Source organism: Lactuca saligna, chromosome 5 (genome assembly GCF_052625555.1).
Source record: "Lactuca saligna cultivar CGN05327 chromosome 5, ASM5262555v1, whole genome shotgun sequence".
Classification (NCBI taxonomy): domain Eukaryota; kingdom Viridiplantae; phylum Streptophyta; class Magnoliopsida; order Asterales; family Asteraceae; genus Lactuca; species Lactuca saligna.
The window spans coordinates 306030050-306102138 of NC_136421.1; the positions used below are offsets into that span (position 1 = coordinate 306030050).

Consider the following 72089-nt stretch of genomic DNA (forward strand, 5'->3'; position numbering starts at 1 on the left):
GTAGAATCTGCCACTGTCTCTTGCTTGGAACTCTTCCAAGAAACTGCTCCTCCATTTAGGGTAAAGACCCAGCCTCACTGAGAGCGGAAATTATCCCTATTAGTCTGGAAGCTAGCATCACTATACCCTACTACTCTCAAGTCATCACTCCCACCGAGGGTAAGGACCCAGTCCTTAGTCCTTCGTAGGTACTTGAGAATATTCTTTACCGCAATCCAGTGTGCCTTGCCAGGGTTCCCCTGAAACCTGCTAACCATGCTCAAGGCAAAGGCTACATCAGGTCGAGTACACGTCATAGCATACATGATCGAACCTACAGCCGAAGCATAAGGTACTGGACTCATTTCTGCTATCTCAGCCTCAATGCTAGGGCTTTGTGTCTTACTCAATTTGGCGTTACTCTGGATGGGCAACTCTCCTTTCTTGAAGTTCTGCATGCTGAATCTCTTCAGCACCTTGTCCAAGTAGGTACTCTGACTAAGTCCAATTAGTCTTTTACTTCGATCTCTCAAGATCCTTATCCCTAAAATATAGGCAGCTTCACCAAGGTCCTTCATAGCGAAACACTTCCCATGCCAGGACTTTACTTCCTGCAGGGTTGGAATGTCGTTTCCTATGAGTAGTATGTCATCCACATACAATACCAAAAAGCTAACTATACTCCCACTAGCCTTGACATACACACAAGATTCATCTTCACTCCTAGAAAAGCCAAATTCCTTGACCTTTTCATCAAAGCAAAGATTCCATCTGCGAGGTGCTTGCTTTAATCCATAGATGGATTTCTCAAGCTTACACACTCTATTAGGGTACTTGCTGCTGACAAAACCTTCTGGCTGACTCATGTAAACATCTTCAGCCAACTTTCCATTAAGGAAAGCGGTTTTGACATTCATCTGCCATATTTCATAGTCATGAAATGCAGCTATGGCTAACAGAACCCGAATAGACTTAATCTTGGCTACCGGAGAAAAGGTCTCATCATAATCCACTCCAGGAATTTGAGAGAAGCCCTTTGCAACCAGTCTAGCCTTATAAGTGTGTACTTTACCATCCATGTCGGTCTTCTTCTTGAAGACCCATTTGCACCCCACTGTCTTACGACCTGGTACATTTTCAACCAAGTTCCAAACTTGATTGTCATACATGAATTGTATCTCGCTATCCATAGCCTCTTTCCATTTACCAGACTCGGGGCCTGCCATGGCTTCCTCGTAGCTGTTAGGGTCATCTTGACTTACTAGTGTCCCATCACTAATAAGTGTCTCACCTTCCGCAGTAATATGGAATCCATAGTAATGCTCAGGTGCACTCCTAACTCTCGTGGAACGCCTCAGAGGTACAGATTCGTCAATTGGTTCAACAGGAGTTTCCTCCTCAAGTTGAGGGCTAGAGTTTGAAGTTCCTTCACCACTTAACTCTTGAATTTCTTCAAGATCAATTTGCCTCCCACTGTCTCCTTGGCTTATAAACTCTCTTTCTCGAAAGACTCCTCTTCTTGCTACAAAGACCACATTGTCACTAGGTCTGTAGAAGAGGTAACCAAAGGATTGTTGTGGGTAGCCGATGAAAATACACCTCTCGCTTCGAGGTTCGAGCTTATCATGAGTCTCGCGTCTCACGAAAGCCTCGCAACCCCAAATCTTGATGTGGTCTAGTTTAGGTACTTTACCAGTCCACATCTCGTGAGGAGTTTTGGCAACTTTCTTTGTAGGGACTAGATTAAGAATATGGGCGGCAGTGTAACGCCCGCAGATCCGGGCTAGTCAATTTAGAGGAAATAGGGGTCGAAAATGACTTTTCGACAAAAGATTATTTAGAATAAATAATCTTAACCAAGTTGTGGAATATGTCTCAAGGTTTCCGTACATATAAAGAACGCCGAAATCCGAGCTATAATGAAGAAGTTATGGCCCGCCGAAGTTTTATGGCAAAACCGGCACGGCACCGGAAGACGTAAATAGTGAATTTACGATAGAAGACTTTTTAGCCTTAGCAATCTAAACAAAAGTTGTAGAATATGTTAAAATAAGAGCGTTGATAAAAAGAACGCCCAAATCTGACTTCGTATGAGGAAGTTATGATTTTTCTAAGATTCGGCTTAGCAGTGTACAACCCGAAACTCGAATTTTAGTTCGAGCGGTTTTTGGCTTACGTGAAATAAATGAGAGTTGAAGATCTCATTAATAGGAACTCAACAGTAAAAAGACAGACGAAAACTGAGTCCGTATGAAGGAGTTACGAATTCTTCGCGGTCATTTAACAATCTAAACGCCTCGTACTATTAAATTTAAGATCGGTCGCGAATTAGCCGAAGAAGTCAAAATGAAAGTTGTAGATATTATTTTTACCTATGCGTGGATATAAAGAACGTCAAAAACGGAGGTCGTATGTGAAAGTTACGGATTTTAGAAGTCGGAAGTGTGTTGTGCGAAAATGGGTGATGTGGCACAATCTTGGCCATTGCTTTCTCCCCAAGTCTTGCCACTAGATGGTGACATGTGGCACCAAGTTCAGCCATTTTCACCCTATAAATACCACCTCTCCCACCCTCATTTTCTTCACACCTTTCCCATTCTTTCTTCTCTTTACTCTCTCTCTAGAACCTCTCTCTAGCCCCGAAATCCCCCGAAAAGCCTAGGGAACCTCCCTAGCACGAGGCGGAAGCCCTGGAGTGCTCGACGGCTCCGAGAAGAAGAGCTTTTCGGCTTGGAAACGCTGCTCCAAGCAAAGTCTGATTTTCTATAAAACCCGCTGTAAGTGAGCTACGCCTACGCTATTTTTAATATAGTTTTTATTTAATTATATTAACGTTATTAAGAACATATAATAAATACTTGGGCTATTATTATGGGTTATATAAGTATTTTTTTTAACGCATATATAATAGTAATAATAGCTAGACTATTAATTAGTCTTGGCGAATAATAGACTAAAATCTATTGGTGATAATACTAGGTTTCGTCAAAGGAAATTATTTTAAAGTAAACGAAGCGTTGTCCGAGTACCGAGTCACCACCTTCTCAGGTGAGTGCATGGTCCCTTTCATCTTACACATAGATATGAAGTATTTATTATATAATTTACGTGTTGTGAGTGCATGGTCTCTTTCATCTTACACATAGTTATGAAGTATTTTAATATAAATTACGTGTTATGTGTGCATATTGTCTGAATACTTGTTGTCTATGCTGGTGAAAGATTTTTATACATGTTTTAAATGATGTAAACTGTATAAAGTATTTTATATCTACAAAATATGTTGGGTAAAACATGGGTAGATGAATGATGATGGATAAAAGCTGAAATAGAGGAACATTACTAGTACAGACCTAGTGCCCTATAGGTATACATTGGCAGCAGTGGACCTAGTACCCTATAGATGAGCATCGGCAGCTGCGCCACAACCCGTAGATGATTTAGATCTATGGTAAACATCCTAGCAGCTGCGCTCTAAGGATAGTATCGGCAGCTGCGCCTAATAGGGAGCCTTATGACCATGACAATAGTGTTTAAAGGTCAATACCGGCAGAAGCGCCTCATAGAAAATGTCCTAATTCTGGCAGCTGAGCCTAAGTGACAATATTAGCAACTGCGCTTGACCAATGTGTCATTGGCAACAATGGACTTCATGTTGTTTCCTTAGGATGATCCTTAGGAATGAATGAATGAGAAATAGCTGATTCCTAGGGTAGATCCTTAAGAATAAAGAAGATAATAGGGATGGGTAATTAGGTTGATTGTTTGATTGTTTAAACATAATAATTATATTATTGTGGGTTGAAAACCCTATGTAGTCACCAGGTTTCCCTACCTGACCCACTCAGTTTATTTATATCACATGCAAGGTTGTAAAAATCGCTCGGCGGTAGCTCGGCGGTCGACTGGGGTCAAGCGATTAATCGGTTTGGCGGGGATTAATCGGAGGATTAATTGGGGACCATAAATTACTAATAAAACTATATTAAAACTTAATATATCCTAAGAAAAAATAGTATTTGAAAATTTAAAATTTTTAAATTTTGAATTTTTGAAATATTTGGTAATAATATTTGAAAATTTGAATATTTAAAAATTTAAAGTTTTAAAGTTTTGAAAATTTTGGTATAATATTTGAAAATTTGAAAATTTGAATTTTTTAAAATCTTCCCGCCAAGGACCACCGAGGACCGCCAAGGACCGCCGAGGACCGCCTAGCCCGAGTTTGACCGATATTGACCAATTTCCGCCTAGCACCCCTAATCGTAATTAGTTGCAAACCGCCTAGCGCCTAGGCGCCGCCTAGGCGGCCGCCTAGACCGATTTTTACAACACTGATCACAGGTGTTGATATGAAGTGACATTACACTGAGAGATTTAAAGAGATGTAGATCACTAGTGTAAATAATTGTAAGTTCTGTTTATGCTTATGTTTCTGTATTAACGATGACGTCCCAAACGTTTTAAAATGAAATAAATATGTTTCTTCGAAAATGTTTTAATAACGTATTTACCATGTTTTTCTGGGAACAAATTCCGCAACATTTTTATATAATAAAGTACTCTGATTTTTATAAAGCATAAACAAAATCGGTCTTTCTAGCCGTGAAAATGGGGATGTCACAGGCAGTCTCTAAGGCATACCCCCAGAATGAGATTGGTAGCGATGCTCGACTCATCATGGAACGAACCATGTCTAACAAGGTTCGATTATGCCTCTCAGCCACACCATTCAACTGCGGTGTCCTGGGAGGTGTCAATTGTGAGTCAATCCCACATTCCCTTAGATAGTCGAGGAACTCTGAACTAAGATACTCACCACCTCGATCGGATCGAAGCATCTTAATGTTCCTGCCCAATTGATTCTCGACTTCCTGTTTAAATTCCTTAAACCTCTCGAAAGTCTCTGACTTATGTTTGATTAAGTAGACATATCCATATCTACTGTAATCATCAGTAAAAGTCAAATAATAACGATTAGCATCCCTTGTGGCATGTTTGAATGGCCCACACACATCCGTGTGTATAAGGTCCAACAAACCTTCACCCCTTTCACACGAGCCTATGAAGGGTAACTTTGTCATTTTTCCAAGTAAGCATGATTCGCAACTATCATCTGACTTTAGGTCAAACAACTCCAAGACTCCATCCTTTTGGAGTTGGCCTATGCGTTTCTTGCTTATATGTCCAAGGCGACAATGCCATAATGATGCTTTATCCAAGTTATTATTAGTAGTAGAATCAATACACAAAACATTATTTCCTAAGTTATCTACAACAGACACAGCTTCATACACACCATCACAAGGTAATGCTTTAAAATAAAGAACATTATTAAAGAAAGCATCAATAGAACCAACTTCATTATTAAACGAAAAGGTAAACCCTTGTTTGTACAAAGCATGAAAGGAAATAATATTTCTTGCCATTCCTGGCGAGTAACAACATTTATTCAAATCTAAACTAAACCCACTACTTAGCGATAAAGTATAAACTCCAATCTTGGTGACAGGTGAAGCTTTCCTATTCCCCATGATCAAGTTTATTCTTCCTTGCTCCACATCCTCACTTCTTCTTAGTCCCTGCAAGTCACAACAAATATGAATACCACAACCGGTATCAAGGACCCAAGATTTAGAATGGGGTGAGTTATTAGAAATGATAGTGTAAACACCTGCATGGTTGGGTTTGACTTTCCCATCCTTCACATCCTGCTGGTATTTTGGGCAGTTCCGCTTCCAATGAGCCTTTTCATGGCAATAGAAGCATTCAGTCTCTTTTGGGTCAGAAGAAGGAGTAATGAAACCTTTCTTGGTTCCACTTGAAGAAGAGCCATCAAGGGTCCGAGCCTTGGTACCCTTCGAAGATCTCTTTCTCTTCCTCCCTCGACTTTTCCTGATTTCCAGAACCGGAGTTGAGTTTGGAGTAGGAGTGATAGCAACCGACTTCCCCTTAAGACCTGTTTCTGCGGTCTTGAGAAGTCCCTGAAGTTTGCTGAGGGTGACCTCTTCCTTGTTCATGTGATATGTCATGCGGAATTGATCATAGCACGATGGTAAGTAGTGCAAAATGATATCTATTGCAAGCTCCTCAGGGAAGTTCACATTAAGCTTCAGCAAACGATCCACATACCTTTGCATTTTCTACATGTGGCTGGTGACGGATTCCCCGTCCTTCATCATGGCTGTTATCATGGAGCAGATGATCTCATACCTCTCTTGTCGTGCACTTTGATGGTATCTTTCCATCAAATCTTGGTGCATTTCATAAGGGTAGAAATCTTCATAAGACTTTTGGAGTTCAGCTGTCATTGTGGCCAACATGATGCAAGCCACCTTGGTTGCATCTCTTTCATGAGTATGAAAGTCAGCGATCTCCTGGGGAGTTGCAGTGGACTCATCAATTTCCTTAAGCTCCTTGTCAAGGACATATTCTTTGCCCTCGTAGCGGGTTATCATCCTGATGTTTCTGATCCACTCATTGAAGTTGGATCCATCAAAGGTAACTTTCCCACACAAGCTCATAAGAGTAAAGGAGCCATTAGGATTCGAGCCAGAAGCAGCATTGTTTGAAGACATCTGAAAGAAGAGAACAAGTTTAGTATAGATCTATGAGAGTCCTTAATAAGACACCCAAATGTCATATTAAGGCTAGGATCCAATCACAATATAACATAGCTTAGAAGAGGTATGCCGTAGTCTAAGCTATACCATATTTGAAAGGTAGGTGAATGACGATTCACCAATTTCCACCACGAAAACCGAAACATTTAAGTTTTGTTCGACTCCTAGAAATTCCTAGATTCTTTGAGATTCAATGAGCTTTTTCAAAGGCATGTTTCAATCTCGGGTGTGCCCTCCAAGTTTTGTGACTGGGATATGAGGATCACAAAACGAGGTGTGAAGTAACCATGCAAATCACTTGGTACCCTTAAAGTTTATCACTCAATCGATGTGCCGGTAAACCACACACGCTCCACCGATACTATAATAAACCTTAAGTCACCCTTTACCTACCTTGTTAAGTCCAAGTTAGTGTGCCGGTTAACCACACACGCTCCACCAACGACTTAGACAAAGTGTAAAGTGTAATTTCATGGGTTAACACCTTATTCACATTTTCCTAAAGTAACTAAGATTGGGAATTTAATAAAACATTTAGTTACTTTCTTATATTCATCATACTTTGAATGAGAATTTATAAGTGCTTGTCTTACCCGTTCGGCTAACGACCCTCCACCAGTCAAGCAAGCGGTGGGTGAGAGTAGACACCCATTAAGTCACCATTTTATAGGCAAAAACCTTATACCCACCTTATAGACCGGCTTCGTGAATGAGGCGTACTAGTGGTAAGACGACTTTGTTCTTATATATATATATATATATATATATATATATATATATATATATATATATATATATATATATATATATATATATATATATATATATATGTATATAATTATTAAATCATCATAATATAAGTATAAGGGTTGAATTTTAACTTTTAAAATTCTATGGGTTGGAACTAAAGTTTTAACTTAACTTTACCTGTTCCAAAACTTGAGGGCAAGTTTTGTAACTTTCAAAACTTTTCATTTCTTGTAACTTATGAGTTTAATAGAGTAATAAAATGAAGACTCTTCATTTTTCTAACTCTTGTGTTTTTTTTAAATGGTTTTAATTCAAGTGTGACTCTTGGTTTTCCATAACTTGAGGACAAGTTATGGACTCCATTAAAACACATTATGATCAAGAATTAATCTACCACATAGGTTACAAATAATTCCTATGATCATCTAAAACATCATAAGAACAAGAACATGAATATGAACTCATTCATAAATCAAAATTTACACTTAAAACTTTGTAATTTTTATAACTAGTTGTTGTAAATGAATTATCAAAGACATTACACCATCTAAAACAAGTTTTCAAGTACCAAAAAGTTTAGGTTAATGTTTCTAATTCATTTCCAGCAACTAAAGTCGAAATTCTGCAACTTGTCGACCCTACTCGCCGAGTGCATGAACTTACTCGCCGAGTTGGTTGAAGATACACGTGAACTCTACGAGTCCCCCTTGTGGACTCGACGAGTCCATTCGTAGACAGCAAGAATTTCGACTTTTTTTTCAACTTTTAAGCACAAATAAAAAGCAAACAAGCCTAGGCTCTGATACCACTGATGGGTTTTGAGCATTCTAACACTTCCTAAGTGTACATGCAACCCTAATAACCTTGGATCTATGTTCGTCTAATTATCATGCAAAGTTGAATTCCAAGGCTATATTCCTATCTAGCATACATGGGGAACAATTTTAACTTGAATGATAAATAGAATAACTTACCTTGTTTTTGCTTGTGTTCCTTGAAACATTGTTAGCCTAGCACCCCAAGTGTGATGCCTCAAATGCTTCACACAACACCAAATGCTCTTGGAAAAACTTATGTGAGAACACACACTTCTTGAAATCAGCCAAGCCTTCTTGTTTCCTTAGTGTAGCCGATTTTGGTGGAGAATATGATTCTTATATAGTGTTGACACATCTAGGGTTACACCATGTAAACCCTAATGTGTCATGACTCTTCATTTCCATGACCCATGGGTTTGTAACTCCCATGGAGCATCCATGGAGCATCCTATGGGTAGAACCCAACTTGATAATCCATGGAGCCTCTTAGCCCACTATACAAGATATGGATGATTTACATAATCAACCTATATATTTAATTAGTTCTCTTTTGACCACTTAATTAATTCTAAATTAATTATTGACCAAACTAATCAAATAATATTATTAATATATTAGAAATTATAATATATTAATAATCTCCAAGTGTTATTTCTCTCATTTAGTCTATCCAATTGCATGGTGCCATGCAACCCAAATGGACCATGCCGGGTCGGGTCAAGTACATACCAGAAATAGTTATGGACTTAGACACCTTATCTAACATACGTATGCACGATGAGCGTACTAAGGAGCGCCCTAGTATGCTAGGCATACATCTCGTACGCTTGACATACTTTCCAGATATGGAAGCCCTAATATTTTAGGGTGTAGCTCATTTTTAAACCCCATTATAACCTCCTTTCCCCTCGTTTTGATAACCTCCATCTTCTTAGAACGTTTTGCAACCCAATTTCACATTATGAAGCCATACCTAGCTTAAATATGTGTGTGTGTGTGTGTTTTGTATCTTGAAGAAGAAGGAAGGAAGTAGAGCTTATCTTGGAGGACTAAAGCACTTTGGATCTGGGATTTCTACCTCATTTGCAACCTTTCGAAGGTATAAAGCTTGCAACTTTAACCCTCCATCATTTAGATCTAGAAAGGGGTGTTTGATCCCAAAATGTTAGATCTTGAGTTTGGCATGTTCTTGACCCATTAATTTGTCCTTTCATACCTTATTAGAGCTCTTAAGTCATAAAAATGGAGTCCCAATGTTGGTTTTGTCCTCTTCCATGTTATGGAGAGTCTTAAGACATTAAGATGGTGGGTTTTTATGGATTAAGCACTTATTGAGCATGCAAGGTCATAAAATTGGAAACTTATTATTGGATTAGGTATCTAAGCCCATAACTATAATTGGTATATACTTGACCCGAGAGTAGCATGGTCGATTTGGGTTGCCTTCACCAGAACAATTTGATAGAATGGATATTTGAGAAAGAGGCTATTTATCATTTACTAATATATTATAAGTATAATATATTAATTGAGAAATAATAATATTTAATTAGTATTGATCAAGAATTAATTTGGAATTAATTTAGTGATAAAAAAAGACTAATTAAATTAATGGGGACTAATTATGTAAATTAGTGATATATATGGTTTGGGCTTTTGATCCATGATGGACTAAGTTTATGCAAGAGTCCATGAAGAGTTAGTCCACATGAGTTATGGATCATAAGCCTATGTGTATGGATTAAGGTTTACACATGACCCTTGGAATCCTACACTATATATGTGTTATCCCTTAGCCTAAAATCGGCCCCTAATCTTCTTGGAAGAGATATACCCGATTTTGGAGTGTCTAGCCTCTCTCTAAAAGTATTCCTTTGTTCATGGTATTTGTGAACCATTTGAGGCATCACACTTGAGGTGCTAAGCTCTTGAAAGGCCAAAACTACAAGCTATAATAAAGAGGTATTCTTCTAACTTGATTTATGATTTATATGTCAAAATTGTATGCTAGTTGTAGGCTTCATGCTTTGGAAATTTGATTGCATGTATAAATAGAGAAAACTTAGATCTAAAGCTATTAGGGTTGTATGTGCACCATAGTTGTATGTGCACCATAGGACAAAACCCAACACTTATGACTCCTAATGACATTTTGATTTTGGATCTGCATTTAGATGTATTAAGTCGTTTTATTAAGCACTTTATGGGAAGAAAATGGAGTCTTGGAATTACACCCCGCATACCTAGGAGTACGCCCAACGTATGCAGTCAACAACTCGATATCGGTCAACAGAGGAGTACGCCCCACGTACGCTTGCTTGGTTGACTTGCTGGGTTGACTCGGCTGACTTATGGATCTTTGACCAGTTTGACCTTGGACTTTGACTTTTGTTAACCCCATTGACCTTTAACCAAGTTTGAATTTAGGTCAAAATTGAGGGTTGGATTGGTGATTAAGATTTTATATGGTATTCGATGTTAGTGGATCCACGGTAGCAAGCAATGTTGCATGGATCAGATTGTAATGTTCTTAGGTGTCTTCATTTCAAGTGAGTTTTGCCTCATTGAACCATGGGTCGAAGGCACCAATGTCGGCCCACTAGTTTTGGTTATCTGTAAGTAGAGGGATACCATAGGGATGGTGTGTAGCCATGTAGGATAGACTGATGGCTCTTGATCGAGGCTCTCTTACATGTTCCTTGTTTAGTTGTGGTTGTAGAGTAGGATCATCTGTCCAGGTGGCTATCTCACCTCTGGTTATATACAAGTTAGGAAGTTCTTAGATTGTTGTTACTTAGTATGTCACGGTGCTGTAGTGATCTGTTAGATGTGTATTCTGGTGTCGAGTATGCTGTTACTCTGTAGTGATCTATTAGATTTGTATTTTGGTGTTGTGTATGTTGTTATGATGTAGTGATCTGCTAGATCTGTATTCTGGTATTGAGTGTGATGTTATGCCATAGTGACCTGTTTGATCGGTATCCTGGTATGTAGGGTGTTTCTGTGTTATAGTACACTGTTGGGTCGGTATGTTATCTATACTTACTGGTTATCATCTGGTAGAGTGCCCTATGGATAGTCTGTGGTTATGTAGGATAGCCTGAGAATTCTTGGTCTAAGCTCTCTTGCATGTTCCTTGTTTGGTTGTGGTTCTAGAGTAGGATCATATGTTCGTGTAGCTATCTCACCTCTGGCTACTTATGGTTACGCAGTTCATTGAGGTTAGCTCGTAGTGGGACTTTGTGCTGTAAGAGGATTAGTAAGTGGAAGTGAGTTGTATGATTGCTATTTTCCTGTTTTATGTGCCTGATCCTTGTTAGTTTGCATGTCGACATGTGGTGGTAGGTTAAGGTGGTTCTACTTTGTGTTGTAGGCCAACATACCCTGTGCAGGTCGGCTGTAAGCCGAAGGAACGGAGGCTTGGGAGGAGCAGTTGGGTTGAGGCGGTAGGCCAACAAACCCTGTTAGGCTTGGGAGGATCGACTGGGTTGAGCTGGTAGGCCAATAAACCCTGGTCTTTCGTTCTGGTAAGACCGAAGGCCGAAAACCGGCAATTATGCTTGCTTGTATGTTTATCATATAGGGAATTTTAGGGAAAAATCACTAAGTTTTATGGTTACCCAATTGTTTTTACGGTTTCAGGTATCATCGGTGATTACGGGAAGGCGAAGGCGGGACTGTACACCCTCACTAGCAACATGGAAGATACCGCGTTTTCTACGATACTTTGATTTTAATAAATGTAGTTTGAAATAAATGGTTTTCTTAATTAATGGATTGATAAATTAGGAAGTTTTACCTTAACAAATATGTAGGTTATATATCAAAAACTAAACAACAAGTTCCATCGATCATTTGAGAGTCTGAACTTAATTAATCATGAAAATGTTACCTGAAATTTAATATCGAGGAGAATGCAGGGAGGAAATTGATGACTGTAGAGGCATATGTTGTAGATGTGATCAACATCCCCAGCAAATACAAGCTTTGATCGATCACCGTCCGGTATGAGTAAATAAATTCGTATTTAGAAGTTGAAGTTCAAATTATTATGAACTAAAACCTAGCATCCATCAGTCAACCATCATCATATGGAAATGGAAATGACAAATCGATTTAGGGCACAAATAGAAAGACGAAAAGTGAACTATATAGTTATAAGCTTAATATCATGAATTTCGTGATAAATCAAGTCAATTTAGGTTGAATTATGTTCAAATTTCTATCATTTTAGATAGCCCAATCACAAAGGAGTGTTGCAAAATCTACGTATTAGAGATGTGTAATTAAAGGCCCATTATATGGCAATTTAAACCCTCTCTGTGAATTCTTCAATCATGAGTTCAAAAATCATGGTGAAATCAAATGACAACTTCACTGCCCACCATGTGTTCGATAAATTGCCAAAGTGAAATTTTCAAATATTACAACCATATTTTTAACTCTATTCAAGTTGGTTTATTTTACGTCTCGCACAAAACCATGACTTTTATTATACAAAGTTCCTTAAGGCTATTTGTCCCCCGTTTTGGAATCAATATTGACTTTGATCCCATCACGCTTGCTTTCAAGGATATGTAACTTTTCTTCCCGGTGATTTCTTCATTTGGTGCACGCTAACTTTTGTTTGTTGTGTTTCCATCTTTGGGCTTCGGCATTTTCTTCAGGGCTTGAGCTCGAGGATTAATTTGTTTACCTTTTTCTTTTCATGGTTGCTTCTTCTACTTCTTCGATTGGCACTTGGCCATGTCCTTTTCGGGGGACCATGGATTGTATACGAATGTAAAAGAAACTTTGAAGGAATTTGGTCAATGGATATGTGTTAATTGTATGGATATTCATGCATTGAGTCGTTATTTCCACCACCCTAATGGCCTCATACGATTTATTGGCGGGGTCGACGACATGAGTGGACACATTATTGGCATTTCAAAGCCAACTTCCATAGGGCATGAAACCGTATTACTCGAAGGGATGGCTTTGGATGTTGTGTTGCTTGATCGTGTTTTCAAAGCACCTATCACGACCGTCAAAAGTATCCCTCATAGTTGTTGTATGGCTTTCTCCCAAGCGCTGCAAAAAGATCTTAACAAGGTGGTTGCTCACCCTGAATCTGTTGAATCATGGGTTAGGCTGTTGTTGCTCCCCCGATGTACTTTGCAAGTGTTTAGGCCTACGAACAGACAAGAACGTAGGTCTGGGAATAGGAAATCGTCCCAAAATCATTGTATATTGAATTCTTTAGCTACATGGGGGAAAGAGGGTGACACTGTCACATTAATTGAAAATATGTTCAACAATGCAAGTCTTGGCTCATCGGGCCAAAGCGCTGATCAGTTACGGGATCGCAAAACAAAGGGCAACACCAACGTCCGACAATGTCTTCTTAAGGTTGCTGATGGGCATTTTACAGCAGCAGTGAAAGTGTTGTGCTCCTCGGGTGTTGCTTCACATGACATGGATACTATCAAAGCATTAGAGGCTAAACATCCATACAAGCTACCCCCATCCATGCCGAGCACCATTTATTCTGAGCCTGCCCTTATAGAAGATATTGATAATGTCCTTGGTTGTATTAAATCATTTCCTAAAGGAACTTCTTGTGGGAGAGACGGTTTGAGAGCTCAACATATTTGGATGCTCTATGTGGGGAAGGATCTGCTATAACCACAGATCTCCTACATGCCATCACCGTAGTGGTTAACCTGTGGTTAGGGGGAAGATGTCCATCATGTCTGGAGGATTCTTATACATCAAATTAGAGACAATTGTAAGCAAGGTTGTATCTGGCGGATTCTTATACGAGGTCAGGATGAGGTGCCCTTCTATTTCCTTATGGGTCGAATTCTTATATGGCCATGCAACAAGGTTGTATTTGGGAGATAAGCATATTTGGTCCACTACTGGGGTCCAGCAAGGTGACCCTTTGGGACCACTTCTTTTTGCTCTTGTACTGCACCCACTTATACATCAAATTAGAGACAATTGTAAGCTTCTTCTTCAAGCTTGGTACCTTGATGACGAGACAGTCATTGGAGATTCAGAGGAGGTGGCTAGAGCTTTGGACATCATTAGGGTGGCAGGCCCAGGATTGGGGCTTGAGCTGAATATCAAGAAAACCGAGCTATTTTGGCCTTCATGCGATGGTAGGAAGCTCCGTTCAGGTTTATTCCCTGCAGACATTGGCCGACCGTCAGTGGGGGTGAAGCTTCTTGGGGGATCTGTTAGTAGAGACTTGAGTTTTATTAGCGGGTTAGCCATGAAGAGGGCTGTTAAGGCTGTGGATTTTATGCGCCTTCTACCACAGTTACATGACCCCCAAATTGAGCTTCTTTTGCTTCGATCTTGCATGGGTATCGCCAAACTTTTCTTTGGTCTGAGAACGTGCCAACCCGCTTACATGGAAGAGGTTGCTCTGTGTTTTGATAAAAGGTTACGTGAGTCGATTGAAGATATTGTGGTTTGTAGGGGTCCGTTCTTTGGGGACCTTCAATGGCAACTGGCTTCGTTACCAATTAAATTTGGTGGTTTGGGGCTGTACTCAGCAGTAGAGGCTTCCTCATATGCTTTTGTTGCCTCACGGGCTCAATCGTGGGTGTTACAAGACCACATCCTACGAAATAGCGGCGTATGTGGTATGGATTCAGATTATGTTTGTGCTTTGGTCTGTCTTCATGATACGATTCCGAGCTTTGACTTTAGCGGTTTCACTAATAAGGACACACCCCTCCAAAAGCCCAACATTTATTGGCGAGTGCCCTTTTTAGTAAAATTATCCAAGACATGGAAGTTCACTTCGACATGACGATTAGGCAGATAGCTATTTTTGAGTGTCTAAGGGCCCCACATGCTCAGGATTTTCTTATGACTATTCCTATTGACGGTCTTGGCCAGCATATGTCGCTAGTGGAGTATCGTGCCATCCTCAAGTATCGCCTTATGATCCCTTTATTTCCGGCTGACGAGACTTGCCCTGTTTGTCGTAAGGAGTGTTTGGACTCGTTTAGGGAGCATGCAGTTCATTGTAAAGAGCTCCCGGGTTTCAAGTATCGACACGATCTGGTTAGGGATGTTCTGTTTGACATATTTAGATGCGTTGAGGTTTCTGCCAAGAAAGAGGCACCTGTGAACTTTCTGACTGACCTATTGGAAGGAAGATCAACACTTAGACCAGTAGATGTCTTCGTATTTGGATGTGCTGGAGGAAAACATGCATGCGTGGATCTAACAGGGGTCTCCCCTCTTGTGGGCTTGGGGAGTGGAGTTTTCACAGTGGGGCAAGCTGCTTTAAAGTTGCATCAAGAAAAGTGGCAAACATGAGAAAGCGTGCATGGGAAATCAACACACATTTATACCCTTTGCATTTGATACTTTCGGTTTCCTTGCTCCAGAAGCTATGGATCTACTCAATAGAGTCCAACAGGTCATGCATTGTAATGTTATGACTTCAAGATCTATAGATGTTGTGTTTAAAAGAATTAGTTTTGCCATCCAAAAAGGGGTTGCGGCACAGCTTGTTGCTCGTTTACCCGCTACGTCTATGTAATTTTCAAGTAAAATGTGAATGAAATTAATAAATGTTACAAGTTGGTATTAGAGCCTTGATTTGAGTGAATTGGAGAAACACTTGTGTGAATCCAGTCTAAAACTAGAATCCAAAAATTTTTGGAAAATGTTTTTGAAAGAAATAATTTGTAATAAAAAGGGTTGGGTGTAACGCTTGTGTTTCTGGGCTTGTCATTAATGTTGGTATAATATTCTAGGTTAACCTTTGTAACCCGTTTTGAAATAATATAAGTGTATTATTTGAGTATTATGTGTTATGTGCTAAATTGTATGTCTTAATTTAATTAAGAATAAAAGTAAGCGTCAAAATGAAATGTTAGATAAAGCCTATATTTATGGATAATTTTGTAGTAGTTGAAACGAGGTTTCCGAATATATAAAGAATGCCGAAATCTGAGTTATAACGAAGAAGTTATGACCTGTCGAAGTTTCGCGACAGAACCAGCACGACCCATCGCGACCCAGCGCAATGTGAATAGTGAATTTAAGGTAGATAGATACCTATCCTTAGTGATCTAAATGAGAATTGAAGATCTCAGCGATAGTAGTGCAACGATGGAAAGACGGACGGAATCGGAGTTCAGATGAAGGAGTTATGAATTTCGAACGGAGTTTTCTTGTCCCGGCCTACTAAAAATAATATATAAGTAATATACTTATAATATATTAAACATAAAGTTAAAATTAGCCAATGGAGTCTAAACGAGAGTTGTAGAGCATAATCTCACCTGCGCGGCGATATAAAGAACGTCGAAAACGGAGTTCGTATGCGAAAGTTATAAATTTCTGAAGTTCGAGACGCGAAACCCCAAAACTGTCAGAGACCACGACGTGGCAAGCAGTGCCACGATGTGGCAAGTGTCCTGACACCTCCGGGAGGCCCCCAGATGCAACTTGGGATGATGCATGCAGTGACGACCAAGCCCACGACGTGGAAAAAGGTTGCCACGACGTGGCAAGGGCCAAATTTGCCCTATAAATAGATTTGAAGGGCCAGCCATTTAGGGTTGCTATTTTTTCTCTTCTCTCTCCTGTTTTACCTCGATTTGTGTGCCAGAAGTACCCCGAAGCCCAGGTAATATCCCTGAGTCCCGAAGCAAGTCCCGAGATCCCGAAGATCCCGAGAAGTGCGGTTTCTGAGCCGAAGCTCTGCCCGCGAGAAGTTCGACTTTTGTAGAGATCTTCCAGATCTGCTGAGGATTACTACTTCTGCAAGCCGTAGTGCTATCCGATCATCTTCTGATCAAGTGAGTGTGTAGTTACTTTCTTCTAACGCATAATTATGAAGTGTTTTATACGAAATACATGTTATGTGTATAATTTTGTTGTTATGTGCGTGAATGTATATTCACTCTCTTCAATCTCATAGATCTGATTTGTTTTGTATGAAATACGTGTTATGTGGGTATGCCTCATCTGTTATGTGAAGTATGTATTGGATGAAAATGTTATACAGGTTTTAAACTATGTAAATAAATATATATTTTTATCTACTAATATGTTGGGTAGAACATGGGTAGATAGTTGGTGTGTAATAAACAGATGAGAGGCCTCGATATTGTTGTTGTTGACCTAGTTATTCAGAGGAGTATGGATAACGAACATAGACTCCTTCTAGACAGTCTCGTGGAATGCTAGCAGGTTCATAACCTGTAGGTGTTGTGAACGATGTGTTCACCGGTGTGCTCTATCCCCCTCATTGTTGCCTTTAGGATATCTATTGTTGAGGAAACCCCTTAGCAGAAATGTCCGTCCCGATGAAAATCCTAGATTAGGTCCCTTGAGATAGATGTTGTTTTAGGGACGTAAAGTGAGGATAACGGGAATGGGTAATCGGGATAGTGATTGGTTGGTGAAATTAAGTATAATTTATTTATTGTGGGTTGAAAACCCTATATGCTCACCAGGCTCCCAAGCCTGACCAACTCAGTTTTATTTGTATTACAGGAAGTGGCGCAAGGGTGTAAGATGGATGAACCATTAAGTTGTTTTGTTTACAAGTCTTCATATGTATATATTTGTTGAATGACTTGTAATGTTATCATTTATGCTTATTGGTCTGTATCGGAACATGACACCCCGAGTTTTGATTATATAATGAAAATACATTTCTTTTATGAAATGCTTTGGTAAACATTGTTTTATCATGTTTTGTTTTTGGGAACAAGTTCCGCAACTCTTTCAAATCAAAAGGATTTACTCTGAAATTATTTTAAAAAGCATAAATGAAAATCGGTCTTTTCTGGCCGTGATTTTGGGGATGTCACAGTTGGTATCAGAGCATTAGTTTAAGCGAACTAGGAATTTGTAGGATTTCTAAACTTAAACTTAGAATGCTAAGTGGAGATTGCGAGGTGTGTGTCTGTTAAATTTTAGACACAAGCACTAGTTTATTTTAGGAAAGTTGACTAAAATGCTTTTATGTGCTAAGTGTTATATGTTGTCATATATGATATTATTTGTTCGGATCTACGGTTTGTTGCCAACCGGATCTGAAGGTTTATGTGTTTAGGATTCTAAGCGTAGGTATACGATAGTAGAACTAGCATGTAATCGTTTCGGAGTGATAAGGATGATTTGAAATCTATCATGAACGAAGATCTAAATTTCACCTTATTCGGTGTGTAGATCAAAAATGGTGAGAACAAGGAGTGGCGTTGGAAACGTGGATGAAAACAGGAATCAACCACCAGTGATTGAGCAAGCACCTGTTGTAGCAGCAGCACCAGAACAGATCACCATGGCTGGAGTGCAAGCCATGATTCGGGATATGTTAGCCGAACAAAGGGAGGAGATGCGACAAATGTTGCATAATAATAGGGACGAACCTATCATACCTATTGAGGAACCTGAATTGATTCCCGAGCAATCGGAGGAAGGGAACAATAGTCGCATTATGAGTCAAGTTGGGACTCAAGAAGAACGAAGGAACAATCCGGAAAGGAGAAACAACAACGATGGGCGAATGTACAAGAATTTCTTGGGCGCCAAGCCTCCAAGTCTTTCTAGGAGCCCAAAGTCTGTTAAAATAATGGATTGGATCTCCGAAATGGAGATGGTATTTGAAAGTTGCGACTGTAGCAACAAACAGAAGACTGTCTTTGCAGTCAGACAACTGAAGACTGGAGTATTAAGTTGGTGGAAGTTGTTGGCAGATACTATGCCACGAGGAGAAGCTTTGAAAATGTAATGGGAGGAGTTCTTGGAACAGTTAAGGGTGCAATATTGTTCAGAGATAGATCTGATTGATCTAAACAATGAGTTCCAAAACTTGAAGAAGGGGAGGATGAGCGTAGACGACTATGCTACGACATTCACTGAGAAAATGAAATTATTTCCGTACCTAGTGCCAACGGAACTCTCCAAGATTGAGAGGTTTGCTAATGGACTGCCTGCCGACTTTGGTCCGACAGTCAAGATGGAAACTACTCTGAAAACGGCTGTTCGTGTAGCTAAGAATGTGGAGGCCCAGCAGAAGGAAAAGGGTCTGGAAAGGATAGAAGTTGGTGAAAAGAGGAAGTTCAATGGAACTTCAGTGTCCAATAAGAAAAAAAAGTTCTCGAAGTCTGGTTCGAGGGGAAGTGGAGGCGAAGCGAAATGGTGCGACAAATGTAAGAAGAAGCATCATGGAAAATGTGAGGTAGTGGCCACATGCTACAAGTGTGGAAAGCCAGGTCACTATGCCAATGAATGTACCCTCACTAAGAAAGTTTGTTATGGTTGTCGTGGGGAGGGACACATGTCGAGGGACTGCCCGAAGAAGAAGGAGGCAGCTAGACCCAACGTTCCGCCAAATCCAAAGGCTAGAGCATTCCAGATGACACAAGAAGCTGCTAAAGATGAAGCTGATGTCGCTTCAGGTACCTTTCTCGTTAACTATTTGTCTGCCCAAATTTTATTTGATTCTGGAGCCAACTACTCCTTTATATCACATGAATTTGGTAGAAAACTAGCATTGCCTGTTGCTAGACTAGATAATGCTTTATTAGTCGAAGTTGCTAGTGGCAAGTTTGTACATGTTAGCCATCGTATGAAAAACATCTTAATCGACCTTAATGGGAATAAGTTTCACGAAGAATTATTACCTATCGAACTTAATGGTTTCGACATCGTGTTGGGAAAGGGTTGGCTTAGTGCCAATGATGCCGAGATATTGTGCAAGAAGAAGATAGTTAAAGTGAACCCGCCTGGGAAGGAATCGTTTATGGTGTATGGGGACAAACGCCGAGTGAATTCTGGAATCATTTCCCTAATGAAAGCCAGAAAGTGTTTGACCAAGGGACGTACATCATATTTAGCATTCGTGATTGATGCTAAGAAGGAAAAGAAGGTGATGCAGAGTATTCCTGTGGTGTGTGAGTATCCGGAAGTATTTCCCGAAGATCTTCCTGGATTACCACCTGATAGACAAGTGGAGTTCAGAATTGACTTGTTACCAGGAACAACGCCAATAGCAAAAGCACCTTATCGATTAGCACTGACGGAGATGAAGGAGTTGATGATGCAACTTCAGGAGTTATTGGACAAAGGTTTCATTAGACCTAGTTCATCACCCTGGGGAGCTCCGGTGTTATTCGTGAAGAAGAAAGATGGAAGCATGAGGATGTGAATTGATTACTGAGAGCTGAATAAGGCAACAATAAAGAATAGATATCCGTTGCCGAGGATAAATGACCTATTCGATCAACTACAAGGTTCGAGCTATTTCTCGAAGATCGACCTAAGGTCAGGATATCATCAGCTGAAAGTAAGAGAGCAGGATATAGAGAAGACTATGTTCAGAACTAGATATGGACACTACGAGTTCTTGGTTATGTCGTTTGGACTAACCAATGCTCCGGCAGCATTCATGGATTTAATGAATAGGGTTTGTAATCTGTTCCTTGATAAATCTGTGATAGTGTTCATAGATGACATTATGATTTACTCGAAAAGCCAGGAGGAGCATGGCAGACACTTGCGAGAAGTGGTAGAAGTCTTGAAGAAGGAGAAGCTGTATGCTAAGTTCTCCAAATGTGATTTTTGGATTCGTGAAGTCCAATTCTTGGGTCACGTGGTCAACCAAGAAGGGATAATGGTTGATCCAGCGAAGATCGAAGCTGTGATGAAGTGGGAACAACCGACAAGTCCCACGGATATCCGAAGCTTTTTGGGATTAGTCGGATATTACCGAAGGTTTATCCAAGGCTTTTCTTCGATCGCTACTCCGTTGACAGCTTTGACCCACAAAGGAGCTACTTATGCTTGGAGTGAGAAGAATAAAGAAGCATTCGAGAAGCTAAAGAAGAAACTTTGCGAGGCACCGATACTTTCTCTACCCGATGGAGTTGAAGACTTCGTTGTTTATAGCGATGCGTATGGTGTTGGATTGGGTTGTGTTTTGACCCAAAGAGAAAAGGTGATAGCATATACGTCTCGATAGTTGAAAGAGCATGAAAAGAACTACCCGACTCATGATTTGGAGTTGGCAGCGGTAGTTTTCGCTCTGAAGATATGGAGGCATTACCTCTATGGCACGAAGTGCAAACTTTTCACTGATCATAAGAGTCTCCAATATCTCTTCAATCAGAAAGATTTAAATATGAGGCAACGACGCTGGCTAGAATTACTCAAGGACTACGACTGTGAGATACTTTACCATCCCGGTAAAGCTAATGTTGTTGCTGATGCTCTCAGTCGTAAAGTCAATGTTGAGAGAAAAAGGCCAAGAGCGTTGAGAATTGAAGTTGTCTCGACTATTTTGGAAAGTATAAAGAAATCTCAAAGTGAAGCTTCTGAGAAGAATGACCGAAAGGAGGAACATTTGGGCAAAACGTTTGTGTTCGGTGTAAACAGTCATGGACTGAAGGTGTTCCAGGATCGGATTTGGATACCTAAGACAGGAGGAGTCAGAGATCTTCTTATGGAAGAAGCTCACAAAACCATGTACTTGATTCATCCCGGTAGCACTAAAATGTATATGTGACATCCCCAAAATCACGGCCAGAAAAGACCGATTTTGTTTATGCTTTATAAAAATCAGAGTACTTCATTTTATAAAAAGGTTACGGAATTTGTTCCCAGAAAAACATGGTAAATACGTTATTAAAACATTTTAGAAGAAACGTATTTATTTCATTTTAAAACGTTTGGGATGTCATCGTTAATACAGGAACATAAGCATAAACAGAACTTACAATTATTCACACTAGTGGTCTACATCTCTTTAAATCTCTCAGTGTAATGTCACTTCATATCAACACCTGTGATATAAATAAACTGAGTGGGTCAGGTTGGGAAACCTGGTGAGCACATAGGGATTTCAATCCCACAATGTTATACCATATATATAGTTTAAAATTCACAAAATATACAATTTCACCATACATATATATAAACAACTCTTATCCCACCCCGTCGATCCTCGCAACGAGGCTATCCATACTCTCGGACCTAAGATTAGTCGTTTTACCTACTCCATACTCTCGGATCAGAAATGAACGAATTTACCAAATCCATTCTCTCGGACTAGGGACGAATGACTAATCAATACTCTCGGATTAAAGATGAATGATTATGCCTAATCCATACTCTCGGACTAGGGACAATAGCTAATCCATACTCTCGGATTAACGACGAATGATTATGCCTAATTCATATTCTCGGACTAGGGACAATGACTATGTCTAATCCATACTCCCGGATAAGTGACATATACTAACTTCTATTCTCTGAGTTTAACTCACTTGTACTCGTAAGAATATACTACCCAATATTCCTCATATTTAATTTAGGTCTACTCTTTATCCTAAATTATCAAATATAATCAGGTATGTTCTTTAACACGAATTTCAAGAAACATCAATTAACTCGCACATAAACATATAATTAATACTTCAATCAATACTTGTATTAAAATTATGTTCATGAAAGGGACTATGCACTCACCTGAGAAGGTGGTGACTCGGTACTCGGACAGCGCTTCGTTTACTTTAAAATAATTTCCTTCGACGAAACCTAGTATTATCACCAATAGATTTTAGTCTATTATTCGCCGAGACTAATTAATAGTCTAGCTATTATTACTATTATATAAGCGTTAAAAAAAATACTTATATAACCCATAATAATAGCCCAAGTATTTATTATATGTTCTTAATAACGTTAATATAAATAAATAAAAACTATATTAAAAATAGCGTAGGCGTAGCTCACTTACAACGGGTTTTATAGAAAACCAGGCTTTGTTTGGAGCAGCGTTTCCGAGCCGAAAAGCTCTTCTTCTCGGAGCCGTCGAGCACTCCGGGGCTTCCGCCTCGTGTTAGGGAGGTTCCCTAGGCTTTTCGGGGGATTTCGGGGCTAGAGAGAGGTTCTAGAGAGAGAGTAAAGAGAAGATAGAATGGGAAAGGTGTGAAGAAAATGAGGGTGGGAGAGGTGGTATTTATAGGGTGAAAATGGCTGAACTTGGTGCCACATGTCACCATCTAGTGGCAAGACTTGGGGAGAAAGCAATGGCCAAGATTGTGCCACATCACCCATTTTCGCACAACACACTTCCGACTTCTAAAATCTGTAACTTTCACATACGACCTCCGTTTTTTACATTCTTTATATCCACGCATAGGTAAAAATAATATCTACAACTTTCATTTTGACTTCGTCGGCTAATTCTCGACCGATCTTAAATTTAACAGTACGAGGCGTTTAGACTGTTAAATGACCGCGAAGAATTCGTAACTCCTTCATACGGACTCCGTTTTCGTCTGTCTTTTTACCGTTGAGTTCCTATTAATGAGATATTCAACTCTCATTTATTTCACGTAAGCCAAAAACCGCTCGAACTAAAATTCGAGTTTCGGGCTGTACACTGCTAAGCCGAATCTTAGAAAAATCATAACTTCCTCATACGAAGTCAGATTTGGGCGTTCTTTTTATCGACGCTCTTAGTTTAACATATTCTACGACTTTTGTTTAGATTGCTAAGGCTAAAAAGTCTTCTATCGTAAATTCACTATTTACGTCTTCCGGTGCCGTGTCGGTTTTGCCGTAAAACTTGGGGGGCCATAACTTCTTCGTTATAACTCGGATTTCGGCGTTCTTTATATGTACGGAAACCTTGTGACATATTATAAAACTTGGTTAAGACTATTCATTCTAAATAATCTTTTGTCGAAAAGTCATTTTTGACCCCTATTGCGTCTAAATTGACTAGCCCGGATCTGCGGGCGTTACAATTATCTCCCCCTTAGGATGATTACGTCCCGGAATCATCAACGAAACAAGGATCGTATAATGACTCCATACGTCATCTCTTCATCCTAGGTAATAATTATAACTTCTTTATTCCTTCAAGTCTATCTCTTAGACTTATTGACTGTAAGCAGTACTTGATCGTGCACCTGCTCTCTACCTCAGGCTAGACTTCAAATTATGACCTATCATCATGTGATGCACGTTTAGACTTAGGTCTCTTAGAGTTAAATTCTAAAATAGACTATGCCTTCTTTCATGTTCTAATGTGATATAATCACACTTTAACATGTAGCGTTTTTGGCTACCAACTTCTTTAACAACGAACGCGATACTTCTATTGATCGCTTTGATTTCAATTGTTTGGTTGAAGTCGGACGCTACATTGAACTTGGTTCCCTGAACCACGCAACATACTCATCGTAGTTGGACTCAATTTGGTATGACCACTAGGATCGGAAATCAACAATCTTTTTAGTCATTATCGAAACGATGGTAATGACATACTTGAAAAAAATGAAATCAATTACTAGCTTCTTGGTAACCTTGTGACTTTCCCCGATCCAAGTGTGAGTCCTGTGCTTCCGGTAGTATAGGCCTCTACTACCATTCACACCTACTCATACTCATCCCAAGTATTGTCCCGCAGTTTTTCCAAGTCACCATACAAGAAAACCATACAACAACTTAACACATCAGATAACAAAACAAAGGTTTTATATTATTTCTTGAAACTGTTACATAGGTGTTCAAGTTCACCCTAGACTATGCCTCTAACGGGCTACATCGTGAGGTACTATCTACACGATTACTCCATAACTCGATCCTCGGATGTCAAGCCTTCACTCTTGAATCCTTGCATTGTCATCTGCTTCGTCAAGGATCATTTGAAATGCTCTCGCCTTTGGCTTTGGTGGCACATTTGGCTTTGTAGCCCCTTCTCTCTTTGGGCAGTCTTGTTTGAAGTGACCTTCTTCTCCACACTTAAAGCAGACTTCTCTCTTGGTTGTGCATTCGCTGGCGTAATGACCAGTCTTCCCGCATTTAAAGCATGTCGTATATTTAGAGCATTTCCCGATGTGCTTCTTTCTACACTTGTCACACCATTGCGTTCCTTCTTCAAACTTCGAGAATTTTCTCTTCTCGCTGGACCTTGAAGATCCTTCAAACTTTCTCTTCTCGCCAACCTCCATCTTGCTGGAGGCTCTTCCCTTGATCATATCTTAGACAGACTTGGCAGCCCAGATAGCTGCCTCTAGAGTAGGTGCTTGACGCACTGGCACCGCGTACTCCCATGGAAGTCCTTTTGCGTACTTGTCGATTTTTGTCAGCTCATCCGAAACAAGATGCAAGGCGAACTCCATCTTCTCTGTGAAGTTGTTGGTGTATTCATCGATTGACATGCTTCCCTTCTTCAGGGTTAGAAACTGGTTCTCTAGCTCAAGCAGGTTTTGAGCTGAGCAGTACTTTCGTTTGAATTGCACCAGAAATTCTACCCATGTCAGTTGCAGAGGCTCATTAGGGCTCAAAGTCTTCCCCAAGGTATTCCACCAACGTACAGCGCCTCCTCGAAACTGACGCACTGCAAATGTGGTCTGTAGCTTCCCTCTACAACCGCATGTCATGAAGGCTAACTCCATCTCCGAGATCCAATCCATGACCCCGATCGGATCCTCCTTTCCAGTGAAAGTCGATGGCTTGCAAGTCAGAAAATCCTTGTACTTGCATCCATTCCTCTCGACCTCGTCATCTTGGTTGTTTTGTCGAACTATTGGTGGGTTGACTTGACCAACAGTCCCACTGTAGTTTCCTTCCTCCGTCTGCCCTTCATTCAACTTGGGCTGTTCGATCTGAATAGTAGCTTCCTCACGATTTTGCTGGAGCAAACGTCTAGTTTCCTCCATTTGACGATCCAACATCGCTTGGATCATCGCTTGCACTCCGGCCATTGTGACTGGCTCAGCGGCGACTTCCATCACCGGTATTTGCTCAATCACTGGGGGTTGGTTTTTGTTCCCATTTGCATTCATGTTTCCGCTACGGGTTCTTGCCATCTTGATCTATACACCGAATAAGGTAAATCTAGATCTTTACTTAGGATTGACGGTTAAATCATCATTATCACTCCGAAACGTTTATATGCTAGTTCTAATATCGTAGTCGTACGTTTAGAATCCTAAACACATAAGGTTTCCAGATCCGGTCGGCAACAGACCATAGATCCGAACAACTAACAGCATATCAGGCACAAGTATTTAGCACATAAAAGCATTTTAGGCATAATTCCTAAAATAAGCTAGTGCTCACACCTCACAATCATCGCTTAGCATTCTAAGTTTAAGTCTAGAAATAAATCCATATTCCTAGTTCGCTTAAACTAATGCTCTGATACCAACTGTGACATCCCCAAAATCACGGCCATAAAAGATCGATTTTGTTTATGCTTTATAAAAATCAGAGTACTTCATTTTATAAAAAGGTTGCGGAATTTGTTCCCTGAAAAACATGGTAAATACGTTATTAAAACATTTTAGAAGAAACGTATTTATTTCATTTTAAAACGTTTGGGATGTCATCGTTAATACAGGAACATAAGCATAAACAGAACTTACAATTATTCACACTAGTGGTCTACATCTCTTTAAATCTCTCAGTGTAATGTCACTTCATATCAACAACTGTGATATAAATAAACTGAGTGGGTCAGGTTGGGAAACCTGGTGAGCACATAGGGATTTCAATCCCACAATGTTATACCATATATATAGTTTAAAATTCACAAAATATACAATTTCACCATACATATATATATAAACAACTCTTATCCCACCCCGTCGATCCTCGCAACGAGGCTATCCATACTCTCGGACCTAAGATTAGTCGTTTTACCTACTCCATACTCTCGGATCAGAAATGAACGAATTTACCAAATCCATTCTCTCGGACTAGGGACGAATGACTAATCAATACTCTCGGATTAAAGATGAATGATTATGCCTAATCCATACTCTCGGACTAGGGACAATAGCTAATCCATACTCTCGGATTAACGACGAATGATTATGCCTAATCCATATTCTCAGACTAGGGACAATGACTATGTCTAATCCATACTCCCAGATAAGTGACATATACTAACTTCTATTCTCTGAGTTTAACTCACTTGTACTCGTAAGAATATACTACCAAATATTCCTCATATTTAATTTAGGTCTACTCTTTATCCTAAATTATCAAATATAATCAGGTATGTTCTTTAACACGAATTTCAAGAAACATCAATTAACTCGCACATAAACATATAATTAATACTTCAATCAATACTTGTATTAAAATTATGTTCATGAAAGGGACTATGCACTCACCTGAGAAGGTGGTGACTCGGTACTCGGACAACGCTTTGTTTACTTTAAAATAATTTCCTTCGACGAAACCTAGTATTATCACCAATAGATTTTAGTCTATTATTCACCGAGACTAATTAATAGTCTAGCTATTATTACTATTATATAAGCGTTAAAAAAATACTTATATAACCCATAATAATAGCCCAAGTATTTATTATATGTTCTTAATAACGTTAATATAAATAAATAAAAACTATATTAAAAATAGCGTAGGCGTAGCTCACTTACAACGGGTTTTATAGAAAACCAGGCTTTGCTTGGAGCAGCGTTTCCGAGCCGAAAAGCTCTTCTTCTCGGAGCCGTTGAGCACTTCGGGGCTTCCGCCTCTTGCTAGGGAGGTTCCCTAGGCTTTTCGGGGGATTTCGGGGCTAGAGAGAGGTTCTAGAGAGAGATTAAAGAGAAGAAAGAATGGGAAAGGTGTGAAGAAAATAAGGGTGGGAGAGGTGGTATTTATAGGGTGAAAATGGCTGAACTTGGTGCCACATGTCACCATCTAGTGGCAAGACTTGGGGAGAAAGCAATGGCCAAGATTGTGCCACATCACCCATTTTCGCACAACACACTTCCGACTTCTAAAATCCGTAACTTTCAGATACGACCTCCGTTTTTGAAGTTCTTTATATCCACGCGTAGGTAAAAATAATATCTACAACTTTCATTTTGACTCCGTCGGCTAATTCTCGACCGATCTTAAATTTAACAGTACGAGGCGTTTAGACTGTTAAATGACCGCGAAGAATTCGTAACTCCTTCATACGGACTCCGTTTTCGTCTGTCTTTTTACCGTTGAGTTCCTATTAATGAGATCTTCAACTCTCATTTATTTCACGTAAGCCAAAAACCGCTCGAACTAAAATTCGAGTTTCAGGCTGTACACTGCTAAGCCGAATCTTAGAAAAATCATAACTTCCTCATACGAAGTCAGATTTGGGCGTTCTTTTTATCGACACTCTTAGTTTAACATATTCTACCACTTTTTTTTATATTGCTAAGGCTAAAAAGTCTTCTGTCCTAAATTCACTATTTACGTGTTCCGGTGCCGTGCCGGTTTTGCCGTAAAACTTCGGCGGGCCATAACTTCTTCATTATAACTCGGATTTCGGCGTTCTTTATATGTACGGAAACCTTGTGAAATATTCTAAAACTTGGTTAAGACTATTCATTCTAAATAATCTTTTGTCGAAAAGTCATTTTTGACCCCTATTGCCTCTAAATTGACTAGCCCGGATCTGCGGGCGTTACAGTATAGGGACCTGAAACCCTATTATTGGTAGCCGACGATGAAGCTTGACGTTGCAATGTATGTGGCTGAGTGTGTGACTTGTGCGAGAGTCAAGACACAACTTCAGAAACCGTACGGGAGTTTAGAACCATTTCATGTGCCTATGGGTAAGTGGGAAGACATTGCTATGGATTTTGTCACTAAACCGCCCAGAACAAAGAATGGTCACAACATGATTTGGGTGGTCGTCGATCGATTCACTAAGAGTGCGCATTTCATAGCAGCCAGGGAGAAATGGTCTATGGAAAAGCTTGCGAATTCTTATGTGAAGGAAATTGTGAGACTTCACGGTGTTCTGCTAACAATTGTGTCGGATCGTGATAGTCGTTTCACCTCAACGTTTTGGAAAAGTCTACAAGAGGAAATGGGTACCAAGTTATGTTTAAGTACAGCTTACCATCTGCAGACTGATGGTCAGAGTGAAAGAACGATACAAACACTTGAAGATATGCTGAGAGCATGTACCTTGGAATTCCTAGGTAATTGGGATGAACATTTACCATTGGTAGAATTTTCCTATAACAATAGTTTTCATTCAAGCATTAAGATGACACCTTACCAAGCTTTGTATGTACAAAACTGTCGTATGCCGTCTTGTTGGCTTGAGGCTGGGGAAAAGCAGTTTATGGGACCGGAGATGGTTCATCAAACTGCTGAAAAGTTGAAAATAATCAGGGAAAGAATGTTAGCAGCTCAGGATCGTCAAAAGAGCTATGCTGACAACAAGCGAAGACCGATGACTTTCGAAGTTGGAGATTCGGTTTTGCTTAAAGTATCGCCGTGGATGGGACTTATAAGATTTGGAAAAAAGGGAAAATTAAGTCCAAGGTTTATTGGACCGTTTAAAATTCTTCAGAGAATTGGGAACCAAGCTTACAAGCTCGAACTACCAGAAGAACTTAATGGAATTCATAACACTTTCCATGTGTGTTATTTGAGGAAGTTCACGGGACAAGTTCCCGACATGATTCCACTTTCGGAGTTGAGAATTCATGAGAACAAATGGTTGATTGAAGAACCATAGGCAATCGTTCACCGAAAGACAAAGAAGTTGCGACGCAAGACGGTCGAGTTAGTGCTTGTCCGATGGAAACACACGAATGGGCCGAATCTCACCAGGGAGACGGCGAGTGACATGATGGGTCGCTATCCACATTTGTTTGTTGATGTGTGATTCCGGGGACGAAATCATTCTAAGGTGGAAAGAATTGTAACGCCTGTGTTTCTGGGCTTGTCATTAATGTTGGTATAATAGTCTAGGTTAACCTTTGTAACCCGTTTTGAAATAATAGAAGTATATTATTTGAGTATTATGTGTTATGTGATAAATTGTGTGTCTTAATTTAATTAAGAATAAAAATAAGCGTCAAAATGAAATGTTAGATAAAGCCTATATTTATGGATAATGTTGTAGTAGTTGAAACGAGGTTTCCGAATATATAAAGAATGCCGAAATCCGAGTTATAACGAAGAAGTTATGACCTGTCGAAGTTTCGCGACAGAACCGACACGACCCAGCGCGATGTAAATAGTGAATTTAAGGTAGATAGATATCTATCCTTAGTGATCTAAATGAGAATTGAAGATCTCATCGATAGTAGTGCAACGACGGAAAGACGGACGGAATCGGAGTTCAGATGAAGGAGTTATGAATTTCGAACGGAGTTTTCCTGTCCCGGCCTACTAAAAATAATATATAAGTAATATACTTATAATATATTAAAAATAAAGTCAAAATTAGCCAATAGAGTCTAAACGAGAGTTGTAGAGCATAATCTCACCTTCGCGGCGATATAAAGAACGTCGAAAACGGAGTTCGTATGCGAAAGTTATGAATTTCTGAAGTTCGAGGCGCGAAACCCCAAAACTATCAGAGACCACGACGTGGCAAGCAGTGCCACGACGTGGAAAGTGTCCTGACACCTCCGGGAGGCCCCCAGATGCAACTTGGGATGACGCATGCAGTGACGACCAAGCCCACAACGTGGAAAAAGGTTGCCACGATGTGGCAAGGGCCAAATTTGCCCTATAAATAGATTTGAAGGGCCACCCGTTTACAGTTGCTATTTTCTCTCTTCTCTCTCCCGTTTTACCTCGATTTGCATGCCAGAAGTATCCCGAAGCCCTGGTAATATCCCCGAGTCCCGAAGCTCTGTATTGTGATGTTTGATCTTTTCTTGGTATATTTCAGTATGACAACTATTGGAGGTTCAGGATCAAGATCCAGAGCAGGTGGCCAGGATTGACTGAGGATCGTGTCAGGGAGATCATTTGTGAGGAGGTTATTTCTTTTGTCCGGGGGCAGATACCAGAGCTGGTTGGGCATGTCAAGGCTGCTATGATGGAGTACTTCGATGACCGATATGCTACCCTTTCTAAGATTGTTTTTGTTGCAGTCTCCACGATTGTTACTACCGTTGGGGTTTGAGGAAACAGAGCTTTCTAGTATCGAGAATTCAACGATATGAAGCCCTCGATGTTTGATGGATTTTAGGATCCAATCATTACCATGAGGTGGCTGTCAGATGTAGAAGGATGTTTCTTTACTTGTTCTTTCCCAGTTGACTACAAGGTTAAGTGTGCCCTGAATCTTCTTCGGTTTGGAGTGAAGGATTGATGGAGGCCGGTTACCAGATCATACACTCCAGAGCAGCGAGCTGAAGTATAATGGGAACTGTTCGTTGGGATGTTCCACTCGAGATATGTTCCATTGGTGGAGCGGGAGAGGCCGACTCAGGAGTTTTTGGATCTGAGACAGGGGTCTGAGTCGGTGACAAAGATTCTTTTCCATCTTTACAGCCTACTCCGATTCAGATTTAGGGCTCTCAATTTAGTGGAGCTTCTTTTTTAGGATATTTTTTCTTCAATGTCTAGTCTTCGTCTTCTCCGATAGGAGGCTGGATAATAGTGAGAGAACTCCATGAATAAATCCATTTTATGGGTTTGTTCTTGTAAGCGCCTCGCGACTTTTAGTTCTTATTCCTCCTTATTTTCTTGTTTTTTCTTAAACACACACTCCAAATTTTTGGATTTGTTCTTCAAGGCTCACACACATATGAACTCCATGAATAAACACAAATTTCAAATAAAACACCAAAAACTATTTTTGATTTCGAAAAAAAACCTATAAATGATTACTGATGAACACAAATTCTATATTTCTGGATTTTTTTTTCAGCACCAAGAAATGAAATCCATGAACGAATCTAGATTTCGAATAAAACCCCAGCAACAATTTATGATTTCGAAGGAAAACTCATATACAAATTTTGATTTTGTACGTGTGTTCATCCTCATGTTTTGAATCATAAGAAAAATACTGCCAAACCCTCCATGATTTCATGACTATGATATTGGTGATGAGTTCGAGAATGATATTTGGTATGATTTTCTTAATTGATTCTATTTTGACTTGAAGATTGGGCTCGAGATTTGTGAAATATGATGTGTGTATGTATGTATATGTGTGTGTGTGTAAGAGTTGGGGGGGAGAGAGAGAGAGAGAGAGAGAGAGAGAGAGAGAGAGAGAGAGAGAGAGAGAGAGAGAGAGAAGAGAAAGATATGTGGCCCAAATTAATTATTTTTTCTTTTCTTTAAATTAAATAGAAAATACATACATATATCAGAAAAGCATTTTAGTATTTTCAGTTTTTCGATAGACCAAAGTTATAAAATCAAAATGACCGTCAATCTAAAAAAACCTAAGGATTGCACCAAAATCCAAACACAGAAAAATACAGTAATTAACATTTTTACAGTTTTGTATAAAATATAATTAAAAAATAATAGATTAGATGTACAAAACATTAAAATATATTAACCACTAAAAAATATATTGGATAACATATATAAGAAAAAAAAATATGTTCGTAAATACTCAAAACAAATAGTAACTAGTAATAGTAATTAGTTATGAAAAAACTATTTGGCTTGGTTATTATTATTATTATTATTATTATTATTATTATTATTATTATTATTATTATTATTATTATTATTATTATTATTATTTAATAATTTATGAAACTTAAATTTATAAAATAATAAAAAAAATCAAATAAAAGTCAAAAAGGGGGATTTCTTGGGCAAGCCTCCAAGCGAGAAAAAAAGGGCACAAAATACCTTCTTCTCTTGAAATCCACCACCACACTTTCTCTCTTTCTGTTGTCATCCCTTTTCTTTTGTACACTTCTTTATTTTATGCTTCCCTTTTCCTTTTTTTTCTTTTCAGACACATTGCCCATATGAGTGCATATTTCAGCTTTTCTTTTATTGGACAAGTATACGTGACGTTATAAAAAAATTACTAGTTTATATATATATATATATATATATATATATATATATATATATATATATATATATATATATATATATATATATATATATATATATATATGGGAAAAATGAATATACATTAAGGGTATATAAGCTTAGGTACCCAAACGCATCATATTCTGTCGTTTTGTATCATATAATACATTCTAATTGTCCAATGCTCTTATAATTTAACTTCTAACTTGATTACTTCCAAGATTTTTATAAACTATACGATTATCTTCATCTTATGTAATTTTCATTTTCAACTATAATATATATAGCTTAGTAGGTGTTCGGAAAAAGATGTGATATAAGCAAAAGATAATAGTGAAATTTTGAAAATTTTGAAAGTAAATGAAGTTAGTAGTTGAAGTTTATAAATATTATGATGAATATATCAAACAAAACGACATATTATGGTGAGTTTGGGTACCTAAGCTTATATACCATTAAGGGTATATTCACTTTTCCATATATATATATATATATATATATATATATATATATATATATATATATATATATATATATATATATATATATATATATATATATATATATCTTTTATTCTATTGGACAAGTATACGTGACGTTATAAAAAATTTACTAGTTTTTTTATGAATATATATATATATATATATATATATATATATATATATATATATATATATATATATATATATATATATATATATATATATATATATATAACTTAATTTACATCTGGGTTTTTCATTTGCCATATTTTGAGAACTGCATTTTGAGTTGAGTATATGCGTATCTGACTCTCGTAAGAGTGGTTTGATCTAGGGCTGACAAATATGTACCACAGAGAGCAACCAACATGTTACCAACCGAACCAATTATATTGGTAGTCAAGTTTTTTGGTAGCCAATATGTTTGGCTGGTAATACCATGCTAATTAAGTAGTCTTGGTACGGTAACGGTATAAAATTTTGAATACCACGGTTGTACCGTACCAACCAATTTATATATATATATATATATATATATATATATATATATATATATATATATATATATATATATATATATATATATATATATATATATATATATATATATATATATATATATCAATTCATAAATACAAAGAAATATGAGTTTTCATAGCTTTATGTTTTAATTAGAATAAGAACTAACAAGTCTTAGAATTACTAAATCAACGCATTGACCGACAAATTTATTAATTCTTATTTTTTGATGTGCACGAGATTGGTGATACATACACTAAAACTTAAAAATGAATACTAACTTCTCATTCCTTCTACTGTTTGCATTTGTTTCCTCTAGTAATTTGCTAGGGGTGAACATCTTTTAATCCTTTTAGTGGTTTCCAAAAAAAAAAATACTACCAGAGAGTGAAGCAATGACTAAATGTCCACAAATTCAACTTATATTCATGTATAGTACATATTAGTAAAAATTTTGGTATATACCAAATACCAATGTGTACCAACCAAATTTGTTGATAACCAAATTAATTGGTACCAAGTATATTTGGTACGGTACTGATAGCTAAAATCTTATACCAATTATAGTTGGTACGGTATACGGTTTGCAGAAAAAAAACCTCAGTACCGTACCAATTCCACCTCTAGTTTGATCAAGTTATGATTTTGGGGCAAATCTACCCATCTTCCTTCTTGGAGAAAGCTGATATGATCAGAATATATGTATATCTAACGTTGTATATTCATTCTTAATTATGAGTAGACTTTAAGTGTGTTTTAACGGAAAAATAACGTGTGAATAGTTTTTTTTATAATCAATAACTATGTATATTTAGGAAAATTTGTTAAAAATTGCAAGAAATTCGAAGCTAGAAAAATAAACAAGTTATCCAATTCAAAGCTAGAAAAAAAAAGTTACGACTTCCAAATAGCTTATATATATGGTAGTAGTTTTCCAACACATATAAGACTTGCAAAACTCAAATACACGACTTTATAATTTATTACTATTCTGATTTTTTCTGGTCCAAAACACATGATATGTAATTATGTATTGAACTAAATATTTAATATATATTTTGTCTTTAATTATTATTAAAAAAAATACAAAAAAACAAAAAAACAAAAAAAAAAACACATCCTCCAACCCTCTTTTCCCGCTGAATTGTGTCTACTAACTGTATATAACATATAATGAAGCTTGAGTCGCCATATTTTCTGGGTTCTTTATAGTCTAAAGGGGAAAGCTGTTGTTCTGGATAAAGGGAAAGGGAGAACGAGACTCCCACACTGCAAACGTTTTAGTTTTCTCTATTTGGTTAAATCAAAAAGATTATTACCGAGGTTGCTTTCCATCGCCCCCATTTTAGCATTGCAATCACACATAATTATATATAATTGGGTGCACATGAGTATATATAAACGGAAAATAATATGGTTTATAATATTTTTCATATTTAAATTATTATAATTGTTAAACATTAAAAACTCAAGTTAATATTTAGTTTTAAAAAAAACAAACAAAAGCGAAAACAAAAAAAAATCAAAAAACAAAAAACAAAAATAAAGAAAAAATCATACTATCTTCAAATATGTAGTAAAGATATTAAAAAAACAAAAAAATATAAAAAAAAATAAATAACTTTTTAAAAAAACGAAAAAAAAAAAAATAATAAAAACATTAAAACCGAGTATATACCTTTTTAATTTTTTTTTTATTTTTTTAATGACAAATAAAATAAAAACCAAAAAACCGAAAAAGAAAAGAAAAACATATTTAAATAACTTTCCATGGATGTTCGTCGCACATGATAAGTCCCTCGCGGTTGTATTACATTTCATGAACATGCTTCGCATGCAAACGTGTCACGACCAAGTAAATGAATTTGATGTTGTACCTTGAAGAAATGATTGGTGAAAAATAGTTATCGCGGTTCCTACCAATTTTTGAGTTCCTACAAGATCCGGACTATATATATATATGTATATATATATATATATATATATATATATATATATATATATGTGTGTGTGTGTGTGTGTGTGTGTGTGTGTGTGTGTGTGTGGGGGGGGGGGGGGGTTCAAGATTTTTTGCGAACTCATATTTTCCGCAAACTTTTCGTGAATTTTTTTTTAAAAAGTGACTTGAGACATTAATTCGGTCGTACATAAGTGCATTCGAAAAAAGAAAGAAAGAAACCTTGAGAAAAATGTGCACACATGAAAATTGCATACATGCATGAACGTCGGAAGTACATTTCTTCAAGCACGGCTACATATTTCTTACTTGTCACTCTAGTGCTCAAGTGTACTGACAATGCAGAAGATTTATAATCATAAATGATGTAACGTCTCAAATTTCTAACAAAAAATTTCATTTAAAAATAAAAGCAATTGATAAATTACAACTTCAAATATGTCGATAAAACCATCTGATTCAAAATATTTACCTGAGTATCGTCATGAAGTTATTAAGTGCAGAAGTCTCCAATGGATGTGATGTAATCTGTTGGGTTATATTGTGTTGTGTTAATTTTGTATTGTATCATTATAGTCCATTAGTAACGGAATTGTAACGCCGAAGATTCAGACTAGTCAATTTAGAGATAATGAGCATCAAAAATAACTTTTTGATGGTAGATTATTTAGAATGATTAATCTAACCAAAATATAGTATATGTCACAAGGGTTCCGTACATATAATGAAGGCCGAAATCCGAGTTATAACGAAGAAGTTATGACCCGTTGAAGTTTTACGGCAAAACCGGCACAACATCTGGAATCGTAAAAAAGTGAATTTATGATAAAATACTTTCTAGCCTTAGCGAGCTAAACGAAATTCGTAGTATATGTTAAACCGAGAGTGTGCATAAAAAGAACGTCCAAATCTGACTTCATGTGAGGAAGTTACGATTTTTCTACGATTTAACAAAGCAATGCACAACCCGAACTCAAATTTTGATCGGTCAATTTTAACCAAAAAAGTCTAAACGAGAAATAAAGATATCACTAATAGGAGTTCAACGATAAAAAGACAGTCGAAAATGGAGCTCGTATGCGAAAGATATAGACGGAACTTAGTCCATACTCTTCGAGCGCGACGAATTCGATACAGTTTTGTAAATCTGAGATACAGTAAGAATTAGCTGACATGATCTAAATGAAATTTGTAGTACTCGTAAATACCAACGCGTGGATATAAAGAACGTAGATAATATTGCGAGTATGCGAAAGATATGGACAAAACGTAGTCCCTACTCTTCGAGCGCGATCAATTCCATACAATTTTGCAAATCGGAGATAGAATGAGAACTAGCCGACGAGGTCTAAATGAAAGTTATAGTACTCGTAAATACCAACACGTGGATATAAAGAAAATAGAAAACAGAGCTCGTACGCTGAAGATACTGATGAAACTTAGGGCCTACTCTACGAGAAAACCCCTATAAATAAGAGATGAGCTCTTCATGTTTTCTTCACACCATTAGCCTTTCTTTCTTTCTCTAACTTCTCTCTAGACTCCCTAAAGCCTAGGAAACTTCCCTAACGCTAGAAGAAAGCCCCAGAGCGCACGAACGCTCCGAGAAAAAGAGCTTCTCGGCACAGAAGCTCTGCTCCAGCGGAGCATGGTTTTTAATAAAACTCGTTGTAAGTGAAACAAGCCTACCATACTTTAAATATAGCTTATATTTAAATATAATATTGTTATTATGAACCTAGAAATAGGATTTATCAGTGATTCAAAGTCGTTATACTGATTAATCTACTTACGGGAATGATGTCAAGGTTGTGATTTAGTGATGCGTTTAAATTGGGATTTCCAAACAGTATACTCCATATACCAAACAGACCCTACCTCTGATATGATCATACCTGGTTGTTGCTTACTTGATAGATCATGAAGGTGGACTTTGAGTTAATGATGAATCTAGACTAATAATTAGTCGCAATAAAGGTAAGACTAAAACTTAGCGATAATAATGATAGGTTTCATCGAAGGAAAATAGAATCGTTAAAAGCGAAGCGCTGCCCGAGTTTGGAATCATCACTCTAACAAGTGAGTGCATATTTACTTTCATCTTACACATAGATATGAAGTATTTTATATAAATTACGTGCTATGTGTGTATATTGTCTGAATACTTGTTGTTTATGCTGGATGAAACGTTTTATACATGTTTTAAATGATTTAAACTGTATATGTATTTTATATCTACAAAATGTGTTGGATAAATCATGGGTAGATTAGAGGTGAGATAAATGATGAGCAATGAAAGATGATATAAATGATGAGCGATGAAAGATGAGATGAATGATGACCGATGATATATGAGTGATAAAATATGGTGCGAAGCGATGACCCAAGCGACGAGCCAAAGCAATGAGTCAAAATGATGAGCTAAAGCGATGAGCCTAAACGATGATCCAAACGATGAGCCAAGCGATGGCCCCGTCATCTAGCAGAGTATGGATGACAACCACAGACTATTCTAGATAGTCTAGTGGAATACTAGCAGGCTCGCAGCCTATAGGTGTTGTGAACGATGTGTTCACCCGATGTACTCTAAAACCCATTGACGGGTATTACGAGTGGACTCTCAAAAACAATACTATCAATAAACGAGATAAACCCTGGCGACTATGCAGACTTAGTGCCGATTCCTTAGGATACTCCTTAGGAATGAAAGAACGAAGAATAGCTGAATCTTAGGGTAGAACCTTAAGAGTAAAGAAGATAATGGGGATGGGTAATTGTGTTGATTGTTTGATGTTTAACATAATAATAATATTATTGTGGGTTGAAACCCTATGTACTCACCAAGTTTCCTAACCTAGCCCACTCAAGCTTATTTGTATCACAGGTGTCGATATGAAGCTACTTTACACTGGGGGATTTAAAAGAGCTGTAGATCACTAGTGTAAATGAATGTAAGTTCTGTTTATGCTTATGTTTCTGTATTGACGATGACATCACAAATGTTTTCAAATGGATAGAAATACATTTCTTCGGAAATGATTTGATAATGTATTTATCATGTTTTTCTGGGAACAAATTGCACAACATTTTTATTAAAAGAGGTACTTTGATTTTTATAATGCATAAACAAAAGTCGGTCTTTTCTGGTTTGAAGATGGAGATGTCACAGTTGGTGTCAGAGCATTAGTTTAAGCGAACTAGGAATATGGATTTATTTCTAGACTTAAACTTAGAATACTAAGTGATGATCATGAGGATTGCGTCTAATAAATTTAGGTAATATACCTGAATAGACACAAGCACTAGCTTATTTAGGAAAATGCCAAACATGTTTTTATGTGCTAAATGATTTATGATATGCATTATATGATCGGGTCTATGGTCTATTGCCGACCGGATCTGGAAACTTTATGTGTTTAGACTTATAAACGTTTAATTACGGTATTAGAACTGACATGTAGAAATGTGAATAAAATCTTTCCTATCTTAATTCTCGTTGTTTCGCACCGACGTCTGATTTGGTGTATAGAACGAAATGAAAAGAACTCGAAGTAGAAATGTGAATGGAAATAGAAATTAACCGCCTCAACCACCAGTGATTGAGCAAATACCTGTTGGAGTGGCCACTGTAACGCCCGTAGATTCGGGCTAGTCAATTTAGAGACACTAAGCATTAAAAATGAATTTTTGATGGAAGATTATTTAGAAGGAGTCATATTAACTAAGTTGTAGTATATGTTACAAGGATTTCATGCATATAAAGAACGCCGAAATCTGAGTTATCACGAAAAAGTTATGACCTGTCGAAGTTTCGCGACAAAACCATCACGACACATCACAACGTAAATAGTGAATTTACGATAGAGTGATATTTGGCCTTAGTGATCTAAAAGAAAGTCGTAGAATACGTTAAACCGTGAGCGTGCATAAAAAGAACGTCCAAATCTGACTTCGTATGAGGAAGTTATGATTTTTCTAAGTTTCGACTTAGCAGTACGCAGTCCGAATACTTGATTTGAGACCGAGCGGTTTTTAGCCAAAACAATCTAAACAAGAATCGAAGATCTCGTTCATAGTAGCGAAACAATAAAAGATAGGCAAAAACGAACGTCGGATGAAGAAGTTATGAATTTATAACGGAGTTTTCCTGTTCAGGCCTACTAAAAATAATATAATAAAAATAAATTCAAAATTAGCCGACAAAGTCTAAATGAAAGTTGTAGATCTTGTTTTTACCTACGCGTCGATATAATAAACGTCGAAAATGGAGTTCGTATGCGAAAGTTATGAATTTCTGAAGTTCGGGGCGCGAAACCCCAAAACTGTCAGATACCACGACGTGGAAAGCAGTGCCATGACGTGGAAAGTCTTCTGACACCTCCTGGAGTCCCCCAGATGCAACTTGCGATGACGCATGCAGTGATGACCAAGCCCATGACGTGGAAAAAGGTGCCACGATGCGGCAAGGGTAAAATTTACCCTGTAAATAGATTTGAAGGGCCAGCCGTTTAGGGTTGCTATTTTCTCTCCTCTCTCTCCCGTTTTGCCTTGATTTACGTGCAAGAAATATCTCGAAGCCCCGGTATCATCCTGAGTCCTGAAGCTAGAAGATCATAAGAAGAAAAGAGTTTCCGAGCCGAAGCTCTGCCCGCGAGGAGCCTGGTTTGTGTGAAGATCTTCCAGATCTACCGAAGAATACTACTTCTACAAGTCGTAGTGTTGTTCGATCATCTTCTGATCAAGTGAGTATGTGGTCACTTTCTTCTAACACATAAATATTAAGTATTTGCTATGAAATAAGTGTTATGTGTTTATATATATATATATATATATATATATATATATATATATATATATATATATATATATATATATATATATATTGTTGTTTATTTGGAGTGAGTGTATAGTTACTTTTTTCTAAAATATAAATATGAAGTATTTGCTTGAAATACATGCTATGTGTTTATGTACTGTTGTTTATTCGAGATAAGTGTGGAATGAATGTTTTATATGGTTTTTAAATGAGTTAAACTGTATATGTACTTTATATCTACTAATATGTTGGGTAGAACATGGGTACATGAGATAGTTGGTATGTGATAAAATGATGAGGTATGTAAGATGATTAAAGAATAATATTGATAGATGCACCAATTAGAGAATGTCATAATACTAGAAGATGCGCTTAAGAATAATGTTGGTAGATGCACCAAATGGAGAATATCATAATACCAGCAGATGTGCTTATGGGATAATCCTGGAAGATGCGCTTATAGGAAAATGTAGGCCGATGCGCCTAAAAGAGAATGTCATAAACCTGACAGTCGCGCCTCATAGTGTATGACGTAATCCTGGTAGAGGCACTTAAAGGATGATGTTGGTAGATGCGCCTTATGTAGCAATAGATTTTGTGCCAATTCCTTAGGTCAATCCTTAGGAATGAATGGATGACGGGTAGTCGAATTCTTAGGGTAAAATCCTAAGAAATAAAGAAGATAATGGGGATGGGTAATTGGGTTGATTGTTTGATTGTTGAATATAATAATTATATTATTATGGGTCGAAAACCCTATATGCTCACCAGGCTCCCAAGTTTGACCAATTCAGTTTTCTTTGTATCACAGGTATCAATACGAAAACATATTTCACTGAGAGATTAAAAGAGATGTAAATCATTAGTGTAAATAAATGTAAGTTCTGTTTATGCTTATGTGTCTGTATCAGAACATGACATCCCGAGATTTTGTTATATAATGAAAATACATTTTTTTAAAGGAATGCTTTGATAAATTCTTATCATATTTTGTTTTAGGAACAAATTCCGCAACTGTTTTCTTTAAAAGATTACTCTGATTTTAAAAACAAAGCATAAACAAATCGATCTTTTCTGGCCATGAAATTGGGGATGTCACAAAGATTACTCTGATTTTAAAAATGAGTGCATATTCAACAAGAAGGTATGTTTCGGATGTAACAAAGAAGGACATATTTCTAGAGACTGCCCAAAGAAAAACGAAGCAACAAGGCCAAATGCACCGCCAAAGCCAATGGCATTTCACATGATCCTCGACGAAGCAGATAAAAACACGAGGAATCAAGGATAAGGACTTCATATCTGAAGATCGACTTATGCAGTAGCGATAGTATCACATGATGTAGCCTGTTAGATGCATAGTCTAGGGTGAACTTGAACACCTATGTAATCGTTTCAAGGAATAATATAAAACCTTCGTTTTGCTATCTAATGTGTTAAGTTGTTATGTGATTTTCTTGTATGGTGACTTGGAAAACTACAAGACAATACTTGAGACGAGTATGAGTAGGTGTGAATGGTAGTAGAGGCCTATACTACCGGAAGCACATGACTAAAAAGATGATTGTTGTTCCGACTCAAGTAGTCATACAAAATCGATTCCGACTAAGATGAGTAAGTTAAATGGTTCAGAGAACCAAGTTTGATGTTGCGTCTGACTTAAGATAAAAAGTTGAAATAAAGGATAAATGAAGCGATCAGTAGAAGTACCGCAATCGTTGTTAAAGTACGAAGATTGTAGCTAGAAGTTCTATATGCTAGAATGTGATTATATCACATTAGAACATGAAGAAAGGTACAGTTTATTCTGGAATTTGACTCTAAAAGACCTGAGTCTAAGCGTCGCATCATACGATGAGAGGTCATTAGAACATGACCTATTAGTCCATGGTCGTAATCAAAGAACTTATATTAAGTTTGATAAGAAGAAGGAGTATCCAATAAGGAAACAAGATTGTGATTCGAAGGTTATGATTTGAAGACTAACGTGAGATAGAGAGTGGGTGCACGATCGAGTATTACTTGAAATCAATAAGTCTAAGAGATAGATACTGATTGAAGGAATATAGAAGTTACGATTATTACCTAGGATAAAGATATAGCATATGGATTCATTATACAAGCTATGGTTTGTTGATGATTCCGGGACGTAACCATCCTAAGGGGAAGATAATTGTAACGCACGCAGATTCGGGCTAGTAAATTTAGAGGCAATGAGCATCAAATATGACTTTTGGATAGAAGATTATTTAGAATGCTTAATCTTAAACAAGTTATAGTATATGTCACAAGGGTTCCGTACATATAAAGAACGCCGAAATTTGAGCTATAATGAAGAAGTTATGACCCGTTGAAGTTTTACGACAAAACCGACAGGACATCGAGAATCGTAAAATGTGAATTTACGATAAAAACACTTTCTAGCCTTATCGATCTAAATGAAATCCATAATATATGTTAAACTGAGAGTGTGCATAAAAAGAACGTCCAAATCTAACTTCGTGTGAGGAAGTTACGATTTTTCTAAGATTTAGCATAGCAGTGCACAACCCGAAATTCGAATTTTAGATCGGTTGATTTTTAACCAAAAATATCTAAACGAGAAATGAATATATCATTAATAGGATTTTAATGATAAAAATACTTTAAAAAACGGAGCTCTTATGCGAAAGATATGGACGAAACTTAGTCCCTACTCTTCGAGCGCGACGAATTCGATACAATTTTGTAAATCTGAAATAGAGTGAGAATTAGCTGACGGGATGTAAATGAAAGATATAGTACTTGTAAATACCAACGTCTGGATATAAATAACATCGATAATAGAGCTCGTATGCGAATGATATGGACGAAACTTAGTCCATACTCTTCGAGCGCGATAAATCCAATACAATTTTGCAAATAGGAGATAGAATGAGAATTAGCCGACGAGATCTAAATGAAACTTGTAGTACTTGTAAATACGAACGCGTGGATATAAATAACATAGAAAATGGAGCTTGTACACAGAAGATACAGATGAAACTTACAGCCTATTCTACGAGAAAACCCCTATAAATAAGAGATGAACTCTTCATATTTTCTTTACGCCATTAGCCTTTATTTCTCTCTCTAACTTCTCTCTAGACTCCCTAAACCCCCCTAAAGACTAGGAAACTATCCTAGCGCTAGAAGAAAGCACCGGAGCGCATTAAGGCTCCGAGAAAAAGTGATTTTCAGTACAGAAGCTTTGCTCCAGCGGAGCCCGGTTTTTAATAAAACCCGCTATAAGTGAAATAAGCCTACCATACTTTAAATATAGGTTATATTTAAATATAATATCGTTATTATAAACCTAGAAATAAGATTTATCAGTGATTCAAAGTCGTTATACTGATTAATCTACTTACGAGAATGATGTCAAGGTTGTGATTTAGTGAGGCGTTTAAATTGAGATTTCCAAAAAGTATACTCCATATACCAAACAGACCCTACCTCCGATATGATCCTACCTGGTTGTTCCTTAATTGATAGATCATGAAGGTGGACTTTGAGTTAATGATGAATCTAGACTAATAATTAGTCGCAATAAAGGTTAGACTAAAACATAACAATAATAATGATAGGTTTCATCGAAGGAAAATAGAATAGTTAAAAGCGAAGCACTGCCCGATTTTGGAATCATCACTTTAACAAGTGAGTGCATATTTACTTTCATCTTACACATAGATATGAAGTATTTTATATAAATTACGTTCTATGTGTGTATACTGTCTGAATACTTGTTGTTTATGCTGGATGAAACGTTTTTATACATGTTTTAAATGATCTAAACTGTATATGGGTTTTATATCTACAAAATGTGTTGGGTAAAACATTGGTAGATTAGAGGTGAGATAAATGATGAGCAATGAGAGATTAGATAAATGATGAGCGATGAAAGATGAGATGAATGATGAGCGATGATATATGAGTGATAAAATATAGTGCGAAGCGATGACCTAAGCGATGAGCCAAAACGATGACCCAAATGATGAGCCAAGCGATGGCCTCGCCATCTAGCAGAGTATGGATGACAACCACAGACTATTCTAGACAATCTAGTGGAATACTAGCAGGGTCGCAGCCTGTAGGTGTTGTGAACGATGTTTTCCCCCGATGTACTCTAAAACCCATTGACAGGTATTACGAGTGGACTCTCGAAAACAATACTGTCAATAAATGAGATAAACCCTGGCGACTATGCAGACTTAATGCCGATTCCTTAGGATACTCTTTAGGAATGAATGAACGAGGAATAGCTGAATCTTAGGGTAGAACCTTAAGAGTAAAGAAGATAATGGGGATGGGTAATTGTGTTGATTGTTTGATGTTTAACATAATAATAATATTATTGTGGGTTGAAACCCTATGTACTCACCAAGTTTCCTAACCTAGCCCACTCAAGCTTATTTGTATCACAGGTGTCGATATGAAGCTACTTTACACTGAGGGATTTAAAAGAGTTGTAGATCACTAGTGTAAATGAATGTAAGTTCTGTTTATGCGTATGTTTCTGTATTGACAATGACATCCCAAATGTCTTCAAATGGATAAAAAAAATCTTCGGAAATGCTTTGATAACGTATTTATCATGTTTTTCGGAGAACAAATTCCACAACATTTTTATTAAAAGAGGTACTCTGATTTTTATAAAGCACAAACAAAAATCAGTATTTTCTGGCCGTGAAAATGGGGATGTCATAGGTTAGGCCTGTCCACCCGGTTTCTTTATTGTGCTAGGGTTAGGGTATTTATAGGACATGCATGCACCGTGTTTTATATCGATCTTCTTGTAACCCTACAATTCCTTTACAATAGCAGTTCTTAATCAAGCTCTTCTAAGGAAGTGTATATTAATCATTAAACACAACTTTGATCTCCATTCTTTGTGTTTGATTATTTTACCTTTTTAATCTATCAATCTTATTCGTTTTAATCTTATCAACTGGTATCAGAGCGGGAGACTCTGTAACTATATGCATCTCTTCTGTTAAAAAGATATTAGGGTTTCCACTTTTATTAGATCTATTCTCTACCGTCTTCATCGTTTGTAACAACTGTTGACATTGGATCTAGATCTTGATTCTACAGGAAAACTCGATTTTAGTTTTACACATCTGGTTCATTACAGATTTTTATTGAATCGATATCATGCATTCAGAAGATTCTCATACTCTTTCATTCAACCTATCCAGCAGTATTTGTACTACAAGAAGAATCCCGAATCTTTTTCCACATGGAAATGAGGTGTGGGCACTTCACTTTGAGGATTACGTTCTAAGGCTTGAAGATAATGGTTCTCTGATATGGGATGCCATGACTGTTTAGACGTTTGCTCATACTAGTAGAAGAAGAGTTATTAAAACTCAAGCTGGTTATAACAAGCTTCTTATGGAAGTTACAAACATCCCATAGGACGAAAAAGGCAAGTTAATCAGTAATGTAAAGGCGATGATGATAATCAGATTCACTTTGCCTCCAGACATGTTTCGTCTGGTGAGTGCTTGTGAGATAGAAAAAGAGATATGGGAAATGCTAAAAGACCTCTATTCTAGTGATGTTGATCTTGAGCATTCCATTCAGACGCTGCTTTTCTCAGAGTTCGGAGGCTTTGTCCAGAAGCCTGAGGAGAAACTTGAGCAAATGTTCAACCGGCACAATCATCTTTTAAGTAGGATGGTGACAAATAAGATTAGACACGAATTGATTGAACAAAAGGTCACATTCATCAATGGTTTGAAGACATAATGGAAAGTTGGGGTGTTTACGGTCAAAGCACATGAGCAATTTAAAACCTACTCTTTAGCGAAGCTTGTGGAAATTCTTAGGTCTCACGAGGAGGAAGTTACAAAAGAAGCAAAGATTGTTTCTGGGATGGGTTCTTTGGAATTAGTCGCAAAGAACAAGCTGGTTCTAGAAGACGAAGGTTTGGAAATGAGCCTCTCAGATTGTGAACTCTCAAAGGAGGAATACGCATTGATGGTGTCAAACCCTAGGAAGTTCGCAAGAAAGAACTTTAGACGCAACAAAAACAGAAAATGGCAGGAAGTTACAGCTCCGAAAAGACGAAGGGTGAGAGTGTCAATAACTCTCAAAAGGAAGAAGTGAAGAAAGATAGCAAGCTGGTGGGAGATTCTGGATATGACTATAATTATTATCATGGAAAGAGTGATTTGACAAAAGAGTGTCTGTTGAAAAGGCTCAATGAGAAGAAGGATGAAGGAGAAGAAAAAGATGAAGCTTACTATCTTTGAAAGATAGAGGAGCTCAAGAAAAAGAAGAATGTTGATAACGCTAAACCTGATTTAATTGTGCATGGAAATGATGACAAATTTGGATGCATTGAAGTCTAGTCATCTAACTTGGAGGATGACGAGGTTCGCAGACCAACACATGGCAAGTGATTCGTTGCGAAGGTTGGAGCTTCAGAGTACGAGGGAAAATGCTTCATGATCATTAATGATGTTTCGGAGAAAAGGGGATATAGTTCGGACAATTGCTTCGCTCTGAAACCAGTCATAGAGCAGATTAGCGAATGATAAGCAAGGTAAATTCTATTCTCGAATCCTTAAATATTCTCATATATAGGTATGAAAATGAATTGGATGAATTAAAATTTACAGTTTCTAGTTTAAGTGATAGCTTAAAGAGAACCCACTTAAGTAATACTAACTTAACTGATCAAATCATCAGGGTAAATCAAAAAGTGAGGAGAGGCGGATATGGATTGAGAAGTTAGAGTTGGAGTTATTTAGATCTAGGAATGATTTAATTTATTCTCAAAGAGACAATTTAGGGCTTTTGAAACAACGGAATATTTTTTGTTTAATTGCAAAACATCTTTATTTTAATATCACTCAGCTGCACATTGACTGTGAAATAGGGAAGAAAATCCATAAAATGATGTTGCCCTTTCTAGAAATTAAAGAGGACGAAATCGATGAACATGTTGAAACAAATTTTGAATCTTATATATAGTCCAAAGATCATACGAACATGTTGAAACAAATTTTAAGTGAAAAAGACAAAGAACAGATTAAATATGATACTTTACAGAAATTTGATTCATTATGTACTAAATTAAGTTCAGAAGATACACTTAACGTTGAAAATGTATCTGAATTTGATGATGATAGTGATATGAGTGAGATTTCTATGGAGGATAAGGCTGATTGTTCCGAATTTTTTAAAAGTGAACCTGAACCTACGAAAAAATTGATTTCTAAAAATTCAATTGAGTTTGTTCGTGTTTCTGAAGATGGTTCAAAATTTTTAAAAGAAAAGGCAACTGTTTTCCCAATGGTTCAAACTATTCCGAACCAGGTTTTCGGAACATCCAGACTTAAAAAAATCAAACCAGAGAACTATCGTACCTTATTGAAGAATTTTTTTCTGATGGGTGCGATGAATATTTTTGGTCTGCCCCTATTGTCAATGCAACTGAAACCAAAGGTCTCTCAGAAATGGCCACTTGGAAGACGAAGGGAAAGATATGTTGCAGTACCTTTGAATAAGGTCAATTCTAGCTACGAAAAAGGAAGTCCAAGTGGAACCAAAGACGTTCCTACAGATATGTCATCAGAAAAGTCTGAAAACCTTGTTAGAAAGCCGAAACCTAGGGCTAATCTTCATAAGTCAGCTGAGCAATTCGCTACTCAGAAACATCAAAGAAATGCTATATATAACAAAAATCAGCATTTCTGGCAATCCAAAAATCCCAACTTTGTTCATCAAGAAAGATCTGCAAAACCTACTGCAAATGTCTCATCAAATCTGAATCCTAAAATTTTTCAAAACGTCACTCTAACATTCCACAGGTTTCATAAATAAAAGTTTTTCAAAAATCACAGTTTTCACAACAAACGAAACCTATGGAAAGGTCAAAAACTAATTTTCCTTCTAAATCTAACATTTCACAATCTGCCAACATATCGAAAGATGTTAAGGGAGAAGAAAAGGTAGTTTCAGAGTGTAAAATTCCTTTCACGAAGTCTGAAACTCACCTAAAAAAGGAGGAAAAGAAGGTTAAACAAAAGGGTAAAAAGCTACAAATCCGAGATAAGCAAAGAAAATTTTCTTTTTAAGAAAATAACTCAAAAGACGAAAGGATCGTTGTTTTTAAAATATCAAAACAAGACAATGCAACCTTGGTTAAACGATCTTACTTGCTTGATGAATCAATTACTTTTCCGGTTACTATGGAATCCTTATGTGGACCCAAACAACTTTGGGTTCCTAAATCTCTTTGATTTTTATAGGTGATTCATGATTAGTAGTTTGACTCTGAATGGTACATTAACAGTGGCTGTTCGCATCACATGACATGAAGAAAGGAATAGTTAAGAGAGTTCAGATCATTGAAGGATGGAGGGAGAGTCAAATATGAAAATAATTCTCTCGAAGAATTTATGGGCTATGGAATGATTATGAATGAGGAATTCTCTATTCGAAAGGTATCCTATGTGGAAGTCCTACAAAACAACCTAATCAGTGTATCTCAATTGGATGTAGGTATAGGCTTGAAAGCGTCATTCGATGATGTGGGATCTGAGATAATTGAGAAATCCAAAATAGTGGTGCTGAAGTCCAAGCGAAAAGGTGAGATGTATCCATTAAATCTGAATCCCATCAAAGGAAAGCCATCTATTTGCCTTCTTACAAAAGCATCTTTGGATGATAGTTGGATTTGGCACCAAAGGTTTCACATCTCAACTTCAAAGACATCAAAAAAACTCGTACTTGTTGATCATGTGTGAGGGCTCCCATTGCTAAAGTTTGAGAAGGATCATCTCTGTGCCACCTGTGAACTAGGGAAGCAGAGTAGGAAGAGTTATTCAACAATCATAAACACCAAAGTGATCGAGCCACTTGAGCTTTTACATATGGATCTCTGTGGTCCATTGGCTATCGAGAGCATTGGTGGTAACAAGTATATCTTGTTTATTGTAGATGATATTTCCAAATTTTCGTGGATTTATTTTCCTAAGCATAAACCTAAAGCCACTTCCAAGTTTAAGGACTTTATCAAGATGATTGAGCTTCAACTGCGAAAGCTTGTCGGGAACATTCGCAACGACAATGGTTCGGAGTTCAAAAACCATGTGTTTAAGAATTCCTGACTAACAAGGGAGTTGCTCACAACTTCCCGGATCCTTAAACTCGACAACAACACGGGGTTGTTGAAAGATGAAACCGTTCTTTGTGCGAAGTTGCGAGGACCATGATTTTGTTTGCGAACTTGCCGCTTTATTTTTGGGCACAAGCTATTGGCACAACGTGTTTTACTTAAAATTGATCTCTTCTTAATAAACGATTATCCATCACCCCTTAAGAAATTCTTAACAAAAGAAAACCTAACGTTAGTTTCTTTCATGTCTTTGGCTCCAGGTGTTTTCTTTTCAATTCATTTGATGTGAAAGCAGATGAAGGAATTTACTTAGGGTACTCTCTAAATTTGAAGGAATATAGGGTTCTTAAAAAAAAGACAACTAGGAGGATGAGCTAAAAAAGATTATTGATGACACCACGAAAGATATGGAAGACGAGCCGCCCGCTCCGAAAGACTCTGACTTTCCGTCTCAACCAGAAGTTGCGAATGCTCCACCTCGGGGGGGGGGGGGGGGTTCAAATCAACCTATTCATCTAACACACCAGTTCAGGGGGAGCATGAAGTCCCTGAAATTAGCTTAGAACCTCCATTCCAGGGGGAGAATCCTACTACGGAAGTAGAGGCAAATCCATCATTCGAGGGGGAGAATGCGAATACAAATGATGATTCGGATGTTCAGTCGGAATTTGAAGAAGAGAATGTTGAAATAGATCCATCCTATGATTTGAACTACCCTCCACCAACAAAATGGAAAAGAGATCATCCTAAAGAGCAAGTAATGGAGAAGTATCTTCGGGAGTTCTTACGAGAGCACAACAAAAGGCGGAGCAAAATGCACTATTCTCCAAAGTTGAATTTTGTTTGTTTAATTCGTTTATCTCCAAGATTGAACTAAAAAATGTTAAGATTGCTCTTGATCATTCAAATTGGGTGCAAGCAATACAGGAGGAGCTCAGTGAGTTTGAACGAAACAATGTTTGGAGGCTTATTCCAACTCTGAACGATGTATCTGTTGTAGGATTAAAATGGGTGTTTCGTAATAAGATTGACAAAAAAGTGGAATGTAATATGAAACAAGGCTCGGTTAGTGGTCAAAGGATATTGCAAAGAAGAAGGGATTGACTGCGAGGAAACCTTCGCGTCAATTTCAAAGCTAGAATCTGTGAGTATCTTTCTGGCATATGCAGCACACAAGAACTTTGAAGTCTATCAAATGGACGTCAAGTGTGCCTTTCTGAATGGGAAATAGAAGAAACAATGTATGTGGAACAACCACCTGGGTTCGTAAATGAAATTTTACTGAATCATTATTACATTCTGGACAAAGCAGCCTATGGTCTGGAGCAAGCTCCACAAGCCTGGTAGGAAACTCTTACTAGATTCCTAAAACAATCTAAATTTAAACAAGGCTCGGTCGACCCAACCTTCTTTTGCAAGAAAGATGGTGACCATCTGATGATCGTCCAAATCAATGTTGATGATATCATCATCATATCCACTAATCCTGGATTAGTTGTAGAGTTCCGAAAGTTGATGGAGACTAAATTTGAGATGAGCTCAATGGGTCCGATTAACTTTTTTGTTGGTTTGAATATAAGACAAAGTCAGGAGGGAATCTTTATCAACCATGAAGCTTATATGAAGAGCTCAATTGCAAAGTTTGGAAAGGTGGGGTATTCGAAGTTGAAGGTTCCAATGGCATTCAGAATGAAACTAACTCCATCTCTAGACAAACCAGCTGCTGATATGACTCTCTGTCATCAAATGATAGGTTCATTGATGTATCCAACTGCTAGTCGTCTAGACATCATGTTTTTTGTTTGCTATTATGTTAGGTTTCAAGAAAACCCTCGAGAACCCCACATAACTGCTATTACGAATATATTCAGATATCTAAAACGAACAACCTCGCTCGGAATTTGGTACCTATCGAGTTCGGGGTTCTTTATGCTAGCATTCTCGGATGCAGATCTCGGATGTTTCAGTGTTGATCGCAAAAGTAAAATTGGAGGATGTTAATTTCTTGATGGCGAACTCGTCAGTTGGCAATCGAAGAAACAAATCTATATCTCCCTGTTGACCACTGAAGCTGAATATTTAGCGGCTGCCTCCTGTACCTTGCAGGTGATATGGATTCAAAGTCAGTTAAGGGACTTCAACATTAATATGAAAATAATACCCTTATACTGCGATTCCGAAAGTGCTATTCACATTTTCCACAAACCCAGTGCATTATTCGAAGACCAAACACATTGCACTGAGGTATCAACTGGCCAATATCTTCACAAAAGCCTTTCCAGAACAAACCTTTAATAGAATACTTCAAGGCTTAGGGATGATTGAATCAAATTCAGTTCTGAATCATCTTTCGCACTCGTAATCTATTGGATGAACTACGAATTCATTAGAACGCTCGGAGAGATTCGGAGTATATTTTCACGCTGTGAATTGGTCCGAATGCTCGGACCGGCTAGTAGTCCATTGTTCATTCGGAGGTTTGGAACTACTTGTATCCTTTGTATATTTTGTTTTATTAAGTTTCTGTACACTTGTGTTTTCGTTTTCTATTTTATGTTTTTTATTTCTTTTTCAGAAAATCCAAAACTCAAAAATATTTTCTTTATTTCTGTTTTTATTTCTTTTTCAGAAAAGTTCAAAAATCCAAAAATATTTCTGTTTTTATTTCTTTTTCAGAAAAATTTAAAAATTACAAAAAATATGTACTCAAGTTTCGTATTTATTTCTTTTTATGAAAATATAAAAAATACCAAAAATAATAGACAATTGAGTAGTATTGAAGGAACACATCATCACACTCTCAATTGTGAAAGATGGTGAATGTACTTAACTCTAAATATTTATAATAGTTAAGTGTCCCTAGAAGCATAATGTTGCATGTTGTCCGAAGCCTATGAGACTCTATGTTCGAAGCCTTAATGATTCGATAACACTAATTTTTTCTTCCCAATCAGGATGATAATTCGCATAAATCATTAAGCTACGTTACTCTTCTCATATTGAGTTAAGAGTTGTCTGCTTAGTCATTCTTTCGTATAGCAGATGTACATTCATCTTTGGAACCACCTCCCAAAAATTTATCCATCACTTTCGCTTCCATGAACGTAACCCTTGAGACTCTCAGATTTTACAACTGAGGTTTATGGTTAAAAAAATTTTGTGTTTATGATCTTAAATTCGTTATCACCTCGAATTGAGTGAAACCCAAAATCCAACACATCTTTACAAATTGTCGGCGAATAATTTATATGTTCTAGATTAATCACCATGGAATTGACGAAACTCCACTTTTGGTGGTTCTTCCCTTGAAATATCTTTTTATTTTTGTGAGATCTTAATGAAATGTTATAAACATAAGATGTTTCTTCCCATAAGATCTAGTATTTATTTTTCTTGAGATTTCTATAGTTTTCAAGACACTCAAAATAATTCTGAAGCAAACTTGTTCTTAGGGCTACACCGGTCAGACAAGTACTTCTTCCGAACATTCGGACTTATATCAAGTTTCGGAGTTTGGTTGAAGATGAAGCTACCCATTAATCCTTATTAAAAGAAGCCTTTCATTGTTTCTCAATAAACAGATGATCATAATTTAATGGGAAACCACACAGACACCTTCGAGTCTCTCTTGACTCCGAAGAAAGAGATCGTTGCTCGGGATCCAACTGCTTCATGTCTTTATTGACATCACTGGAATCCCTTAGAAATTTTTCTTTATTTCTTTATCTTTGGCACACTCTTTCACGAAGATCCTCTTGATTTTCAAAAGGTTTGGTTCGTAGTATTAATGGTTACTTTCAAATTCGGAGAACAGGTAATGGCAATCCGATATGAATGGGCAAATCAGAACAGATAGTCTTTAATAAATACTAAACAAGGAATATTAAGGGATAAGATTGCGATGATGGTGCGTGTAAATTTCAAATTTTCCTGACATCACGCTTTGTCAGTTACATCACTTGACATCATGCCTGTCACACATGCTTTTTTAGTGAAAGTGAAGAGTCTCTAGCTGTATTTCTCTCTCCTACACTGACATATAAAAGGACTTTAACATTTCATTATTCATTACCACTTTTAAAGTTCTTTTGCAATTGGCGATTAAAACCCTTTTTTTTCTCTCAAGACTATTTATCATCTTCTCCACTATTTCAATGGAAACTTCATCCGACTCTCTCTCTCTCTCTGCTACCGGTTAGACCACTTCAATAAGTCTATTGGGTATCAAGGCCAACCAAAACCTAATTCTTGACCTTGATCCGTTAAAGTATGATGCGTTTCTTTAGCCTCTCATTGAGTGTCTTCATTATTCTCCATTGGCTACTGCACTTTCCAAAATGGAGAACGTTTTTTTGGCTCTTTTTTGAAGGCCTACTCTACAGCAAGATATGAAGAGCATGATTCCAATATCTATTTTGAGATTGACAACCAAAAGACCAACATTTCCAAGACCAGGTTAGTCGCCTGCTAGTGTTTTCTCAGGGTCGAGATTTGGTTGATCCTGAAACCATCTCCAAATCTGCTCTTCTGTAGATTTTCTACAATATAGCTTACCGAGAGTATCTTGCTTTTGTATCCAAATTCAAGATGCCAAACCTCCCTCCTGTGCGGAATAGTTTATTTACCCTAATCTTCAAGTGCTTTTTAGAGAGGGTTACAGGATCAGATAGTGCAAGTAAGTTGTTTCAAACCATCCTCTATGGTATTATTTCATGCATTAATATGGATTACATATCAATGCTTTGGGCTCAACTTGTCCAAAGTACTCTTTCTTTTACAAGGCACAACGAGATTTCCTGTGCACGTTTTTTGGATATCGTCATTCAAAGGGCCATCGAACGCCACCATATTCCAGTAATTAAGGGTTCAATAATCGTTGTTATTCTGATTTTTCACACTTCCAATGTTATTGTGGCTGATAGTTCGAGATTCGCATTTATTGGATCAATTCCTGAATCGATGCTTCGTTATGTATCGGCTACTAGCGAAATAATCCAAGTCTATCGCAGCCAACCAGCTACAGGTCCTCGTCTAAAGACAACTACAATACAACAAGTTCTTGAGGAGGATGACAAGTCAAAGAAAGAAGGAAAAAGGAAAGCGAAGGTTTGACCCTCCGAACCTGTACAGACTCTGAAGAAAAAGAAGTGAGTCACTCGCAGGCAAAGAACACCAAATCCGAGTGATGAGGAGGATTCACAGTCGAATACAATCTCTGACATTCGCAATCTAGAGCAAGTCTAGCAAGAACAAGAAGAAATAGCTGGGACTTCGCATCCTATGGTCTAGCAGCCCATAACTACGAATTCTTAGGTATCATTTTCTATGACAACTTCAGTTCCAATAACTGATGATTTCTTCCATGATTTCACTCCACCATCACCCACTGCTACGACAACGCTGATTTCAATTGCCCCATGCCCAAAAATTTCAATGGGTGTTTCGCACCCACAAGCGTCAGTTGCTCTGTCATCCCCTTTCTTCACAGATTCCACAACAACAACTACCACAACAACTTCAACACCACAAGTAAATGTCAACGTATCTGATACGGGGGGGCGCAGGTGCTTTGGGTGTATCTTTTGGTGCTACTTTCACTCCTGTTTCTCCACTTCGTCAAGATGATCTGGTCACTGTGTTTGGTGATGATCAGGATGATCTTGAGGACTTTCATTACAGTCCTTTCTGTTGGAATAGTGTCTAAGGCTGCAACTATATTAGGCAAGTATTTGACCCGGTTGTGCATGGTCCTTTTGGGTTGCCTTCACCATAGCAACTTGATAGGATGATTTACAATGAGAGAAGAAATATTATTGCAATAATATAAGGAATAATAATATTGTTATTTGATTAATATAAGTCATAAATTAATTAGGAATTAATTTGGTGACTTAAGGAGATTAATTAAATAGAATGGCATAAACTGTCAAGTGTATAATAGTTGTACTTTTGGCTATAATCCCTTAAGGATAAAGGGGGATGGTTTTGAGGGCTTTGGATAGACCTTGAAATCGTCCAAGGCTTATCATTAGGGTATTGGATTGCTTAGGGCCTAAGTTATCCAATTAGGGTTTATGGGTGAAACCCTAGGAGCCTTACAAGTATAAATAGACCCAAGGGGTTTAGGAAACTGGCACTCTTGCCTTTGGAAGAACCCTGGCCGATTTCTAGCTCCCTCCCCTCTCTCTCAAATAATCCTCTTGCTAGTTGGTATTTGTAAGCCATTAGAGGAGTGACAATTGTGACTCTAAGCTCCAAGGACGAGAAGATTCAAGCAAGCAACTTAAGGTAATCCTCTAGATCTGTTTTTCTTATGTTATTACCTAGATCTATTGTTCAAAAGTCTTGGATTCAATGCATGTTCAATTAGAGAAACCTAGATCCAAGCATTAGGGTTTGTATGTGCACAGAGGAATGTTCATATGGCTAAAACCCATCAGTGGTATCAGAGCCGAGATTGGTTTCTATTGAAATGATGCATTGGTTGCTTGTTTGATGCTTGCAAAATTTGAATTTTGTCATTCTTTCCGATGAACTCGGTGAGTTCCATAGTGGAATCGGCGAGTAAGCCTCAACTCCGCGAGTCCATTGTGGTACTCGGCGAGTTCGAGCGTCAGAAAGAGCTAATTTCGGGATTTCTTGCTATTTATCCTTTGGATACTTACCTTAATCATGTTAGGTCAATATAAATCCAATTTTAAGATATATTTGAGTATATTCTTGACCTAATTGAAGATATTTATCAATTAATTAAATATTAATTTCCTTATGTGATAATTGATTAATTATTTTAATTAAATTGGTAAATTGTTTTGCAAGAAATAATTAAATAAATCAAATATGGATAATTATGTAATTAAATGTTAATTTAGATTATTTGTTATTTGATCCCCTATGTTTTGAAAAGTTTAAAACTTGCCCTAAAGTTTTGAAATTTATGTTTTGTGATTAAAAGTTTAATTTAGACAATTTAAATTTCAAACCCTAGAATTTTACAAGTTTAAAATTCAACCCTATACTAATATAATATTACAAGATTAATATATATGTATAATTAAAATGCTAGTCTTACCATTAGTAGGCCTTATTCACAAAGCCAGTCTATAAGGTGGGTATAAGGTTGCTGCCTATAAAATGGCGCTTAATGAGTGTACACTCACACCCACCGCTTGCTTGATCGGTGGAGGGTCGTTAGCCGAACGGGTAGGATAGGGAAACTCTCTCTCCTCGTTAAAAGTATAATATTAAATACAAAGTAATTACATGTTTTTCAAAAAATTCCCAATCCTAGTTACTTTAGGAAAAGTGAATTGATGCAATCCCATGAAATTACACTTTGCACCCTTGCTAAGAAGTTAGTGGAGCATGTGTGGTTTACCGACACACTAATTAGTTCTAAGCAAAGGTGGAAAAGGGTGATTCATTGTTTATCATAGTTCGATGGAGCGTGTGTGGTTTACCGGCACATCGAATAGGTGATTGTTACAATGAAGGCACCATGTGAATTTGCATGGTAATTCACACCTACTTTGTGATCCTCGGTATCCCAGTCATAAACGAGAGGGGCATATCGAGATTTAAACATGCCATTGAAAAGTTCAATGAATCTCATCCAAAACTAGGAATTCTCAATTCATTTAGGACTTAAAGTTAGGTTTTCATGGTGGAGAATTAGTGAATCGTCATTCACTTACCTTCAAATTGTTTGCATGTTAGATTACGACATCCCTTTTCTAATATGTAAATATTGCTGTTGGATCCTAGCCATAATTTTTCTTATTGGGTATAATTAGGGATTCAAATTCTAATCTATCTTTGTCCTTTCTATTTGTAGATGTCGAACGCAAACAACGCTGCTGCTAGCTCGTTCACATTGATGTGCCTTTGCCAAAAGGTGACTTTCAATGGGACGAACTTTAGCGAATGGATAAGATACATTCGCACGATTGCTCGCTACGAGGACAAGGAGTATGTCCTCGATGAGAAGCTCGAGAAGATCAATCCAGAAATCGCTACTCTGGCTGAAATCACCGCTTTTGAAACTCATGAGCGTGATGCAACGAAGGTACATTGCATCATGATAGCCACTATGAACTCCGAATTCCAAAAGTCCTACGAGGACATGTATCCGTACGAAATGCACCAAGACTTGTTCGAGAGATACCACCAAAACGCGAGGCAGGAACGTTATGAGATCTTCACTAACATGATCTCCGCCAAAATGGGTCATGGTGAATCTCTAACCGTGCACCTGCAAACGATGCAAAGGTATGTCGATCATCTTTGCAAGTTGAATGTTGACTTTGGGGAAGACTTGGCGATCAACATGGTGCTTCACTCCTTGCCTCCGTGTTACAACCAATTTAGGATGACCTACCACATGAACAAAAAAGAGGTCACCCTGAGTAAGCTCCAAGGTCTCCTTAGGGTTGCCGAGAGCAACCTCAAGGACAAGTCTGTTGCACCCACTCCCAATCCACCCGTTACTCCTGTTTTGGCCATTGGGCAAGGAAAAGGCAAGAAAAGGAAGGCTCCGTCTAAGAGCCACCGCAAGGGAAAGTCCCGAGATGGTTCCTCTTCTAGTGGGACAAAAGTTGATCCCACTAAGCCTAACCCTAACCCAAAGGAGGCAGAGTGCCACCACTGCCACAAAATAGGGCATTAAAAGAGAAGCTGCCGAGACTACCTGCAAGCCATCAAGGAAGGAAAGATCAAGCCGTCTTTCGCAGGTATATACACAATTAAATCTAATGATTAATCTTATGCTATTTCTTGGGTCCTCGATACCGGGTGTGGTTACCTCATTTGTTTTGAATTGCAGGGACTAAGAAGAAATAGGGATGTGGAGCATGGAAGAATAAATATAATCATGGGGAACAGAAGATCCTCGCTTATGACCAAGATTGGAGTGTATTCTCTAGTGCTTAGGAATGGTTTATGTTTAGATTTGAACAATAGTTTCTATTCGCCAGAAATGGCAAGAAACATCATTTCATTTCATGGTTTGTTTAGACAAGGATTTAGATTTTCTTTTAATAATGAGAATGGTTCTATTTGTGTTTATCTAAATGGTGTCTTATATTTTGAAGCAATACCATGTAATGGAATTTATGAAACTGTTATGATTGTAGATAACCTAGGAAATGATGTTTTATGCATGGATTCTTCCAATAGTATGGATAGAGAATCCTTGTGGCATTGTCGTCTTGGACACGTCAACAAGAAGCGCATAGCCCAACTCCAAAAGGATGGAGTGTTAGAGTCATTCGACCTTAGAGAAGATGACACATGCGAGTCTTGTTTACTTGGAAAGATGACCAAGTCACCATTCACTAGTATATGTGAAAGGGGTGAGGGTTTATTGGACCTCATACATACCGATGTATGTGGACCGTTTAGATCAACCACAAAGGATGGGAACCGCTTCTATGTGACTTTTACCGCTGACTATAGTAGATATGGGTATATCTACTTAATCAAGCAAAAGTCAGAAACATTTGAAAAGTTCAAAGAGTTCAAGAATGAAGTGGAGAATCAATTGGGCAGGAAAATCAAGATGTTTCGATCCGATTGAGGAGGAGAGTACCTAAGTCTTGAATTCCACGAGTATCTCAAGGAGTGTGGAATAGTTTCACAATTGACGCCACCTAGGACACCGTAGTTGAATGGTGTGGCAGAAGGGCGTAATCGAACCTTGTTAGACATGGTCCGCTCTATGATGAGTCGTGCTTTACTACCTATCTCATTATGGGTGTATGCCTTAGAGACTGCCGCCCATATCCTTAACCGAGTCCCTACTAAGAAGGTTGCCAAAACACCTCACAAGATGTGGACAGGGAAAGCTCCCTCGTTAGCACATATCAAGGTTTGGGGTTGCGAGGCTTTCGTAAGACGAGATACTCACGACAAGCTCGAACCTCGTAGTGAGCGATGTATTTTCATCGGCTACCCGCAGAAATCCTTTGGATATCTCTTCTATAGACCGAAGGACAATGTTGTCTTTGTTGCGAGGAGAGGAGTTTTTCGAGAGCGAGAACTCATAAGCCAAGGAGACAGTGGGAGGCAAATCGAGCTTGAAGAGATTAAAGAGTCGATAGATGAAGGAACCTCTACCACTGGCCTTCAACCCGAGGAGGAAACTTCGGTTGAACCGATTGACGAGTCCTTACCTCTTAGACGTTCCGAAAGAGTTAGAGTTCAGCACCAGTTTTATGGTTTTCATATTACTACCGAAGGGGACACGTATATTAGTTACGGTACACTAATAAATCTAGATGAACCTAATAGTTATAAGGAAGCCATGGTAGGCCTGGAGTCTGCAAAATGGAAAGAGGCAATGGACAACGAGATCCAGTCCATGTATGACAACAAAGTTTGGAATTTGGTTGATAATGTGCCCGAACGTAAGACCATTGGGTGCAAATGGATCTTCAAGAAGAAGACTAACGTGGATGGAAACGTACATATATATAAGGCACGATTGGTTGCGAAGGGCTTTAATCAAACTCCCGGAGTTGACTTTGATGAGACCTTCTCACCAGTTGCGAAGATAACATATATTAGATTGATGCTAGCAATTGCCGCATTTCATGATTATGAGATTTGGCAAATGGATGTCAAAACCGCTTTCCTTAATGGGAAGCTGGCTGAGGATGTTTACATGGCTCAGCCAGAGGGTTTTGTTGATCCGAAGCATCCAAATAGAGTGTGTAAGCTTGAGAAGTCCATTTATGGACTTAAGCAAGCATCTCGTAGATGGAATCTTTGCTTCGATGAGAAAGTCAAAGATTTTGGATTTGTACGAAGTGAAGATGAATCGTGTGTATATGTCAAAGCCAGTGGGAGTATAGTAAGCTTCCTTGTTCTGTATGTTGATGACATACTGCTCATAGGAAATGACGTCCCGACTCTATAGGAGGTTAAGTATTGGCTCCGGAAGGGCTTCGCTATGGAGGACCTCAGAGAGGCTTCCTATATTATGGGAATAAGGATAGTGAGAGAAAGAAGTAAGAGACTAATAGGACTTAGTCAGAACACTTACTTAGATAAAGTACTAAAACGTTTTGGTATGGAAAACTCGAAGAAGGGAGAATTACCGATACAAAATAATGCCAAGTTGAGTAAGACTCAAAGTCCGAGTACCGAAGCCGAAATAGCAGACATGAGCCGAGTTCCATACGCTTCCGTAGTTGGCTCAATCATGTATGCTATGACTTGTACTCGCCCTGATGTAGCCTTTGCTTTGAGCATGGTTAGTAGATATCATGGGAACCCTGGTAGAGCCTATTGGATTGCGGTGCAGAATATCCTTAAGTACCTTCGGAGGACCAAAGAATGGTTTTAGTTCTCGGAGGGAGTGATGACTTGAAGGTGCGAGGGTATAGTGATGCCAGCTTTCAGACCGATAGGGACAACTACCGTTCGCAGTCGGGCTGGGTCTTTACTCTTAATGGAGGAGCAGTAACTTGGAAAAGTTCCAAGCAGGAAACTATAGTTGATTCAACGTGTGAATCAGATTACATTGCAGCAAGCGAATCGTCGAAAGAGGCAATATGGCTAAAGAACTTCATTGGTGATCTTGGAGTTGTGCCTACGATCAAAGAGCCTATGGAGATTTTCTGTAATAATGAAGGAATGGTTGCCTTGACCAAGGAACCGAGGGATCATGGTAGATCTCGTCATATCGACAGAAAATATCATTTCATTAGACATCAAGTAGAAAAAGGACACCTTGTCGTGAGGAGGATATCATCAGAAGATAACCTAGCAGATCCGCTTACGAAGGGACTGAGTAGGGTTAAGCATTTGCAGCATGCTAGGAGTATTGGGCTGAGAGATGATATTAGATTAGATTAGATAATTTTAGAAACTTATAATAGATAAATGTGATTTAACATTTGATGAATAAATAAAGGAGTATTATTTATAAGAAAAGTTATTGTCTTATGTTGAATATTTAACTATTGTTTCATTTTGCATGTTTTGACTTCCAGAATAATTGAGTTTATTAAGAATAATTGAGTTATTCAAATTGTCCACAATCGTTCATATGTTGGAAGTAGGTATGAATGAAGATTGTCATGAATTGGTATGTAGATTGTCTAAATGGTATTAGGCATAGCAAAAGTTTGCTGCAACGTTCACGAGTGCTTATGAACTAGTTTTGAGCATTGGAACAAACCTGCGCTTGCTGGAATCACCTTATGGAATGTGATGAAAGGGTGATCGCAAGATGATAATATCATATTTTCTTAAAACCTAGATATATGATTTGTTATTTGTTAATTGGTTGTACATTGATAATGCGAAACCGCATCAGTAACTTGATGTTATAAAACACATTGTTGTGTATAGTTGATTAATGAATAAGTAAATGCATATAAGTCGAAGTTTATCTGTTACTTTTATCCTAAGAGGGTAAAAGCGATATCTCGGCCGCTCGATGATTTGATTTGACTTATGTGCAGCTGGGCCCGGTCAGAACTAAATTGATGTGTTCGATTGAGTTCGATGTCAAATAAATCTGAGATCGAGAAACCAAATGCTAGACAATTGGTTCCATATGAATGTCTGCATGGTATCTAAACAGAGGACTGTACGATCCCTTATCTAAAGGACAAGATTGATTATCAGAGTTTGACAGCGTCTTTGAGAGCTACGATTGCTAATCGGATTATGCTTGTATATATATAGTTACTAGACTTATCCAAGTAGGAGACTGTTGGAATAGTGTCTAAGGCTGCAACTATATTAGGCAAGTATTTGACTCGGTTGTGCATGGTCCTTTTGGGTTGCCTTTACCATAGCAACTTGATAGGATGATTTAGAATGAGAGAAGAAATATTATTGGAATAATATAAGGAATAATAATATTGTTATTTAATTAATATAAGTCATAAATTAATTAGGAATTAATTTGGTGACTTAAGGAGATTAATTAAATAGAAGGGCATAAACTGTCAAGCGTATGATAGTTGTACTTTAGGCTATAATCCCTTAAGGATAAAGGGGGATGGTTTTGAGGGTTTTGGATAGACCTTGAAATCGTCCAAGGCTTATCATTAGGGTATTGGATTTCTTAGGGCCTAAGATATCCAATTAGGGTTTAAGGGTGAAACCCTAGGAGCCTTACAAGTATAAATAGACCCAAGGGGTTGAGGAAATCGACACTCTTGCTTTTGGAAGAACCCTGGCCGCTTTCTAGCTCCCTCCCCTCTCTCTCAAATCATCCTCTTGCTAGTTGGTGTTTGTAAGCCATTAGAGGAGTGACAATTGTGACTCTAAGCTCCAAGGACAAGAAGATTCAAGCAAGCAATTAAGGTAATCTTCTAGATCTGTTTTTCTTATGTTATTATCTAGATCTATTGTTCAAAAGTCTTGGATTCAATGCATGTTCAATTAAAGAAACCTAGATCCAAGCATTAGGGTTTGTATGTGCACATAGGAATGTTCATATGGCTAAAACACATCACTTTCAATGTTCTACGGTTCAATGATGAGGATGCTTCTACAACTCATCGACGCTTCAAGGTTCTTCAAGAGAAGCTGGATACTTTGATAGAATCTTCCAAGACATCCTCTAGCTCGGACTACTCAATTACAGCTCACAAGGCTTTGCTCGAGACAATTACAAAAGAACATTTTGCTAATCTTGAAAAAGCAAATAAATCTGTTGAGGTTTCATCGAATGTATGCAAGGAAATGACCAAAAAAGTTGAAAAACTAATTTTTGATGCTCAAACCTTTATGGGTACTTTCCAGACATCCTTCGAAACTAAAAGAGCCAAAGCAAATCAGATGATTTCCAGACTTGGAACGACTCTTCAGACTGAGAAGGATGCACTTGAGAAGGTTCATACCGGCATCTAATCTGTTAACACAGAGTTTCACACTTCCATCTCTTCAAAAATTGACAAGCTTCAAGATGATTTGGCATTAGAGAACAAGATAATGGATGAGCTCGCAGTTACAAATGAGAAAGTGAAAGTTCTCTTACAAAAATTAGCTCATACGAATTCCAAACTTGATGAGCTAAAATCTGAGAATGTTGTTATCAAAAGTTGCATGGCTGATGTGAATGCTGATTTGCATAACTTAATCAAGACTCGTGATTCTCTCCTTACAGTCTCGGTTCGTCAGCATCTTGCAGAGAAACTCAATCCTATCTTCTTAATGCTCGACATGCTGTTGGTGTTTCAGAATCCTTTTTTCCAAAACAAGGGGGAGAACCTGCGAGAACTTCTGGTGTCAGAACAGGAACTTCTGGTGATGATAAAAATGAGCAGAAACCCAATTCAAACGAACCGAAGGATAATGTAGCGTCGAGTTTGATAGGAAAATAAAAAGTGATTGATGATGATGGTGATGAAGAAGAGGATGGTGATGCGAAACTGAAGCATAAATCTTGCGATGCAAAAATCAATGAAAATCTACAACTAGCTAAGGAGGTTGATGAAAAAGAGAAGGCAGCTTGTGACGTAGAGGAAACCTTGAAAGCTCAGAAACTTTTATTTCCTTTTTGTTCTTTGGCACGTATAATGAGGGAAGCGATTGATAATACGAGCATATACTGGATAGAACCTATAGTTTCATTCGAACTGGAGAACTCCTTGGATTCACAGCTTTGATCTGCCGATGACTCCGAAGGCTTTCCAATTTCGCTGCTTCGACCGGGTTGCGAATATTGATTAATCTGATTTTGGTGTTGATCAAATGATATTCTCCTTTTATCTAAAGCACATGAGGCCACAATACGAAACATAGAGCTCGAAGAGGGTCACAACTATTAAGGTGTTTGGACCGATTGAAACCGAAAGCTTTCCGAACGCTCATTTCAAAGTTGCAAGGGGTGCTACGAGTTAGGTATACGAGTTTACTCCCACATATCTTCCATGCCTAAACCCGTATGATTGGATTTACTGATTGATTTGTTGTTAAGAGATGAAAAGAAGTTCGAACCCATCATTACACATCTGAAGAGGATGTTGGTCTCTTACATCCTGGAGGTTGGAAATATGGATGTTGAAATTATATCGGTACTGCGAAGGAATCCAACTGTGTTTCCCAAGGAAGCTCCAGAAGACCTTGAAAAAATGAAGCTAGGCAAAATAACAAAAGATGGATGGTATTTGGCATCTCAAATCCGAGAAAGGCCTCATGTTGACTTTCACAAAGCTTGCTTCCATCTGTTAGATAAGCATATTTTCTCCACATCATGCCTTGAATATATTATGGAGATGATGAATAAAAACAAAGCAAACAGTTATGAAGACAAGAAATCTTTCTCGGATATGATCCTTTAGTATATCCAAGTTCACAAGACTCTGTTGAGCATCATGCCGAAGCTTTTTACAATTCTGAGACGTCAACAATAATAAAGAATCCTCCTTCCTAATTGACACAAAGGAGGATATTGTTGGGCTATATTGTGTTGTGTCAACTTTATATTGTATCATTATTATCCATTAGTAACAGGTTGGGCCTAGCCACCTGATTTATGTATTGTGCTAGGGTTAGGGTATTTATAGTGCATGCATGCACCATGTTTTGTATCTATCTTCTTGTAACCCTACATTGTCTTCACAATAGTAGTTCTTAGTCGAGCTCTTCTAAGGCAATGCATATTAATCATTCAGCACAACTTTGATCACCATTCTATGTGTTTAATTATATTACATGTTTGAATCTATCGATCTTATTCGTTTTAATCTTATCACAATCGAGCCATGCCCTTTCTTTAATATAAGAAAACCTAAAAACATTTAAACATGAAACTGTAAGCACAAAGCTTACTGAGTTCTCTAAGAAACAAAAGTATAAACATAATCATTACTGATACAATAGCAGAATTTATCCCGTAAAGAGTATTTTTGAAGAAATTTTTTCCATTAGTTATTAAATACTTTAGGATGTGATAATTGATACGACAAACATAAAAATAAACATAATCATTATTGGCCTCTTAATATCTAATGGCCTATATTTCCTTTAATCTCTCATCAGATCCAAACATCAAATATCCTCGTATCGATACCTGTGATACCAAGAAACTTAATGGGACAAGTTGGCAAACCTGGTGAGTATATAGGGTTTTTAACCCACAAAATTATAATCTTTAATTATTTTTCATAGCAATCAAATAACCTAGTTACCTATTTCTATTATTCTCACATATTGATCCTATATAGTGTTTAACCAAAGGATCGGTACAGAATGTCTATACCTGTTTAGCACTCTCGAATCAGTAATGAATGACCATACCTAATCTATTATATCGGATCAATTGTCACACCCCGGCCGTCGGCGGAAACACCGGGCGGTGTAACGTCATTTCTCGTATCATAGTTATCAACTTCATGAAAACACATGCAATTTAAAATATGTCAACATAAAGTTGGTGAGTCCACAGGTTTTGACTCCATATAAAATAATACATATTCCGAGTTTCAAAAGTATAGTTTTGAAAGTATTATTTTGACTCTCCAACGTTTAGTATATATATCGTAGGTATAAAAGTTTACTTACCAAATAAGTATATACCTATAAGTCTCATATACTATAAATATAAGTGTTTGTAATTCCATACAAACAAAAATTGCTACGTATAAATCTTGTTTCAATTCTATACGAGTAAAACCGCTATGTATAAATCTATTTCAATTCTATGCGAGTATGTGTGTTTAGTATAATTATCTACTTAATATACAAGTTGTATACCTACAAGTTTCTTGTACCTAGAGTATAAGTGTTTGGGAAACTTATACTTAACATTAATACTTGTATAATGAAAAAGTATAATGCTTCTAACAATTTGCTACCATGAGTCCGTAATCGCAACTATATGACTAGTTTCAAACCTCTGCTTGATGCTACAAGTTTCGCATCTTGTGATAGGTTCCATACGCTTCATCAACGTCAGAACACTAAACAAACAAAAGGATAGTTCATCACTCGCAGACGGTTTTGTTGTAGCTAGCAACCACAAGTGGGGTTGTCCACCCAAATCTTATTCATACACGACTTCCTCGCTCACACAGGATTAACGGTTACAGGTCATAGGATTTTCCCTAAGATTTCCAATCTTAGTTGATGAATACAATAGCTCATGTAGACTTGTCGAGTTCCGTTAGTTCTAGTAGTAAAATCATATTCGTGTCTAAAACCCTAAGTTATTAGAGTATGCTTTTAACATTACTCATAATATTTATAATACTTAGGTAGTACAACAACTATAATTATAATTAAAACCAGGTTTTATATCGACATAAAACCAATAATAACAACATATAACGTTTATAGTTTTATCTTGACATAAAACTAATAATAACAACATATAACATATCTAGTTTTATCTTGACATAAAACTATTAATTGCAACATACAATGTAACTTAACATATAAAACTTCCGAATATAACTTCGGAACTATATCGCACACAAAATATATATAGAATCCTAAGTATAACTCAAGATCTACATTAATATATTAACATACCGATAAGTTGATAATAGTTGTATATATTCAAAATACTATATTTAGAACAACTATACCCCTGCTATTATAACTATATATTATCATACAGACATAATAATAACATATATACAATGACTAGCATGCGTTTTCCTCCGAAATATTAGGTGGGGCCGTGAAACTCACCTTAGTAGCGTGATTTTTATGATATCTAAGCGAAACAATCAGCGTGCAAGTTCGTCAGGGCTCGGGATGCAAGAGAGCTTCAGCAAGTGAGAGAGGAGAAAGGAAATGGTGTAAGGAAGTGAATGGGTCGAAGCCTCTATTTATATTAAGATTTTATGACACTCACGTCGTGAGTGTCATAAAACTCACGTCATGAGTCCCATGATTCACTCCGTAGATTTGCCATGTGTGTCCCTAGCTTCGAAAGGTGGCCATGTGACTCCTCACGTCGTGAGTGTCATAAAACTCACATCGTGAATTTTGGATCTTATCCTCTCGCAGCTTATAGATTCCAAATTATGACAGAATGTCGAGAGCGTCATAAAACTCACGTCGTGAATTAGCTAGTTTAGGGTTTTTAAAAGCTAAATCTTCGGAATGCCATAACTTTTGCATACGAACTCCGTTTTTGACGTTCTTTATATCCATGCATAGTTATTTACGAGCACTACAACTCTCTTTTAGACTCCAATAGCTAATTCTAAGCCAATTTTAAATTCCTTATGTTATAGAGATTTTATAGTGTTCGGTTTATCATAACTTCTTTATGCAAAGTCAGATTTATATGTTCTCTATATTTTTGGAATCGTATGGACGTATACTTTGATTGATACCATAAAGTATGTATGAAAGTTCATACTTTAACATGAATTACATAGTAAGTTTATCACATTACTATTTTAACAAAAATCACATTACATGATTGGCATAATCACATGTGATTGTTTTTGACCTATTTTGACTGGTATTACATCAATAATGAATGATTATATCTAATCTGTACTCTCAGATCAGTAGTAAATGTTTATATATAATCATTATTCTAGGATTAGTATTGAATGTTTATATCTAATTCATACTCTCATATCAGTAATGAATGTTTATATCTAATCTATACTCTCGAATCAGTGATGAATGTCTTTATTTAAGCCATACTATCGGATCAGTAATGAATGTCTATAATAGTCTGTAACCATCCTTTATACCCTACCAGATGACTAATCCCTAGTAGTACAATAATATTATGTTGGCTACAATCCCTCATCATAGTTTGCTTCATATAGCTCTTTTACTACCCATTATACTATAAGTATAAAACACATATATAGTTAACTTACAAAGATTTTAGCGAAAACCGGGAAATATCATGGACAAAATATCAACCTGAAAGCTCTATTTCATTGGAATCCTAGATATGATAGAACCCCACTAAACTACTCAAAAACACTAAAATATTAGACTCAAAGAGTAAGAGGTTTCCATATAATTTATGGATGAATTGTGAGGAGGAATGAGTAGTTTTTGAAGGAATTTATAGTTGAAATCCGAGCATATAGTGTGTAAATTTCTATGTGTGACGTGCCTCTTGTTGGGGATGGTAACATGGCTTCTTCTCAGGCTGACTCATCGCGGCTTTTAGGTGGTGTGTCAGAGGCGCGTCGTGCGCCTTGTCTTGCGCGTGCGATTTAGCAGATTTTCAAAATTTTGTAACTTCTTCATACGAACTCTATTTTTGATAATCTTTATATCCACTCGTAGCTATCAACAGGATCTACAACTTTTATTTAGACCCTGTCTACTAATTTTCAATTTATTTATTTATTTGTTATTTCAGAAGGCTTAGATTGATAATCACCGTTTAAAATTCATATATTTTTTCATAAGACGTACGTTCTTGACTGTCTTTATATCGACAGACTCTTTTTAGCGATTAAACCTTCGAAAAAATCATAATTTCCTCATATGAAGTCAGATTTAGGCGTTCTTTATATTTACGGAACCCTTGTCAAATATACTATAACTTTGGCTAAGATTATTTATCCTAAATAATATTCTATCAAAAAGTCATTTTTATCGTTTATCATATCTTATTTGTCTATCCTGGATTTGTAGGCGTTAGAATTATCTTCTCCTTAGGAAGATTACGTCCTGAAATCATCAGCAAAATAAGGTTTGTATAATGACTTTTCATGTTACCTTTCCATCCTATGTAATTACCATAATTCTTATGGCTTTTCAAATGAGTGTCTAACTCTTGAACTTGTTTACTGTTGGCGGTGTTCAACCTTGCACACGCTCTTCATTCTAAATTTGATCTTTATCGAAGGCTCCTCCTCCTTCTAGAATAGAGTTAACCTAATGATGGGATATTTTCCTCGATGTCTGTATCAGACTGAATGGTCACACTCTAATGACCTTCCATCGCATGATGCAATGGTTAGACTTGCACATGCTCTTCATTCTAAATTTGAGCTTTATCAGAGGCTCCTTCTCCTTCTAGAATAGAGTTAACCTAATGATGAGATCTTTTCATCGATGACCGTATCATACTGAATGGTCACACTCTAATGACCTTCCATCGCATGATGCAATGGTAAGACTCAAGTCTATTTGACTTAAACTCTAGCATGGGATATATTTTGTTTTCATGTTCTAATGTGGTACAACCACATCATAGCAGGTAGCAGTTCTAATTACATGTTTCTTGGCTTCTTATGACAACCTTAATACTTTTATTGGTCACTTCGATTATCTTTTCCTTCAATCTTTTAACTAAATTTGGACACTACATCAAACACGGATCTATGAACCAATTAACTTACTTCACAAACTTATTCTCAAGCCAGACTCGATTTAATATGACCACTAATGTCAGAATAACAATCATCTTTTTGGTAGTTTATAGAAACAATGGTAATGACAAACAAATGTCTCTTATATGGCACGAATGCACAATATTCAAGGACCATAAAAGTCTTCAGCTTACCTTCGATCAAAAGGAACTGAACATGAAATAACGACGGTGGGTGGAGATACCGAACGATTATGAATGCATGTTTCGCTATCACCTTGGTAAAGACAATATTGTAGCTGACGCCCTTAGCAGAAAAGAATACTTGAGGCACCGAGTAAAGTCGTTGACCATGACAATCTATTCACATTTGTCCACGCAGATCAAAGAGGCTCAACTCGAGGCCTTAAAACCCGAAAATGTGGCAGATGAAACATTGAGAGGAATGGAGAAGTCAAAAGTGATGGAGTCTATTTTTTCATGAACTAGATCTAGACACCAAAGTTCGGTGGTTACAGAGACGTGGTTATGAATGAAGCACACAAAACCTGATACTCCATTCATCCAGGTTCAGACAAAATGTATCTAGACCTTAAGAAACTATATTGGTGGCCTAACATGAAGGCTGAGATTGCAACCTTTGTGGGCAAGTGCCAGACTTGCGCCGATGTTAAAGTAGAGTACCAGAAACCTTCAAGTCTACTTCAACAACCCGAAATCCATGAATGGAAGTGGGAGCGGATTACGATTGATTTCATAACTAAGTTACCCAAGAAAACAGGTGGTTATGATATTATTTGGGTAATCGTCGATAGATTAACCAAATCCGTACACTTCTTGCCCATAAAAGTGTGACATCCCCAAAATCACGGCTAGAAAAGACCGGTTTCATTTATGCTTTTAAAATAATTTCAGAGTAAATCCATTTATTTAAAAGAGTTGCGGAATTTGTTCCCAAAAACAAAATATGATAAAATAATATTTACCAAAGGATTTCATAAAGAAATGTATTTTCATTATGTAATCAAAACTTGGCATGTCATGTTCCGATACAGACCAAAAAGCATAAACGATATATTACAAGCCATACAACATTTCTATACATATACAAGCTCATAAACAAAACAACTTGATGATTCGTCCATCTTATGCCCTCGTGCCACTTCCTGTGATACAATTCAAACCACAATAAATAATTATATTTAATTTCATCAACCAACAATAACCCGATTACCCATTCCCGTTATCCTCACTTTACGTCCCTAAAACAACATCTATTACAAGGGATCTAATATAGGATTTTCATCGGGACGAACATTACTGCAAGGGGTCTCCTCAGCAATAGATGTCCTAAAGGAAACCATGAGGGGGATAGAGTACACCGGTGAACAAATCGTTCACAACACCTATAGGTTATGAACCTGCTAGCATTCCACAGGACTGTCTAGAAAGAGTAGGTGGTCGTTATTCATACTCCGCTGAATAACTAGATCAACAACAACAACATCGAGGCCTCTCATCTGTTTATCAAACATCAACTATCTACCCATGTTCTACCCAACATATTAGTAGATAAAATATATATTTTTATACATAGTTTAAAACCTGTATAGCATTGTCATTCAATACATATTCCAAACAACAGATGATACACATACACATAACACATATTTCATAGAGAATAAATCATATCTATGAGATAGAAGAAAGTGAATATACATTGACACATATAACAACAAAATATACACATAACACGTATTTCATATAAAATAGTTCATAATTATGCATTAGAAGAAAGTAACTACACACTCATTTGATCAGAAGATGATCGGACAACACCACGGCTCTAAGAGTAGTATTCTTCGGCGAAACTGGAAGATCTTCACACACTGGGCTTCTCGCAAGCAGAGCTTCGGCTCGGAAACTCTTTTCT

General features: G+C 37.4%; 1 protein-coding gene across 1 annotated transcript; it reads left to right on the forward strand.

Annotated features, from left to right (window-relative positions):
- The first annotated feature begins 14971 nt into the window (after positions 1–14971).
- Positions 14972–15490, forward strand: LOC145047002 (uncharacterized). The gene has a single exon (XM_078995255.1). The coding sequence runs from the start codon at positions 14972–14974 to the stop codon at positions 15488–15490; it is 519 nt and encodes a 172-aa protein (XP_078851381.1).
- Positions 15491–72089: the final 56599 nt, after the last annotated feature.

Excerpts from the sequence above, each read along its gene's own strand:
- LOC145047002 (XM_078995255.1), top strand. The coding sequence starts at position 14,972 with ATGACGATTAGGCAGATAGCTATTTTTGAGTGTCTAAGGGCCCCACAT.